This window comes from Muntiacus reevesi, chromosome 22 (genome assembly GCF_963930625.1).
Source record: "Muntiacus reevesi chromosome 22, mMunRee1.1, whole genome shotgun sequence".
Classification (NCBI taxonomy): domain Eukaryota; kingdom Metazoa; phylum Chordata; class Mammalia; order Artiodactyla; family Cervidae; genus Muntiacus; species Muntiacus reevesi.
Genome location: NC_089270.1, coordinates 22,015,179 through 22,087,267, shown reverse-complemented (window position 1 = coordinate 22,087,267; position 72,089 = coordinate 22,015,179). Strand labels below are relative to the sequence as shown.

At 37.3% G+C, this 72,089-nt stretch overlaps 1 protein-coding gene across 1 annotated transcript; it reads right to left on the bottom strand.

The window, feature by feature from the left end:
• Window positions 1–42,075: 42,075 nt before the first annotated feature.
• Window positions 42,076–43,740, bottom strand: GK2 (glycerol kinase 2). The gene has a single exon (XM_065914682.1). It carries the CDS (start codon window positions 43,738–43,740, stop codon window positions 42,076–42,078), a length of 1,665 nt encoding a protein of 554 aa, XP_065770754.1.
• Between the last annotated feature and the right edge of the window lie 28,349 nt (window positions 43,741–72,089).

Below are 72,089 nucleotides of genomic sequence, written 5' to 3'. Positions count from 1 at the left end.
ACTCCAGTATTCTTGTCTGGAGAATTCTACGGACAGAGGAGCCCAGCAGGCTATCGTCCATGGGGTTGCAAAGGGTCAGGCATTAATGAGTGATTAACACACAACCACACACGCTGGAGAAGATAGACGGCTTTCAGGTGCTTCCATGGTAAAGAACCTACATGCCAGTGCAGAAGATGTAGAAGAGGAAGGAGATGTGGGTTTTATTTCTGGGTTGGGAAGATCCCTGGAGGAGGAAATGGCAACCCACTCTGGTATTCTTGCCTGAAGAATCCCATGGGCAAAGGAGCCTGGTGGGCCACAGTCCATGGGGGTCTCAAAAGAGTCAGACATTATTAACTGACTGAGTGCTCATGCATGCACCGAGAAGGTAGAGAAGCCTCAAGACAAATCAAGCATAATGTCTTCCATCAAGCTGAAATGATAATTTTAAAAGCTACACAAGACTTGGACTTTCCTGGTGGTATAGTGAAAAAGAATCTGCTTGCCAATGCAGGGGACATGGGTTCGATCCTTGCTCTGGGAGGATTCCACATGCTGTAGGCAACTAAAGCCTGTGCTCCACAACTACTGAGCCCATGATACAGGGCCCAGGAGCCACAACTACTGAGGCCCGCGTGCCCTAGAGCCAGTACCCAGCGCCAAGAGAAGCCACTCAGCGAGAGGCCCACGCAGCATAACAAAGTGTAGCTGCCGCTTTTTGCAAAGTAGAAAAAGCCTGTGCATAGCAATGAAGACCCAGTGCAACCAAGTATATATGAATAATTTAATTAAAAATATATATACAAGACTTCCAGCAAGGAAACAAATCTATTGTAATGCAAATATTAAGGCAACAAAATATGAATAAGAAAAGGTGATTTTTAAAGCCAGGATCATTACCAATGACTCAAAATCAAACAATGCATAAACCATGCCTATAGTCCACAGAATAATAACATAATAATATCACTTATAAAGAATACAAACAACTAAAGTATAAGCATTCCAAGAAAAACAAAGCAAAATATGTATCATTTAAATGTATTAACTCATTTAATCCTCACAATAACTTTCTATGAATGAGTATACTATTATTCTCATTTTATAGGTGAAGAAATATGAGGTTAATTAACTAAATCGTAGATAGTAAGAGTTGGAGCTGGAGTTCAGACTCAAGCAGATATGAAATTATAGAGTCTATGCTCTGAACCATTCACTATGCTATATACTAAAAGGCCAAAGATCAACTGTGGGGAGAGTCTCAGTTGAGTAACTGACTTTTATTGAGTTTTTATTTTTATTGGATTCCTATTAAGCACATTACATCTTATTGGATTCTTGATGTGTAGTTACAATATCTTTATTTATTGTTCTTAAAAATTGTCACTTTATATAGTTAAACCTTAAGTTCAGCCTACCTATGATGGATTGAAAAACTGAAGGAAATTTTTTTAAAGCAGATGATACTTGAGTTAGGTATTATAGAAAGAACAAGAGAAAAATATCTCTCAAAACTCTGTGCATGTCCAAATCCTATCTAGATTTTAAATCCAATATAGAGATTCTTTTCCATAAAGGCAGTTCTGATTTTTTCCACCTTAAAGTAAATGCTTTTCCTCTGAGTTTCCTGAACAATAAATATGTCTCTTAGAGTATATTTGCTGTCATATCCAACATTTGCTTATAGATACGCTGTATCTCTTTCCAGATGGAATCCAGGTCTGATTTATGCTTGTATTTCTTTTGTTGATAGTGGGATGAATGGATAGATGGGTGGGAGAATGAATGTATGATTGGATGAATGGCTGGTTGGATGAACAAATCTCATGTCTTTGAATGAATTCACACTCTTAACCCATGTTTTCAATATCCCTAAGGGAATATTTTTGTGAAAATGTTTTTCTAATGTGTTAAGATAAATTATTCTCTTAGTCCTGTCTGCTCTTTGTGATCCCATGAACTGTGGCCCTCTAGGGTCCTCTGTCCATGGAATTCTCCAGGGAAGAATGCTGGAATGGGTAGCCATTCCCTTCTCCAGGCAATCTTCCCAAAGAAGGGATCGAATCTGGATCTTCTCCACTGCAGGCGGATCTGCAAATTTACCATCTGAACCACCAAGGAAGCCCAAGATGAATTAATGGCAAGTTACTGAAATGCGTCCTAAGATTTTTCATGTAGAAGGAATATGCCATATTGTTTGGCTTGATTACTTATCTTTTCACAGTAACTACTTAGTAATTATTCTCTTCTATTTTAAAATTAAGCTTCCCTCATAGCTCAGTCAAGACCTGGGTTTGACTCCTGGATCAGGAAGATCCTCTGGAGAAGGAAACAGCTACCCACTCCAGTATTCTTGCCTGGAGAATCCCATGGACAGAGGAGCCTGGCAGGCTACAGTTCATAGCGTAGCAAGAGTTGGACACGACTTAGTGATTAAACCACTGCCCATATCAAAATTGCCGTTACTTATCCGTAATGGCAATTCTGATAAGTAATGGCAATATTATATATATACATATATATATATATACACACACACATATGTTATATATATATATAGTCAGTTTGTTTTGGGGCATCTATTTGAGTGCCCGTATGTAAGACACTATTTTACTGAAAGGCAAGGGCTTATTTCTTCCTAATTTCTTAGTATGGAGACCACTTCAGATATTTTAGAAAGGTAAAAGAGTTATCCAGGACTATCATATAATTTTCAGGGTTCAGTGTAAAATGAAAATATGAGCCATTTGTTAAAAAATTATTAACTTTTCCAGATGGTGACAGGAGAGCTTTCAACCAAGCTTAGGGCCCTCCTAAGTGAGTATGTAAGGGTACAGGTGGTTTCATATGCATGAAGGGAGCCCTGGCGTTACCCATCGTCTTTTCATTTGTAGCCTCAACAAATAGCACTTTCATCACATAGGAAGAGTGAAAGGTGTATCTTCCCAGTTAGGGGAAGAAACTTTCCCACTTCCCATTTTCCACTGAAGGGAGGAAACATTTGATGATAATCACAAAGTGTCACCAAACATGCACGTTGAGGGTGAGTGCATATATGCTCTGGTTTGAAATATTAGGACTTAACCAAATCCATTTCTATTGCATTGATGCCAGGGAGTGAAGTTGCTAAGTCATGGGTATTCTTATATTCAGCTTCAATAGATATTGTCTTTTTGTATTTCAGAGACATACAAATTTATACTTACCAGCAGCATGTGAGAGTTCTGATTGCTCCACATCCTTGCCAACACTTGATATTAAAGCCTTTTTCATTTTAGCAGTTCTGATATGTGTGTATTAGTATCACATTGTGGTTTTAATGTTCATTTCCTGGATGACTTATACAATTGAACATTTCTCCACATGTTGGGGCTTTTAGTCCTTTTGTTGAAGTGTCTGTATAAGTCTTTTGACCATTTTTCTACTGCGTTGCCACTATTTTTCTTATTTACTTATAAAAAGTCTTTATATATCTGGAGATATGGGCCCTTTCTTGGATATATGTGTTAATATCTTCTCTCTTTGGGTTGCCTTTTTATTCTTTTAATGGTGCTTTTTGATGAATACTCATTCATATTTTTAAAACATATCTTTTTAGTGATTTTTATTTTAAAAAATTATTTATTTTTATTTTTAGTCGGAGGATAATTGCTTTACAATATTGTGTTGGTTTCTGCCATACATCCGCATAGATCAGCCATAAGTAGACGTATGTCCTCTGCCTCTTGAGCCTCCATCCCACCCCCCAGGTCATCACAGAGCACCAGTCTGAGCTCCCTGTGTCAAACAACAGATTCCCACTGGCTCTCTGTTTTACATATGGTAATGTCTATGTTTCTATTCCGCTGTCTTCATTCATCCCATCCTTTCCTTCCCCCACTGTGTCCCCAAGTCTGTTCTCTGTATCTGTGTCCCCATTGGTGCCCTGCAAATATATTCATCAATTCCATCTTTCTAGATTCTACATATAATATGTATTTGTGTGACTAACTTCTCTCTGTATAATAGGCTCTAGGTTCACCCACATCATTAGAACTGACTCCAATGCATGCCTTTTTATGGGTGAAACATATTCATATATATATGTACCACAATTTTATCCATTCATCTCTCGATGGACATCTAGGTTGCTTCCATGTCCTAGCTATTGTAAATTGTTTTGCAATAAACAGTGGGTTACATGTATCTTTTTCAATTATGATTTCCTCAGGGTATAGGCCCAGTAGTGGGATTGTTGGGTCATATGGTAGTTTTATTCCTTGTTTTTTAAGGAATCTCCATACTGTAGTTTCTATAGTGGTTAAATCAATTTACATTCCCTCTAACTCCAGCGTTTATTGTTTGTAGATTTTTGATGATGGTCATTCTGACTGGTGTGAGGTGATACCTCATTGTAGTTTTGCTTTGCATTTCTCTAGTAATGAGTGATGCTGAGCATCTTTTCATAAAACATATCTCCTAATGGAACATTATATATAAAAAAGAACCTAAAAGGACAAAAAGACTATAAAAAACTTAAATTAATATTTGAGCAAATGATACTGAATGGATAATAATGAAGCTAAAAGTAATATAAATGTATAGCTAAACAGCAAGAATAATACTGATCATTCATTAAAAGCAAAATCAAATAATTCTCTATAGAAACTGTGGGAACTCTGACTATTTGCACATGTATGCACAGTAGGAGCTTTGTGATGTTGCCAAATGCTCTGTGACAGCAGACTTCTTAGCAGCATGCTAAACAATCAGTTAATTCTAATAACACTCTAATCTTGATTCATGAATACTGAAGTTTAATAACAAGTTTTTTTTTTGATTGTGGGATGCTTGAATCTCAAGCCAGTTTATTGCCATTTCTAGTGGTTCTACTTATTAAGAAGGTTATTAGTATTTAGACCTTTTCATACTTATGAGTCTCTAAGACAGGTCTGATTAATTCTGGAAATGAATAACAAATGCAAGCTTCTTTCTGGCTTTTTATCTACATTCAAATTTTCCTGTGGTCAACTATAACTTTTTGACTTTTTTCTTCTACAAAAACTTGTGTTAACCAGTCTCCTCTAAATATACTTGTATTATTGCTTATTATCCCCTAACATAATACAAACTTATATACCTTTCATAGACATCTATATTTTGTCATCAAAGGGTATAATTTTGTTTACTGGCTGTTTGTCTTCATTCATTCATTTTTTCTTCTATTCATTCTATAAATTATATAAATATAAAACATTTAATAAATATTAGCTGTGCATCTGCTAGATACTAGGAAATCAGCTGTGAACCAAACAGACAAAAATCCTTGCTTACATGAAGCTTGCATTCCAATGGAAGAGAGACAGACAGGATTGTATCTATCTACCTACCTACTACCTACCTATCTGTCTGCTTACCATCTATCTAGAGAGCACTGAATGATAAGAAATATCATGGAGAAAAATAATTTGGGGAATGGGGATGGATAGTAGGAGTCGTTCACAATTTTCATTATTGTGGTCAGAAAAGACCTCACTGGGAAGGTAATTTTTCAGTAGAGTCCTGAGAACTGAGGGAGGAGCCCTGGTTATGTGCAGAAAAGCACTCCAGGCGAGGGGACTGAGCGTGCACAAACTTGGAGACAGGGAAGCACTTAGATAGAGCTGTCATCAGTGTTGTTTCTGTTTCTGATGACTGCAAGCTGACACTGAGATATAACATCCTTGTAATCAAGGTCACAATTTGGCAGTTAGCAGGCATGACCCAGGAACTTTGACTGGAAATAGGTCTGAAAATAAAATCACTTACCTGAGAGACATATTATGCAGCTCTGATCATTAGAAATTAAAGACAGCACATTTATTAGATGTTGAAAGAGTTCTATGATTATTTTGAGACAATTTGAGATTGTAGGCAAAGTTGTGACCTGTGATTGGGAAAGAGAAATAAATTGTATATGCCTTTATACACACACACGCAACTTGGGGGACTACTGTATTTCCTGGACATTGAGTTATTCATCGCTTAAAATTAAGAAAGTAATTGTATCAAGGACTGTTAAGAATTTGTTGCATTAATATTCCAAAGTGCACAAAGGAGGCAAAAAGCCCTATGCTGATTGTGATGACCTAGACACAGACAGATGGATGTTACCAGGCATTTTACATCCCAAAGTTCTTCTCTTAGTGTTCTTTTTCATATCTTTATTATTTTGGTAAATGGATAAACTATTAACAAAATTAAATATTTATTCAATTGATATAATTGAGTATGTTAACAAATATGACATTCATAAAGAAAGAATAAGGCTATTGATCAGGACTCTATAAACCACTTATATCCCCTTGAAGTTGGGATTTTTGAAAATTATCATGTCCATATCATTGATATTAATCTAGCTCACAGCAACTTTTCACTATTCTTCTAAAAGCATAATGATTTTCTGATAATTTCAATAAAAATATTTCCATAAATGTTTGCAGGAGTGATTATGAAAAATGTCAGAAGTACTACAGTGATTACTTAAATATACCATGATGAAAATCAGTTAGCAAGAGTTATTAGAACAGTTTGAAAAAAGTCCACCTGCCTAAACAGAAAAACAAAGCATCAGATTCACTAAAATCATTGTTCTTTTTTTTAATTGAATTCATTGAATATTGAATTCTTATTTTATTAATAGTCCAATAATTCTCAACAAATTGTATGTGTTGTTATTTACCTATAAAGGTATTTTTTTTTACTGCTAGTATATTTCTAGATCCTGCCTTCCTTCTCTTTTCCCCTCCTATTCTCCCTCCCAGCCTCATTTCTTTCTTTTCTGCCTTTTTTCTTTCTATTATGTGTTTATATCTTTATCTTTGCAACACACCTGATTTGTCTAACCTCCAGGAGAGTTGGACCATAAACTTGGTTGAGCACTGAAGAATTGATGCTTTCAAATTGTGGTGCTGGAGATGACTCTTGAGAGTCCCTTAGACAGAAGGAGAGCAAACCATTCAATCCTAAAGGAAATCAACCCTGAATATTCATTGGAAGGACTGATGCTCAAGCTGAAGCTCCTATAGTTTGGCCACCTGATGCCAAGAGCCGACTCATTGGAAGAGACCCTGATGCTGGGAAAGATTGAAGGCAGGAGGAAAAAGGGATAACAGAGCATGAGATGGTTGGATGGCATCACTGACAATTGATATGAGTTTGAGCAAACTCTGGAAGATAGTGGAGGACGGGGACGTATGGCCTGTTGCAGTCCATCAGGTCGCAAATAGTCAGACATGACTTAGCAATTGAACAACAATGAGCATGGCAGCTATGTGAATACCAGTCTCATGACATATACACACTTCAGCATTGTTTGCTTAGCAATATTTTATGATGTCCCGAGAGCAGTATCCCACAGGAGGTGGCTAGGCAGTTAGTACTCTTTAACTAACCAATAATTGTGTGAACAATATATTTCACTTTTTTTTTTCCATCCCAAACAATAAGTTTACCTTTCTACTTGGTCAGACATGACAGCTTCTTTTAAGCTGCTATGAACCTTCTCAAAATTAAGTCTGAATCTTGAAGATAGAATTTCTTGTTTGTGGAATATGAAAAAATATCTTGCCCACCAGAGTAATATTTGGTGTATGATGTTAACAGTTTTCAAAGTGATTTCACTTTTAGTGCTCTTAGTTATTTACATGCAGTTTTATTATTTGAAGTTACTTTTGAAAATAAAATTAACTTCCCGTTATGTTTATTTGATTACACGGTATATACCTAACACTTTAAATGAAAACAAACAAACAAACAAACAAAACACAGGGATTTGGATGCTTGTGACTCTTGAGAGTCCCTTGGACTGCAAGGAGATCCAACCAGTCCATCCTAAAGGATGTCAGTCCTGGGTGGTCATTGGAAGGACTGATGCTGAAGCTGAAACTCCAGTACTTTGGCCGCCTCATGGGAGGAGTTGACTCATTGGAAAAGACCGTGATGCTGGGAGGGATTGGGGGCAGGAGGAGAAGGGACAACGAGGACGAGATGGCTGGATGGCATCACTGACTCGATGGACATGAGTTTGAGTAAACTCTGGGAGTTGGTGATGGACAGAGAGGCCTGGCGTGCTGCGGTTCATGGGGTCGCAGAGTCAGACACGGCCGAGCAACTGAACTGACTGACATTAATAAAAAAGAAGTAGATTTAACTAGTTTATTCATTTAACAAATTTTTATTGTGCACCTACAGGACATGATTCTTGTCCTCCTTGAACCTAAAATAGCGTATGGAGAGACAGATTGCTGTGATATGAGCAAAGACACAAATATATAATCACAAATTGTGCTGTGTGGTGGGAGGGAAAAGAAAAACCTTCTTTTTCTTTGGGTTGGAGAGGACTTCTTTTAAATCTAACGGGTGAAAGTCTCCGAAGAGCTGAGACCTGAAGCCAGTCATTCTGAAGAATATTCCAGGCACAGGACCAGGTTCTGGAAAGGCCCCGAGGCAAGAAAAATCATACAACATTTTGCAACATTACCAAGGAAGGTTCACGTTTCTATTTCTATTTCACCCATGATGTGAGACATATCTGAAGTAGCTAAATAGGACTAATTTGCCTTCGTGAATCCTTTTTTTCAGGGCTGATCCTATTTAAAAAGTCAGTGTGGCCTCCAGTGTTGGTGACTAGTTCACGACTAAATATTTGTTTTAGATATTTTCTACCATTGATATTGGGGCATCCCAGGTGGCCCAGTGGTAAAGAACGTGCCTGCCAATGCAGGAGATGTGGGTTTGATCCCTGGGTCAGGAAGATTCCCTGGAGAAGGTAATGGCTACCCATTCCAGTATTCTTGCCTGGAAAATCTCATAGACAGAAGGAGTCTGGTGGGCTACAGTCCATGGGGGTGCAAAAGAGTAGCACATGACTTAGCAACTAAAAGAATAACCATTGATATTAAGTTAAACTAAATGAAATCACCATTTTCAGTGATTCAAACCAGATGACTCCTGGCAATTTCACTTGGTTTGGTTTGCATATTATCATTTGTTATGTGGATCCTAAAAGATCTCTAGTAGTAACTAGATTTTTTTGGAGAATATATTGAAGAGCATAAATTTATTTTGAATATTATTTGCAATCTCAATTTTTGAAAGTATTGATGTTTCAGAGAAAAGGCTCTCTATGGAAATATTTTTACCTAATTGCAGATCATGAAATTATGGAAGGGAATTATGCATACTTTTCATATTTTTGTTACACTAAAGCATCAAAATTCCAGCATTGAAACATTAAAAAAACATAGGCTGTACTGAAATATTTTTACTGTTTCCAAATATTATATTTTTAATGCAGTATAAAATATTTTTGAAGTTCTATTAATTAGTTCAAAATTATTATGCTTCTTCATTTCTCTCCCATTTCCACTTTAGGTTATTATTTCTTTATTTATTACCTAGAAATCATCTCACTATAAGCATATCATAATCATGTAGGGAGCTATTGAAAGACAGATTTTGAATTTTAGTTTCATATAATTGGTATCAACTGAATCAGAATCTTAAAGCTTGAAAAAACTTCTTCAACCATAAAAAAGAATGAAATAATATCATTTGCAGCAACATGGATTGACCTAGAGATTATTATACTAAGTGAAGTAAGTCAGAAAAAATAAAACAAATACCATATATCACATATATGTGGAACATAAAATATGACACAAATGTACTTATCTATGAAGTAGAAATCAGACTTGTTACCAAGTGGGAGGGGGTATGGAGGAGAGATGGAGTGGAAGGTTGGATTAGCAGATGCAAGCTATTATATATAAAATTAATAAACAATAAGATCCTACTGTATAGCACAGGGAACTATATTCATATCCTACAATAAACCATAATGGAAAAGAATATAAAAATATACATAATGTATATATGCATAAACAAATCACTTTGCTGTGTAGTAGAAATCAACACAATATTGTAAATCAGCTATACTTAAAAAAAAAATACGCTTAAAAACAAACACAAAAAAATTTCTCCAACCAAATAAATCATAGATATCTGTATATTGGCTTTTCTTTATTTATGTATTTAACACTTCTGCCCTGTCACTGAAGAATTTATGCAGGATAGGATTACAAACAATAGCAGCTATAGATGACAGCAAAAATGCTTGCTTTACCACCTCAAAATGTAAAGATATTTTTATGTCTGTACTTATAAAAATAAAAACATGCTATATTATGGAATGTATTTTTCTAAAACTAAGTGCCTGAAAGCTAAATTCTCAAAAAAAAAAAAAAAAAAGGAATAATTCTTTCCAAACAGAGAGATTCTCTGCAGTCAATTTTACTGTTATGTACCAACAATTCTAATAAAAATAAATGGAAAAAAAAACTTGAATACAATTATAGCAATAATTGTAGTGTGGTTTGTAGTGGATGCACTTTGCAAAGTTTGTAGTAGATGCACTTTGCAAAGTGCTTTCATGTACATTCTTGGATTTTTGTTGCATTATTTACACTGAGACTAATTCTTGCTTGTGTTCAGTTTAATTTCTTACTTGCTTATGAAATCATTCATGGTTTTATTAAACTTGTGTTCATATTACATTTCTTTGGCTAACAGACATTGTTAATGCTTGACAAATCTCAACTGAGAAAAAGAGTTTTAAGTTAAAGTAGATAGAGGATATTGTGATTTCTACTTTTGACTCTTTAGAAAACTTAACCTTTATTTGCAGTCTCTATGTTTGGCTAGGGAAAGCCACGTTGTCAATGAAAACATTCAGAAGTCACCTAAAATAAATTCTCAGAAAGCTGTAACTTTGGACTGTGATGGCCACCTTTCATCAGCCAAGAAGAGCACAACAGCTAATGTTTTTATAAAGGTAAACATAAGCAAACAAACAAAAAACCAAAAAACTATAAACCTATGATTGCATCTTCTCTCAGAAAGTCCTGGTGGTCATACATGAATCATGGGTGCAATTCTCATTGATTCACGTGTTGGCTGTTGTTCAGCCGCTAAGTAGTCTGACTCTTTGTGACCCCGTGGACTGCCAGGCTCTTCTGTCCTCCTCTACCTCCTGGAGTTTGCTCAAATTCATGTCCATTGAGTTGGTGATGCTATCAAACCATCTCATCCTTGCCACCTCCTGCTCCTTTTGCCTTCAACATTTCCCGGCATCAGGGTCTTTTCCAATGAGTTGATTCTTTGCATCAGGTGGTCAAAGTACTAACAGAGATTTATACTAATAGGGAGTTCCACCTCACCAACTTTTTCTTAAGATGCAGTCTTTCCTTTCTTTAGGGATCATTTCTAGTGGCAGTTGAATCAGCGGTGCAAGTCAGTCTTAGGGTTTAGCTGATCCTGCACCATAGAGATTTTTTTCTGAAAGGTCCTCAAGACTTTCATTGTCTTAACAAATGTCTTCCCCTCATTTTAGTTTCATAGATTGTGGGCTCTCTTAATGAGAATATCTTTTCCTTGTAATAGTTATTCACTTAAAAAGCCTTCAAAATATTAACCAGTCGCTGAAGGTTCTTTGAAGAAAAATATGACTGCTCGTGTAAACAATTAATGGTTGTTAAGCATGGCAGTGTATATTATGACAAACAACACATGCTACATTATGCCAGCTGGTGTAATGATGTGATAATGGCTGACTCATTAACTCTGGCACACAGTTTACGATGCCCTTCTATGACAGGATTAATTGATTCACACATACATTAAAACAAAAATAACTACACTGAAATTCAGCTGGAAGCCTGGCTCCTCATTTGTCATAAACCCTGCCATTGGTGATAGCTGACAAAGACCCTAAGGCTGAATGGGTTATGGTTCCCTTTCTGACCTCACCTTTGATTCTGACTTAGAGAAAGAGCCTTGGAAGCACACCAGAATGCTTTAAGGTACAGGCTTTCCCTAGGAAAGAGTTGATGTAAGAGCAGAATACATACACACATACGGGATAGTGGTGAAATTGTTCAATATATTTTTTCTAAAGCAAATTCAGCAACAAAACAACCATTATTAAAGAGTGTCCTATCTACTAGAAATATAGTTTCAATGCTTCTCTCAAATTATTAGATATTTAAAGAATTTCTTTCAGATACCTAATCAAATACTTCTCAGAGTGCTTTCTGGAACTGTAATGAATTCTGACTTATATTAGGCTGCAATAGACAGAGCACCCACCAGGGTGCTAACTTTTCTCCTTTGCCTCAGCTGTCAATTTTATGTCTTCATTGGATGTGAGAATTGGCAATGCTTAAAAATTGAGCCTAGGCAACTCTTCTCACCTAAAAGCTGAAAATGTAGTAACAGTCTTATTAAATTGGAAGGCTCACTCATTTTAATGTAAAATATACATTTATTATTATTTGAGGGCACTTTCAACTCAGAACTAAATTATTTTGCAAAATGATTTTTTTGTTATTCAACTGAGACCTTGTATACTCAATTTAATTATTTCTAGTTGGGGTATTCCTGGTGGTTCAGATGGTAAAGAATCTGCTTGCAATGCGGGAGACCTGGGTTTCATTAAATTAAAACTAAATTGTATAATATGATTTTCATTTCAGAAGTGCCTTAGACATGCTGCATTTATTATTATTATTGGTATTGTTTTTATTATGAGCAATTATGGCATAAATGTTGGAGGATATAGAAAACACAGGAGTTTACCTGCATATATTTTATCCAGTATACTGAAACCTAAAATGTAATAGAGGAAAAATGTGCTAACTTATAATTCCTCTGATTATTTTCATTAATTTTATTCATTTTGCCATTTTTGTTTTCAGACATAAAGGAGGCATGTGCCATCTTTACATTGAGACTAAATAATCTTCTAGCTGGTCAAGTAACAAAGTGATTGGTTAAGGTTGATGAGAGCTACAGCCTAAAGAGAAGCCCAGGAGTCATTTTGGAAGAAAAAAATGGCACAATCAACTTGCCTTACTTTTTACCTTGCTAATTTCCACTATAGAATTAAGGCAGTAATTCCAAACTTTTTCTTTATCAAGGGTTGTTTTCTTCTATAGATCACTTTTTATAAATTTTTGTATCTTTATTATAAAACCCATGTCTAATGGCAACAACTTAGAAGATTCAATGAAAACATAATGAAAAAAATTAGAGATTATCCATAATTTCACAACCCAGAGATAACCACAATTAACAGGCTAACATATTTCTTGTCAGAGTTGCTTTATATATAGATTATATATTTTTCCTAAAATTGAGATATTATAAATATGATTTTGTATCTATTTTTCTTTCTTCTTATGATTACATCTTGAACATTTTATATTTTATTAAATGTTTCAAAACCAATATTTTTCATGGCTTTTAACATTTACTTCAGTACCTCAGTATTGCTGGATGTTTACATTGATTTTAAACTTTCTTTATAATAAGATATGCTGTAATGAGTATAGGCCTTATTTTTTGAAAAGTTAGGTCTATAAAACAAATTAAATTTGTCAAAAAGTAATTTAGATGCTACACCATTTAAAAGTTAATCAAAGTCATAGTAATTGTGGCCCAGATTTTCAAATCAACATTAGAAATCAGTGTTGTTGCCCCAAATTAGTAACATTTCATCCAAAGTAGACAGGAAAGGTTATGTTTATTTGTTACTATATACTGTGTCAGGAAAGCTCATGATCTACCTTTCACGTGTTGATGTAAGAAAAACTGCTCTGAGATCTACAAACTGACAACTAGCACGCTAGCTGATTAACACTTAGTCACTCTTTACAGGATAAGTAGAATTGATAGCTAGTTTTATTTATTCTCCGTACCTTAAGATTAAGAAAATATGTTCTTCCAAAGAGGTGAGTATGATGATGTAAATCACAGCAGTAAGAAGAGAATTCACTGAAGAATTTTTTTAATGATAAGCAGGTAGGTAGATATAAAGACAGGTAGATTATTGGCTGTGACTTTCAAAATGGGATATTTATTTTGTGGCAAGAACTGTGGCCAATTCGAGGTCAGAAATGTGCTGTCTCGCATTTCTGTGTGCTGTCTCTGCTTCTTGAAGCTTCTCAGTGTTTGACTGGTATGACTAGTAGTCTGTAGTGTATCAGTGGTACCTTTCTTATTTCATTGAGATCAGTGTGTTTTCTCTATATTTCATGATTTTAGTTTATGATTTTGTTTTTTGTGTATGTGTATGTCATTTATCTTTTTGTTTGCAACTGTTATTTCTAGTGGAGTTTAACTAATAAAATTGAGCAAGATGTCTTAATATATGATCTTCAAAATACTTTTTTTAAGTGTAAAAAATAGATTGGCTTCTCAAAGCTGGTATAGTTGTAATGTCTATGTTTCTGGTCCTTCAGTTTGCAATTCCTGGTCTAAAATAGATCTTGGTTGAGAGAAGAAGGGTGAGTGATGAAGTTGTCACTGCTAGATATGTGATAGAGTAAGGGGGAAGAAGAAACTCATGAGGACCAAGTTGCAATGGATATACAGTGCTTTTCTTTGTGCAACACAGGCTTCAAGGACACCAGAGGGAAATGTCTCCACCATATAAGAAAATGTATTTTAAGAGAAAGTGTTGGGGCCAACAAGTTCAGTAGAATCTGTTGGCAACTTCAGCTTCTCTGCAATTCCCTCACGGCCACAACACTTTACAATCTCCTGTAAGTGACCTGTCCTATTTCTTCAAACTTGATTAATAATCAGAAAGAAATGTGAAGGAAGAAGGAGAAGGAGAAGATGGATAAGGAGAAGAATAATAAGTAGTAGAAGAAGGAGGAGGAGGGGGAGGGGGAAGGGGAAGGGGACAGGAACATATGCAAAGCAAATGAAGCACTAACATTAAATGAGATAATTAGCATCAAGGGGTTAGAACTATGTCTGCAAATAACAAATATTCACCAAGTGTTAAACATACGTTACAAAAGTAATTATCAAAAAAAAAAAAAAAACAAACAAAAAACCAAAGACAACTCTCGACAAATAATCATCTATATTCTCACTCAGATAGCTAGATACTGTTTCTATGGCCTTTGTGTTTGTGTTCCATTAAAAAATTCATATGTTGAAATCCTATTGCCCAATGTGGTGTTATTAGGAGGCAGGGCCTTTGGGACCTTATATTGCTGCTGTTGTTCAGTTGCTTATTCATGTCTGACTCTTTGCAACCCCATGGACTGCAGCATGCCAGGTTTCCCTGTTCTTCACCATCTCCCAGAGCTTGATCAAACTCATGTCCATTGAGTTGGTGATGCCATCCAAACATCTCATCCCCTTCTCATCGTCCCATTCTCCTCCTGCCTTCAATTTCTCCCAGCATCAGGGTCTTTTCTAATGAGTCACCTCTTCGCATCAGGTGGCCAAAGTATTGGAGCTTCAGCTTTAGCATCAGTCCTTCCAATGGATATTCAGGACTGATTTCCTTTAGGATTTACCAGTTTGATCTCCTTGCAGTCCAAGGGACTCTCAAGAGTCTTATCCAACCCCATAATTTGAAAGCATCAATTCTTCAGTGCTCAGCCTTCTTTATGGCTCAGTTTTCACATCCATATATGACTACTGGAAAAACCATAGCTTTGACTAGATGGATCTTTGTTGGCAAAGTAATGTCTCTGATATTGAATATGCCATCTAGGTTTGTTATAGCTTTTCTTCCAAGGAGCAGGCATCTTTTAATTTCATGGCTGCAGTCACCATCTGTAGTGATTTTGGAGACCAAGAAAATAAAGTCTGTCACTGTTTCCATTGTTTCCCCATCTATTTGCCATGAAGTGATGGGACCAGATGCCATGTCTTAGTTTTTTGAATGTTGAGTTTTAAGCCAGCTTTTTCACCCTCCTCTTTCACCTTCATCAAGAGGCTTTTATTTCCTCTTCACTGTCTGCCATAACGATGGTGTTATGTGACTATCTGAGGTTATTGATATTTCTCCCTGCGATCTTGATTCCAGCTTGTGCTTCATCCAGCCTGGCATTTCACATGATGTACTCTGCATATAAGTTAAATAAGCAGGGTGACAATACATAGCCTTGACATACTCCTTCCCCAATTTTGAACCAGTCTATTGTTCCATGTCCAGTTCTAAGCGTTGTTTCTCGATCTGCATGCAGGTTTCTCAGGAGGCAAGTAAGGTGCCTAATATTAGAGCCTTCATAAAAGGGACCCTAGAGAACTCTCACTCCTTCCCTTTCTGCCACATGAGGGTATAAAAAGAAGTTTGCAGTCTTGCAACCCACAAGAGGACCCTTACCAGACCATATAAGCACCATTATCTGGGACTCCTAGTTTCCAGAACTGTGATAAATAAAGTTCTGTTGTTTATAAGCTACCCAGTCTGTGGTATTTTTAATAGCAGCCCGAACAGACTAAAATATATATCTTATATATACACACCCACACAGAGGAAGAGAGATGAATAAGGAGACACGATGTTACAAAGAAGATAAAAAAGCAACAAAAAAAGATGAAACGTTATGAGGCAGAGCTTAAAATAGAAATGGAAGCCAAAATAAACATGACTAAAGATATGAAAGTATGCTGGAAACACCAAAAAGCTAGAATAAATGGGACTTGGAAAATGTGTTGACACAAAGCATGGGTGGACTTGAAGAACTCTCTGAAAACAAAATTGAGACAAGAAAGCTTTATCATACATGAGCTATCTTGCAAGCACCAGAAAACTAAACACTAATAAAACAATGTCAAGGACTCAAATAGGCTTGAAGGGAATAGACTTGAGGAACTCAAAACAAAATTGGCAAGAACATGAAAATGACTGTAAAGTTGACAATAAAAATACAAATCCATTGATAGGGATCCAGTGAATGTATAGTTGATACCCCAGAAGAAGAGGACAAAATAAATAGACAAGCTGCCAAACAAACAAATGTCTTTTTAAAAAAAGACTCTAATTTGCAGATAGATCAATGGAACAGAATAGAAAGCCCAGAGATAAATCCACGAACCTATGGACACCTTATCTTTGACAAAGGAGGCAAGGATATACAATGGAAAAAAGACAACCTCTTTAACAAGTGGTGCTGGGAAAACTGGTCAACCACTTGTAAAAGAATGAAACTAGAACACTTTCTAACACCATACACAAAAATAAACTCAAAATGGATTAAAGATCTAAATGTAAGACCAGAAACTATAAAACTCCTAGAGGAGAACATAGGCAAAACACTCTCTGACATAAATCTCAGTGGGGTCCTCTATGACCCACCTCCCAGAATATTGGAAATAAAAGCAAAACTAAACAAATGGGACCTAATGAAACTTAAAAGCTTCTGCACTACAAAGGAAACTATAAGTAAGGTGAAAAGACAGCCCTCAGATTGGGAGAAAATAATAGCAAATGAAGAAACAGACAAAGGATTAATCTCAAAATTATACAAGGAACTCCTGAAGCTCAATTCCAGAAAAATAAATGACTGAATAAAAAAATGGGCCAAAGAACTAAACAGACATTTCTCCAAAGAAGACATACAGATGGCTAACAAACACATGAAAAGATGCTCCACATCACTCATTATTAGAGAAATGCAAATCAAAACCACAATGAGGTACCATTACACGCCAGTCAGGATGGCTGCTATCCAAAAGTCTACAAGCAATAAATGCCTGGAGAGGGTGTGGAGAAAAGGGAACCCTCTTACACTGTTGGTGGGAATGCAAACTAGTACAGCCACTATGGAAAACACTGTGGAGATTTCTTAAAAAACTGGAAATAGAACTGCCATATGACCCAGCAATACCACTTCTAGGCATACACACCGAGGAAACCAGATCTGAAAGAGACACGTGCACCCCAATGTTCATCGAGGCACTGTTTATAATAGCCAGGACATGGAAGCAACCTAGATGCCCATCAGCAGATGAATGGATAAGGAAGCTGTGGTACATATACACCATGGAATATTACTCAGCCGTTAAAAAGAATTCATTTGAATCAGTTCTAATGAGATGGATGAAACTGGAGCCCATTATACAGAGTGAAGTAAGCCAGAAAGATAAAGAACATTACAGTATACTAACACATATATATGGAATTTAGAAAGATGGTAACGATAACCCTATATGCAAAACAGAAAAAGAGACACAGAAGTACAGAACAGACTTTTGAACTCTGTGGGAGAAGGTGAGGGTGGGATGTTTCATAAGAACAGCATATATATTATCTATGGTGAAACAGATCACCAGCCCAGGTGGGATGCATGAGACAAGTGCTCGGGCCTGGTGCACTGGGAAGACCCAGAGGAGTCAGGTGGAGAGGGAGGTGGGAGGGGGATCGGGATGGGGAATATGTGTAACTCAATGGCTGATTCGTGTCAATGTATGACAAAACCCACTGAAATGTTGTGAAGTAATTGGCCTCCAACTAATAAAATAAAATTAAAGAAAATAAAAATAAAAATAAATTAAAAATATCAAAAAAAAAAAAAAAAAAAGCATACAATTCCCTTAGTAAAAACTGATATCTAGTGTTGTACACCAAATTGTATTTTGGTGAATTTAATAACCTAAAAGAATAAAGAAAAAAGTCATGAAAGCATTATAGCAAATGGGAAGTTGCAAAGCAAGTCAGATAAGACAAATAAATGTGATTGGTCTGAGAGTTTACTCAACGCTCCATTCAGTGCCAGAAGACAAAGATGTAATATCTACAAAGTTTTGAGGGAAGAAAGTATAACTCAAGAACCTCATACCTAGCCAATATGTGCTTCAAGTTTAAATGAAAAGAGAGATGTTATCAAGAATGCAAAAACTTAGAACAGGGAGTCTGTTATTTAAAGTAACAGAAAAAAAAAAAAAAAAAGGATATGTTTCTATGCCAAAATTCAACTGCCAAAAGATGGATGAATTACTTCAGGCATGGAGATGCTGTGATTGATAGACTGCTGAAAAGTGTGGGAATTATGTACAAGTTAAAAAACTTGGCACTGTAAAACTGATAATACACCTAACAAACAGTTGGGATGAGACTCGGAGGTGTAAAGCACCTATAGGTTTGCTGAATCCCATCTCTCCAAACATCCAGTCAAAAGATACCATTTAAAGTTTAAACTTGTAGTTAAAACAAAACATCAACTCTGATCTCTTACATAATAGTCTCTCCTTGAGAGAAATCTTTTGGAAATTGAAATGTTTTGTCACGGAGAAACATCTGAATCTCATCATCTCTCCAGTTGCACTTAATTATTTTTCCACTACAGTTCAAATTAAGTGAATTTCATACAGATCAAGTGCTCACAATTGCCCAGTGCCTACCCTCTGTTTTGTCCGGATTAAACTTTAGTCAGGCCTCTCTCTTTCCTGTCAGTTCTACTCATCTCCAAGCCTGAGTGAACACTGAAAACCAGACGAGCTGAGTCACTTCAGTTGTGTCAGTCCGTTCGAGACCCTATGGACCACAGCCTGCCAGTATGCTCGTCCATGGGATTCTCCAGGCATGAATACTGGAGTGAGTTGCCATTTCCTTCTCTAGGGATCAAACCTGCGTCTCCTCTTATGCCTCCTGCATTAGCAGGCAGGCTCTTTACCACTAGTGCCACCTGATCAGCCTGTTCCAAGAACTGGCTGACCACAGCAGGGCACTTTTCCTATCAGACCCTCTGGTCGTTTCTACTTGTTTGCCCAGCTTCCTCTTAAAAATTTCTGCTAATCTTTCATATTCTCTGTATTCATTGTTTTTTTAAACCTTCAGTCACAAGTTGGCATAAACTAGATGACTTAAAACAACAGAACTTTATTCTCTTACAGTTGTGGAGGCTGGAAGTTTGAAAGTTTTTCAAGGTGTCAGCAAGGCCATGTTCCCTTTGAGACTCTACTAGCCTGGCTTCTGCTCCCCTGCCTCTGCGTAGCTTCTGGGGGTGGCGATTAATCATGGGCATTTTTTGGTTTGTGGCTACATGACTCCAACATCTGCCTCCATCTTTACATGGCATTCTTCCCTCCTGTTTTCACATAGTCTTCATGTTGGCATGTTGGATTAAGAGCCCATCCTCCTCCAATATGACTTCATCCGAACTTTCTGAAGTAGCTCTGTTTCCAAATAAGGTCACATGCTCAGGTACTGGGGATTAGGATTTCAATATATCTTTTTGGAAGACACAGTTCAACTCTTAACACTTCCCCTTACCTTACAAAAGAAAAGAGTTTCTGTTTGATGTTGAGATGCTTGAAGATTTCTCAGATTGGAAGCTATTTCAATAGGCTTTCTTCTAAACAAAGCTTCTCATTATGTAAATCCAGATTTGTGTTTATTTGACAATATTTTATGGTGATACAGTATGATTCCATGTTAAAATAAAAATTGTTCAATCACCTTTCTATTAATCCATGCAGGATTAATATTCAAGAAAATTTTTTGTTTTCAACGATAATGTGTTGTTTTCACAAAACACATAAAAGTTATTTTTTTGGACTAAAACCCTTACGAGAAAACAAGTATTTTCTTCCTCTTTCTTACATAAAAGACAGAAAGAAAGACAGCTGGCGGTGAAATGCTTAGCAAGTTACTGGCAATATAAAACTGGAGCCTACATCATAATTGGCTAATTGAGACAGGGCTGACTTTAAAATTAGACACTATTCATATGGAAATTAAAAATTCAGCCAATCATCTCTATGATTGACTTTGGTTTAATAACAGTAAACCCAAATCTGTGAGTCTAATAATCTACACTGTATAGAAGACATCAGAATGTTTTACTCTTTGTCCAAATATTTGTTACTATATAAACTTTTGGTTTTAAAATGATTTCCTTTAGAATTTATAATATATTGTGAGAAGTCAAGTTAGAATACAGAAATCTTGAGGAGCCCAGAAATGAGCCTTTAACATACAGTCTTTAGAAAGAAGCAATATTAAACAGAAGTGGACATGGAATGGGCTGATTCAAAATTGGGAGAGGAATACATCAAAGCTGTATATTGTCACCCTGCTTACTTAACTAATATGCAAAATACATCGTGTGAAATGCCAGGATGGATGTATCAAAAGCTAGAATCAAGACTGCAGGGAGAAATATCAACAATCTCATATATGCAATCTCAACAATCTCATATATTTCTACCCTAATGGTAGAAAGTGAATAGGAAGTAAGAGCCTTTTGATGAAGGTGAAACAGGGGAGTGAAAAAGCTGACTTAAAACTCAACATTCAAAAAACTAAGACATGGCATCTGGTCCCATCACTTCATGGCAAATAGATGGGTAAAAAGTGGAAGCAGTGACAGATTTTATTTTCTTGGTCTCCAAAATCACTGCAGATGGTGACTGCAGCCATGAAATTAAAAGATGCTTGCTTCTTGGAAGAAAAGCTATGACAAACCTAGACAGCGTATTAAAAAGCAGAGACATTACTTTGCCAACAAAGGTCCATCTAGTCAAAGCTATGGTTTTTCCAGTAGTCATTTATGGATGTGAGAGCTGGGCCATAAAGAAGGCTGAGCATCGAAGAATTGATGATTTTGAAATGTGGTGTTGGAGAAGACTCTTGAGAGTCCCTTGGACAGCAAAGAGATCAAACCAGTAAATCCTAAAGGAAATCAGTCCTGAATATCCATTGGAAGGACTGATGCTAAAGCTGAAGCTCCAATACTTTGGCCACCTGATGCGAAGTGCTGACTCATTAGAAAAGACCCCAATGCTGGGAAAGATTAAAGTCAAGGGGAGAAGACGGTGACAAATGATGGTTGGATGGCATCGCTGACTCAATGGATAGGAGTTCGAGCAAACTCCAGGAGATAATGAAGGACAGGGATTCCTGGCATGCTGCAGTCTATGGGGTCGCAGAGTCAGACACAGTCTGAGTTGTTTACATATTATGCCATGCTGACTAGTGGCTTATTTAAGAAGAAAACAGCTTAAAATGTGTATTTTGTGAGACAAAACAAGAATTCTAATACTACATGTCTGCCCAGTATGACATCATCCTACAATGTTATACTTTATTCATTAATACATTCATTTACTCATCCTGCAACATTCACCAAGATATTTATTGCCTTCTACTCTGTGCCTCAAACTGCACTAAACATTGGTTCAAATGCATGGTTAAAACAATACAAATAAGAAATTAGAGGAAGATCATGTGATTAGAACACAGAGGATGAGGGGGACTGTAGGTGGGAGATGAGGCAGGACCAGATCATGTTAATTCTTGATGGTTATGTTGAAAGTTTTGGTATTTATCTTAAGAACAGTGAACCAGAAGTTAAGATACATGATTAAATTTGAATTTTATCATGTGTATCACTCTGGTTCTGAAGTGGAGAAGACCTAAAGCACAAGAAGATCATAGTTAGTTAGGAGGTTATTAAAGTAAATATCTTAAAAAATGGAGGGAATTAAAAAAAATTTCTGGCGAGAAACTGATAGTTTGAGGTAAGTTATTGGTAGCAGAACTAGAAATATATGAATGGATTTAGGAAATGTTTATGATCTAAGATTGGCAAGATTTTATGAAAATTGATGAATGGTCTTGACAGCAATGAATTTGTGATAAGATGAGGGAGAGATGTCAAATAAGACTATCAAATACCTGAATTTGGAAGCTGCATCTTCACACAAACAACTATGATAGAAAATATTATAAAAGGATCATGTGAGGGAGTAAAGCTATCGGATTGTGTCTAATCTTTTAATCCATCTTTCTCTCATACCCAGTTTGCAATACTTTGTTGCTTCTATCATTTTTTGCTAGATTTTCTCCATTATAAAAATAATCCAGGCTATTGCTTTTAATAAAGGAAAGAAAGAGAACTATAGAAAAAGATAAAGTGATTATTTATTCTATCAATTTTAATTAAAAAGTTGTAAAAAATATTGACTAGATAGTATATGAATATTTTACTTGAGATTTAAGTCTTTATGAGAGTATATTTGCTTTCAATCTAACTTTCTTAAAGGAGTCTAAAGTGTAAATCCAGGATAAATTTAAGATGTAATGGCTAAAGTTTAGAAAAAGTTCTAGTTAACCTTAAAATTGGTTAACAATCATCACATTAGAATTTTCTAGTCAAGTGGAGCAAGAGGGACTACCGTGAGTTATTTTCAGAGCTTCTTTATTTATTCACATCTATTTTTCACACCATATATATTTGATTGCAGCTGGCATTCTGAGAGGTTATCATGATTGTTTCAGGGGAGAGATGACATAGTGGGATGCATGAAGATTTTTTTCTAGGTTTTAACGTGAGAGAATTTACTCTTTGGGATTTTAAATTGCAGACAAGACCCCTGCCATAATGTTTCACTGTTCAATAGCTTCAGCTTTATTAGGTAATACTGACTTTTCCAAATATGATATTTTATACACAATGGTTCTTTAATGTAATCACAAACTGTGTCATTAAGGAAATGTGCTGTGTCTTGAATAAGGAAATCCAGACAAAAATAAATACAGATATAACAAACAAATCATATAATCACCATTCTTCTGCTCTATGGCTGACCAGAGTTTGAGCAATTTCATTGACCTTTTAGCTATAAATTGAGAAAGACTAACAGAAAGCTTATTCAGTGATAGGTATAATTCTTCAAAACATGGAATGTTTACAGTGGTTAAATGTTAGTGTCTTTAGAATTATAGGCTTAGGTGTTATTTTTCAAACTGTGTCTCATATCTGATTTAAAATACTGCCAATTTTCTGATGGGTATTAAGTTCTATAAGGTACTGAATACATTATAACAGGTGGGTGGGATTGCTAAGTGATATTTCATATACATTGTTGATATGCTGAGAAATATGAATATTATTCTTAAAATCTGAATTAAAAGAGTTTCTCAGAGACATGTAAAATTTGGATATTATTTCTGTTAAAGAAAATATAAAAACTCTAAACAGGAGAAAAATATTCATCTTTTACTTCAGTTCAGTTCAGGTCAGTTGCTCAGTCATGTCCAACTCTTTGTGACCCCATGGACTGCAGCACACCAGACTTCCCTGTCCATCCTTTTAAAGGAACACATTTTAACTGCTAATCTCTACTACAAGTGAATAAAAAGAAAAAAAAAATTGAGAGAGCTCCTACCTTAAAGAAGTTTGTAGTCTAGTAGGCAAAAAAGGCAATCAAACACATAATTAAGATGGAATTTATTAATTGCTCCTAGAGGCATGTACAACATTTTAGGAGAACTCCAGAGAGGTGGCCAAAATTCAGCCTGGGAAGGGCCACCTATTAATAGCCAGGGGTCTTTCCAGTTGCATGTGATAGAATTTCAATTTAGGCTTAGCCAGACCGGAATTTATTTGCTCACATAACTGAGCAATTGCTCTTGCATCTATTTGGGGTGGAGTACTCCTATCAAGGACTGGGAATAGTGGAGAGATGGAGATGGGGCAACACCTTCCATTTTAGTAGACCTGAGGGATGTGCAAGTATCTCACTTCAGTCTCTTTCTTGGCCTGTTGAGAAGGAATTTCAGAGCCCAAAAGCAAGGGATGGAAAACCCAGAAAGCAGATGTCCTTCCCATGAGCTGAGGCTCAGAAATAATCCCGGATAGTAAAGAGACTACTCACCTACAGAAGAAAGGGTACAAGTGAGGTTGTGTAAAGAACAGTGGGCAGTGTATATACGTCAATCCTAATCTCCCAAATGTCCCACCCTCCAAAACAGGTAGCTAGTGGAATAGAATAGGGAGCTCAGCTCTCTGCTCTGTGGTGACGGAGAGGGGAGGGATGTGAGGGTAGGGGGGTGGTCTAAGAGGGAGGGGCTATATGTATACAAGAGCTGATTCACTCTGTTGTGCAGCAGAAACTAACCCAACACTGTAAAGCAGTTATACTCCAATTAAAAAAAAAAACAGTGGGCAAAGCAATGGCATTCTTGGGAATCAACACACCTCATCATGTTTTGCTCTAAGACAGTAACCTCAGCATGAAGCCTGGAACAGCCCTGTGATGACCAGAGGCTAAGGGCTTGGGGAGTTGGCATTTCATTAGACATCTTCAAGAAATGACAGTTACTTGAATTACTGTACCTTTGATTTTATCCCCAGTCTGATGTGGTTTCCCTGGTGGTTCAATTGGTAAAGAACACGCCTGCAGTGCAGGAGACCCGGGTTTGATCCCTGGGTTGGGAAGATCCCCTGGAGAAGGAAATGGCAACCCACTCCAGTATTCTCGTCTGGAGAAGTCCATGGACAGAGGAGCCTGGTGGGCTATAGACCAGGGGTCGTAAAACACAACTGAGCGTCTGAGCATGTTATACCATAGCAGTCTGCTGTAGCCTCAGGGGAAGTAGCTATCACATTTTTACACTTATTTGCTTGTGCTGCACTATACTGCATTCCACAAAAGTAAAGTATCTTTTTCACGTTTGTGCTCCCACTGCGTAGTGGACACGGTACCCAGCACACACTGGACATTCAGTGTATGACAATTAGATTCAATGAATCTGGTGAGGTCACCGCAGTAGCTAAAGTTTTCTATCCTGTGGTTTTTTGGATTGATTGGAGATCCTGTAGAATTTTCTGTTTGGAGAAACAGAAGTACTTAAAAATTATGCAGTCTCCTTGGTGGCTCAGTTGGTAAGGTATCTGTCTGCAATGCAGGAAACCCAGGTTCAATCCCTGGGTAGGGAATACCCCCTGGAGAAGGAAATGGCAACCCACTCCAGTATTCTTGCCTGGAGAATCCCATGGACAGGGAAGCCTAGCGGTCTACAGTCCATGGGGTCACAAACAGTGGGACACGACTGAGTGTCTGAGCATATTATTATATTATTATTATCATCAAAAACTGTACTTCTATAATATTTCTGCTCTAAGAGGTAGCAACTTAGAAGCAAGCTATAATTCAAGATGGACCAGAATATATCTGGGAATAAAAACAATACATTTCATATGTCTGCTTACTCATTTAGGACATCTGAACAAAAAAAACCTTCAGTTCAACAAATTTTTCTGTTGCATATTTTATAACTGGCCCTGTGATTGCATTCTAGAAGAGAATCAACAGGAAAAAATGTCTATTCATATAGTTTATATATTCTGTTTAAAACATTCATGAAAAATAATAACCTCTGAAATAGCAGCACATTAGGAAAGGTCAAGATGAAAATGCCATATTTGTTGGAAATTTGACATATTTTGTTTTTGTTGGCTGGTATTCATCTTTAAAAATGTCCATTTTGATAGCAGGTCTAATAGCAAATGCATTTTTTTTTCCTGGCAGAGTTTTCTACATTTTCTCTCGTTATAAAGTTTCTGTATTCGGACAAGGGCAATTCTTTTGAGGACACATAAGGCAGAAGCTTGTAATTTGGTTACTTGTCCAAAGAGTTCTTGGCTCTGTCATGTTGAAAATAACAGAAATGAATTTGGACATCCCAAACCCAGTCAGATATGACTAGGAAGACAATGAAAGGAACAGATGGGTATCTTTGCAAAGCAACAAACTCAGAGCCACACTTGGGGTCATGCCCATCTTTTCAGGAGCTGTGAGAAAGGGAATAGAGGGTCAGGAAGAAGGACTTAAATCTCTCTCTGGTGAGAAATCCCTCTTCAGAGTCTCAAAGAGTCTGGAAACTAAAATGCATATTATTCAGATTTATTACGCAGAGAATATTGACATTTTGAACTATTGCTTTATGGATAATACACCATGTTTAAAGGCATACAAACTAACTAGCTTTATTTATTTATTTTTTCATTTGTTTTTATTAGTTGGAGTCTAATTACTTTACAATATTGTAGAGGGTTTTGTCATATATTGACATGAATCAGCCATGGAGTTACATGCTAGCTTTAGAATGTATATTTCAGTACATAAAATGCAAGTTCTTCATTATTAGGATATGTTTTCCTAGAAAAGAAGACAAAGAATCATTGAATCAGCCCAATGAAGCCTATGTCCTAAAATTGCTTTGGGTACATGCTAATGAGGATCCATGGACCATTCAGTCGTTCTCCTTTGTTGTTCTCTGATTTTTCATAATCAGCCATCTTTTCATATCAATGCAACCAAACGAGCATGCCAATATAACACAGGCGTGGTGAGAGAAGTTCACTTGGCCTATAGTTTGTTGGTTTCAAAAGTTTTCAGGGCAACTGTAGTCAGTATGGAGAACAGTATGGAGGTTTCTTAGAGAAGTGAAAACAGAGTTACCATATGATCCTGCAATATCATTCCTGAGTATATGTTTAGAGAAAACTCTAATTAGAAAACAGACAGGAACCCAGGGGGAATGTTCACCGCATCACTATTTGCAATAGCCTAGACATGGAAGCAACCTAAGTGTCCACTGACAGATGAATAGATAAAGAAGCAACAGCTCATATACACAATGCAATATTACTCAGCTATAACGAAGAATGAAGCATTGCCATTTGTAGCAACGTGGATGGACCAGTAAATTGTCATTCTAAGTAAAGGGAGTCAGACAGAGAAAGACAGATATCATATGATACCACTTACATAGGGGATCTAAAAAATGATACAAATGAACTTATTTACAAAACAGAAACAGACTTGCAGACATAGAAAACAAACTTTTTTGTTTGTTTGGGGACGTTTCTTATCAAAGGGGATGGTGGTGGTGAGGGATAAATTAGGAGTTTGGGATTAACAGACACAAACTACTACATATAAATAGATAAACAACAAGGTTCTACTCTATAACAAAGGGAACTTTATTCAATATCTTGTAATAAACAATAATGAAAATGAATATATGTACATAAATATATATGTATAACTGTAATATATATGTATACATATATATAACTGGGTCACCTTGCTGTATACCAGAAACTATAAGACAACATTGTAAAGCAGCTACAATTTTTAAAAAATGTATTTGGCAAATCAAATGCCTGTAAACCTTGTTATGTGGGGAATAGGACATTTCAATAAAAACAATGATAGCTGAAAGGCATATATGAATTTGGAGAGGGGAAATAATTTACTTACTGTCAACATAATGATAATTTGTAAGTTGTATGTTACATAAGAAGTGTGATGCAGTGTGTGGTATTGGAAGTTACTTAACTCAGATCTAGATGGTTGATAACCACAGAAAAGCAAAGTTTTTTTTTTTTTTTGGTGAAATATACATAATATGAAACTTCCTGTTTTAACAATTTTTAAGTGTTCAATTCAGTGGCATTAAGTACATTCACATTGTTGTACAACTGTTGATACTGTACATCTCTAGAACTTTCTCTATCTCAAACTGAACTCTGTGCCCATTAAACAATGTCTTCATTACTCCCTTTCCCCAACCTCTAGTAACCACTATTTTCTGCTTTCTATTTCTATAAATGTTGACTCTCATATGATTCTTATCTAAGTAGTGTTAGTCGCTCAGTCCTGCCCAACTCTTTGTAACCCCATGGAGTGCGACCCACCAGGCTTCTCTGTCCATGGGACTTTCTAGGCAGGGGTACTCGAATGGGTTATATAAGTAGAGCCATACAATATTTTTAATTTTGTGTCTCACTTATTTCACTTAGCATAATGTTTTCAAGTTTCATCTATACTGTAACTTGTATCAGAATGCCATCCCCATTTGTACTGAATGACATTCCACTGCATGGACATCCTGCATTTGTTTATTCATCCATCTGTCGCTTGACATTTCGGCTGTTTCCTCCTTTAGGTGCTGTGAATACTGCTGCTATGAACATTGGTGTACATCCATCTATCGGAGTCTCTGCTTTCAGAGATTCTTTTGGGTATGTTCCTAGAAGTGGCATTGCTGGATCATACAGTAATTCTATGTTTGATTTTTTGAGGAAACATCATATTGTTTCCCACAGCACCTGCGCCATTTGACATTCTTACCAGCAGTGCATAAGTGTTGCAGTTTCTCTACATCCTTGCCAATACTTCTTTTTTATTCCCTTGATAATAGCCATCTTAATGGGTGTGAAATGATATCTTTTTGTGGTTTTCATTTTCATTTCCCTAATGACTAGCAGTGTTGAGCACCTTTTCATGTTCTCATCGGCCATTTGTATATCTTTACTGGATAATTGTTAAGCCCAATTTTTAACTGGGTTGTTTTTTTGGGGGTTTGTTTTTATTGAGGGTAGTTTTATATATTCCAGATATTAATTCCTTATCAGATATATTATTTGCAAATATTTTCTTCCATTTTATGTATTATCTTTTCACTCTCTTGTGTCATTTGATACAAAGAAGTTTTTCAATTTTGATAAGTCTCAATTAATTAATTTTTTTCTTTTTTTGCCTATGCTTTTGGTGTTATATCCAAGAAATTATTGCCAAGTCCAATGTAGGAATCTTTTTAAATGTATTCTCATAGTCTAGAAATCTTGATTATATGACGTCTCTTTCCATTCTTTAGTTGCATTTTTCACATCCTCTTATCACACCAAAGGACAAATAGGACTATAATCTAGGTTGCCAAATAATACTTAGTTTATAAGCCTGTGCTTATAATACACATAATTAAACCTATGCTGGTTTATAATTAGTCTTTCCCTTTTTAAGGAACTCTTTCGAGATTTAATTTTAAAGGTATAGAAACCAAAGAACCACCCAACTCTTCTGTCCTATTTGGCAACAGCTATACTGAGAGTACTAATAGCAAACTCTTAAGTGGGACTTCTCTGGTAGCTCAGCTGGTAAAGAATCCACTTGCAGTTCAGGAGACCCTGGTTTGATTCTTGGGTTGGGAAGATCCCCTGGAGAAGGGACAGACGATCCGCTCCAGTATTCATGGTTTCCCTGGTGGCTCAGATAGTAAAGAATCTGCCCACAATGCAGCAGACCTGGGTTTGATCCCTGGGTGGGGAAGATCCCCTGGAGAAGGACACGGCATCCCAGTCCAGTAGTCTTCCTGGAGAATCACCATGGACAGAGGAGCCTGGTGGGCTAGAGTCCGTGGCTCACAAAGAGTTGAATACGACTGAATGACTAATCACAAGTGGGACTTACCCACTTCCAAAAATTGACCTAAGTTCTTTGCATGCATTAATTCATTTGCTCCTCAAACAATTCATTTATTCCTCACAACTAGCCTTATCATTATCACCATCCTCATCTTCATTATAGAGTTGAAGAAACGGAAGTACAGAAAGGTTGAGTAACTTGGCGAAGGTCGCACGGTAAGTAATTGAGCCCAGATCTGAAGCCAGAAGTCCATGCCCTTACTGCTACTCCATGTACTCCATGCACACTTCCAATAATGAGAGTTAGCAGTCTAGGAGGGATAGACATGAAAGTTTTATCATGGTATTTACCTTGATATAAACCTTTTGTCAACCTCTAGTTCCCAAAGGGTGAAAAAAAGACCTACATTCTTAGCATGATATTCAAGGTTCTTCAAAATCTGGCTCCAGCGTTTATTTCCCTCTTCTTTCTAACATTATCACACTTTGTTTAAACAGATAAGCTTAAAAACTGTGAGGCTTGCCTCTGATGCCATTACTTATATCATTTCCCACAAGTGGGTTTATTTTCATCTCACCAAGTGGGTTTATTTTCATCTCACCATCCTTATCTATTGACATTCTATCCTTCTTAGAAGTCTGGTTCACATCTTAGAAGGCTGATCCTGCCATAATTATTTTTCTCTTAATTTCAAATACAAGTGTGCTTTTCCGTCTGTATCACCTACTGCATATGCAGTCGATTCACTTGCACATTCATTCATTCACTAAATAGTACTTTTCAAATATTGCCGTACTTCATGGCCATTTCTGAATATGACATACTGCCAATATCAGATTTTAAAATCTTGGAAAGCAGATACCATATAGTTCCCATTTTTATATTTCCGATGGTACCTAGCATAGGAGGAACTTAATAAATATAGATTCATTCACTGATCAGCTGAGTTATATGACCAAACTTAGGCTGGCAATCTGATTTTTATGAGGTTATTACTATAAGGATAAGCTCTCTTTATTTAGAAACTTCTGTCGTGATCAGTGAGAAACAAAGGATTAGAGAAATCTCACATATGAAATAACTATTATATACCAAACTAAATGTCAAACTGTGCGTGAGTGCTCAGTCATTCAGTCGTGACTGACTGTTTGCAACCCCGTTGACTGTAGCCTGCTAGGCTCCTCTGTCCATGGAATTTTCTAGGCAAGAATGCTAGAGCAGGTTGCCATTTCCTTTTCCAGGGGAACAAACCCTTCTCTGAAATCTCCTACATTGGCAGGCCGATTCTTTACCACTAGCGCCACCTGGGAAGCCCCTAAGGACTTTTTTCTAAATTAAGGAAAGTTGATAAATCTGACAGTAGAGTTATTTTAGAATAATGCAGTAGGGTTAAGTGAAATGAATTAATGAAAAGCAATACACAGACTACTATGATTTAAAAGGGAAATAACTAGATATTTAGAAGTTTTTGAAAAATCATAATGAAATAATTTATTTTTAAGAGAGGTTAATGACCGTACTTCTCAGACCTTTAAATCTCACCAAGAATCCCTTTTTTTCATCCCTAAATAATGAAGATAACATCTTTTTAAGATAGAATGACATGCATCTTGTAAAGGGGAAAACACCATAAACAGTCTTATTTTACATCTCTAATTTTTTCTGCCTAGAAAAAGTGCAGAGATTTCTCTTTAATTTGACAGCTTCCAGGAAAACTGACCAAGTTACATGGTCAGAGAAAAGATAAGACAAGTGAAACTAGAAGAACAAGTAGTAGACAGAACATAGGTATTCAAATCTTAAACACCAGGCTGCTTAGCTTACCTGTGAAATAATTGCAATGAGCACATTTAAAGCAATAAGGTAAAATGGACAGATTTGTGTTTTCAAGAGACATGTAGCTCAGATATGCGGATGACACTACCCTTATGGCAGAAAGTGAAGAGAAACTGAAGAACCTCTTGATGAAAGTGAAAGAGGAGAGTGGAAAAGCTGGCTTAAAACTCAACATTAAAAAAACTAAGATCATGGCATCTGGTCCCATCACTTCATGGCAGATAGATGGTGAAACAATGGAAGCAGTGACAGATTTCATTTTCTCGGGCTCCAAAATCACTGCAGATCGTCATTATAGCCATGAAATTAAAAGACACTTTCCCCTTGGAAGAAAAGCTATGACCATCCTAGACAGTATATTAAAAAGCAGAGACATTACTTTGCCGACAAAGGTTGGTCTAGTCAAAGCCATGGTTTTTCCAATAGTCATGTATGGATGTGAGCGTATTACTATAAAGACAGCTGAATGCCAAAGAACTGATGCTTTCGAAATGTGGTGTTGGAGAAGACTCTTGAGAGTCCCTTGGACTGCAAGGAGATCCAAGCAGTCAATCCTAAAGGAAATCAATCCTGAATATTCATTGGAAGGACTGATGCTGAAGCTGAAACTCCAATACTTTGGCCACCTGATGCAAAGAACTAACTCATTGGAAAAGACCCTGATGCTGGGAGGGATTGGGAGCAGGAGGAGAAGGGGTCGACAGAGGATGAGATGGCTGGCATCTCATGCCATCTCATGGCATCACCTACTCGGTGGACATGAGTTTGAGCAATCTCCGGAAGCTCGTGATGGACAGGGAAGCCTGGAGTACTGCAATCCATGGGGTCGCAAAGAGTCGGACACGACTGAGCAACTGAACTGAACTAAAGCTTTGTTGACACCACGGCCACAGGGCGGCGCTGAAAAGCCCAAGCAGCGGCGAAGGTCTGAGGGGTCACGTGGCCCTTGCTGGCCACCGTAGGGCATCGAGCCAGGATTCTGAGGTCTAGTCCATTCATTTCAAACACTAGCCTAGAGTCAGGTGTGCCGCCGGTCCCGGCTGGTGGGTGACTTCTACGCGGTTCCAAAACCCCAGACCATCTGTGAAATGAGAGTTGACTTGTCTAGACGCTGGTCTTTGGACTTGCGAATAGGAATAGGTAGCTGGAAATCAGACGTGAGCAGCTGGTGAACAAGGTCTCAGCAGAATTTGCAGGGCCCTTGAGGCTTGAATTGTTGCCTTGACGATCCGGATCCATAGTTATTAGGAACCTGTGTGCCAAGGTCAAAGATCAGAGCCCATAAACATTGGTTGATGTTGAGCTAGAGGAAGAAGCTCAAGGAACGTTCCTAAGAACAGTCAGGGGGTTATTGAGAGAACAAGGAGCTGGAGATCTGCCTCCCTTTCCTCTTTGTGCCTCGGAACAGCTCCTCCCTGGAGGTAAGAAGACCAGGGGGGCTCCTTATGGGGGTTGGTGTGGGAAGCTTTCCAAAAGGTCTGGGGTGCTGGAAAAGGAACAATAAATTATGTAAAATCAGAGATAGAGGTGGGAAAGGAACGGGAAGAACCACAGTGAAAATATAGAGGGTAAATTTGAGAGATGGGACAGGAAAAGTTAGGTTGGGTGATGCTAAGTCACTTCAGTTGTGCCCGACTCTTTATGCCACCATGGACTGTACCCTGCCAGGCTCCTCTGTCCATGGGATTCTCCAGGCAAGAATACTGGAGTGAGTAGCCATGCCTTCTTCCAGGAGATCTTCCTGATTGAGCAGTTGAACCCAAGTCACTTATGTCTCCTGCATTGGCAGGCATGTTTTTTACCACTAGTGTCACCTGGGAAGTCCAAAAGTGAGGTTTAGTCAGTTCAGTCACTCAGTCATGTGTGCGACCCCTCTGCAGCATGCCAGGCTTCCCTGTCCATCATTAACTCCCAGAGCTTGCTTAAACTCACTTCAGTTGGTGATGCCATCCAACCATCACATCCTCTGTCGTCCCCTTCTCCTGCCTCCAATCTTTCCCAGCATCAGGGTCTTTTCCAATGAGTCAGTTCTTCGCATCGGGTGGCCAAAGTATTGGAGTTTCAGCTTCAACATCAGTCCTTCCAATGAACATTCAAGATTGATTTCCTTTAGGATTGACTGCTTGGATCTCCTTGCAGTCCAAGGGACTCTCAAGAGTCTTCTCCAACACCACAATTCAAAAGCATCAATTCTTTGGTGCTCAGCTTTCTTTATGGTCCAATTCTCACATCCATCCATGACTACTGGGAAAAGCATAACTTTGACTAGACAGACCTTTGTCAGCAAACTGATGTTTCTGCTTTTTAATACGATATCTTAGGTTGGTCATAGCTTTTATTCCAAGGAGCAAGTATCTTTTAATTTCATGGCTGTAGTCACCATCTGCAGTGATTTTGGAGCCCCAGAAAATAAAGTTGTCACTGTTTCCATTGTTTCCCCATCTATTTGCCATAAAGTGATGGGACCAAATGCCATGATGTTAATTTTTTGTGTGTTGAGTTTTAAGCCAGCCTTTTCGCTCTCCTCTTTCACCTTCATCAAGAGGCTCTTTGGTTCCTCTTCACTTTCTGCCATAAGGGTGGTGTCACTGAATATCTGAGGTTATTGATGTTTCTCCTGGCAATCTTGATTCCAGGTTGTGTTTCATAAATCTGGCACCGTTAGTGGTCATGTCTTGACTGAAAGTGTGAAGGAAGAAACTGAGAGAAGAGGCCTTTTAAAATCAGTCCCGATGAGGTGGTTCCCTGGGAATTCTGAATGTTGATGGGAACATGCTAAGCAATTACCACTGCATTTGTAAATATTTCTAAATCTGATATAGAGAAAGCCAACAGTTTTTATGTTTAAAATTGAAATTTTTGAAGAAAATTTGGCATATATAATAATGAAATTTTGCCTAGATTCTAATTCTGACATTTCCAGGTCCAAAACAGTCCTGAAACCTTGGATTGTCACCACCTCTGGAACCCAGTTTCTAAATATTTAAAATTAGGGGCCTGACATACAAGATCTCTAATGTCTAGCTGAAATTCACCAGGGATCCTTTTTAAATTAAAAGGTTTCTCTCTCTGCATGCATGCCAAGTCGCTTCAGTTGTGTCTGACTCTTTGTGATCCCATGGACTGTAGCCTGTCAGACTTCTCTGTCCATGGGATTCCCCTGATAAGAATACTGGAGTGGGTTGCTGTGCCCTCCTTCAGGGCATCTTCTCCATCCAGGGATGGAACCCATGTCTCATGTCTGTCTTCTGCTTTGGCAGGCAGGTTCTTTACCACTAGCACCATCTGGGAAGCCCTTTTCTCTGTAAGCCTTAGGTTATCTTCTTATAGCCATCTCTAACATCCGGAAAATGCAAAGCAAATGTTTCCATTCTCTAATGATGTGACAAAACGAGACCTGAGGAAATGCTGTAGAAACTCTTCTGTAAAGGTTTATACCCTTTTTGTCCATGTTCTTTTTATTTGTAGGCATTGTATAGTGCATACACACACAGGCACACACACATTGGGGCTAGTATGAGAAGGTAAAACTGTACTGAACTTATAGTGACAATTGGAAGAGGAACAGACATATAAACAGGCAAAGAATGTATTGACAGCAATAGAGCTGAAGTGTAGAAGCTGTGAGGGGATGAATGAAAGAAAAATGATGTTCCAAGTACTCATCCAGGCAAACATTTGGTACATGATCTGTTTTTGATACAGTTGTAATGAAATTCCATTCTTCTCTATGGAACAACAGGCCAGATCCTTAGCGCATTGGTGCCTGGTGCCCAGTGGGCATCGAGTGCCTGATTGCCAGTACCACTTTTGAGCGCATGTTCATCTGCAGGATATTAAGCAGATTGTCGCCCTTTTGATGTTTGTGAATATGAGTAGTAAATACCATATTGATATGACTCAATGGATTTGTTTCAGGAAAAAGAAAAAGACAAAGAGGAGGGCGAAGAAAGGAAGAAAGAAGAGAAGGTGGAAGGAAAAGAAATTCACATTGCTCCCTGAAATGAAGGGATGAATTAGGTAAGTCTGAAAGTATATCAGTTGTTTGGAGGTGAGTATCATACTCTGTACCTAAAAGGAAATGGTACTTCTTCCAGTTCACTCCCAATTTAATGAGTAAGGGAGTGGCTCCCCAAAGAGTCTGCAAACATTTTTTCTCCAGAAATAGCAAATAACAAATGAAGAATAGCAAATGTGTTTTATTACAGTTCAGAATTTTCCAGAATGTGCCTAGCTTAAGTGGCCAGAAACAAGGATGTGAGTGTGTATGAGGATGTGAGTATACGCCAAATTATTTGCTATGTTTATAACAAATTCATAAGTTATTATTAGCTTTACATTCCATTTTATAAAAAGTCAACAGAGTTGTTTGAGGTAGACAAAGTTCAAGTAAAGCCTTACCAGTTGGATAAAGCTAAAGGAACATTAGAGTATAAAAATTGGATTGTAATTTTACTCCCACCATCTTTTTAATGGCATCTACTAAGTCATTTAAAATTTTCACTTCTTTTATATTAAAAGATGTTTAGCTAGATGCTCTCTCAAGCCCTGTCAACCCACAGGCTTTACATCATACAGGTGGTCTCAGAGTTTTCACTGGGAACATTGTTTTTGAAAATAGTAAATTCTAGGCAAGTAATCATATTCTCCTGATGAATTATCTCTTAAATTCTAAAGCTATACCCTTTTTGGCTTGGGAAAGTGATTTTCTTATTCTTTATCTCATTATTCTCAACCATGAAACTGAGATAATGGCATATGGTGGTGATGGTGGTTTAGTTGCTAAGTCGTGTCCTACTCTTGTGACCCCATGGACTGTAGGCTCCTCTGTCCATGGGATTTTCCAGGCAAGAATTCTGGAGTGGGTTGTCATTTCCTTCTCCAGGGGATCTTCCCAACCCAGTAATTGAATCCAGGTCTCCTGAACTGAAGGCAGGTTCTTTACTGACTGAGCCACCAGGGAGGCCAATTGTAGTATCTGTGGCCTATTTGAAAGAGACCTGGGAATAAGCGGTCAGTTCATTTGGTAAAATATACTTGAGGTTGGACAAACCTTATCTTGCAATGAGAGACAGAGAGAGACAGAAAGAGAAATATGCTAATTAGAGCTTCCTGTTCCAAGGTGTCTATTCATCCCCTGTTTTGGTCACTTTGTTAAAGCCATACAAAATTAGAAACAGGGATATGCAATTAAGCAGATTGCCTACTTCAGGTTTAGAGCTATCTTTCAGCTGCAATCATTAGAACATTGTTATCTTGGTTTTTGCCTAGCTCTCTTTTGAAGCTCCTAGTATAGACATATCTTCCCTGGTGGCTCAGATGGTAAAGAATCTGCCTGCAATGCAGGAGACCTGAGTTTAATTCCTGGGTCTGGAAGATCTCCGGGGGAAGGGAATAGCAACGCACTCCAGTATTCTGGCCTGGAGAAACCCATGGACCTAGGAACCTGGCAGGCTACAGTCCATGGGATTGCAAAGAGTGGGAAATTGCTGAGTGACCAACATTTTCACTTTCAGTATAGACATAAGCTGTCTTTTCACTGTTTTTGGTTTTGCAAATACTTTTCAAGCTTGGATTTCCTGTGACACTTGAAAACATCCTATAATAACTGAACATAAGAAAGATTTGTGGACTGTTTACAATGAACTGAACTCATAGATGGGCTTCCCAGGTGGCACTAGTGGTAAAAAATCTGCCTGCCAGTATAGGAGACGTAAGAGATGTGGGTTCGATCCCTGGGTCGGGAAGATCTCTTGGAGGAGGGCATGGCAACCCACTCCAGGATTCTTGCCTGGAGAACCTCATGGACAGAGGAGCCTGGCAGGCTACAGTCTATAGGTATGCAAAGAGTCAGACACAACTAAAGCAACTTAGCATACGCAAACTCATAGATAGCTTAATATAAGGTTATTAGCAGTCTTGTTACCCTCTACTTTTTTCCCACCAAAGGTCAAGGCCTTCCTTTCTTTTATTTTTGTAAATTAAATCAATTTATTGAGAGCTGATATAATAATGGACTGTCATATATGCTAAATAAATAGCAGACAAAGATCCCATGCAGTTTCTCCAAAGTTCAAATAAATCAGGCTGTACAGGTTGTTGATGGAAACTATGGAGGGATATTTAAATATTAACTTTACTAAGTTTATTTATTTTGTTTTGATTGAAACCATCAGAATGGACTATAGAACTGTCATTTCAGTGGGAGGAAAAAGTAGATGACTGTGTGAGATGGTATTGTATTTACTCTGGACTTCATTGCAAAATTATTCTCGGGAATCTTATTAGTTCTGAATAAAAAGAAAATGGCATGGAAACACATTTTCCATATCTAACAGTCATACAGTAGGTTTATAATGTTCCACCTAAATAGGGATTGTTTAACATAACGTTTATACTGATATATTGAGAACAAGGGCTTACCAGTGAGTGAATCAATAGCTTCCCTTTGAGTTTATGGGTATCAGTATCAAAACAACCATATAAGCACCAGATATTAGTTACAGACAGATAATAATTAGGATTATTACCAGGTGAGGAGGGGAAGATGCTTATCCCTCTAAGTCCGATGTCCATTGCTGTCACTCCTAGAGCTGCTTGTGCATGGGTACCACACAGGATGTCTCCAGTTAGATTTAATAGTACAGCTTGTCCAACTCTTTGCGACCCCACGGACTGGAGCCCGCCAGGCTCCTCTGACCATGGGATTTTCCAGGCAAAAATACTAGAGTGGGTAGCCACTTCCTTCTCCAGGGGATTTTCCCGACACAAGGATCAAACCCGCATCTCTTGCATTGTGGGCAGATTCTTTACCTTCTGAGCCAGCAAGGAAGTTTCTCTTTGGATACCTTTAAAATCCCTTTCCCTTCATGGCCTTCCTTGTTTCTTCCCTCTCTTCCTTACTCACCCCTGCCCTTCTCAGCTATGACTTAATTGTTTTAATTCACAAATTGTTGTTGTTGTTGTTCAGTCTCTAATTCATGTCTGACTCTTTTGAAAACTCATGGACTGTAGCCTGCCAGGCTCCTCTGTCCATAGGGTTCTCTAGGCAAGACTACTGGAGTGGGTCGCCATTGCCTCCTCCGGGGGCTCTTCCTGTCTCTAGATGTTGGCAGGCAGATTCTTTACCACTGAGCCACAGGGTAGCCCTCACAACCTGTGCCTTTTTGGAAAGTAGTATCAGAATTAGATGTTTTTCATTCTCCTGGTTAGTGTTTGAGCTCCTGCTCTCCCGCTCACACATATGCCTGACATTAAATGATGACTTGCTGTTTCATAACATGCATGTGATGAGACTCCATCATCATAATTTAACCATGTAGTTCTGCTTAGTGGCAATAGAGAGAAATTATTCATTAGCTAATTTTATGATAGAATATACAGAAGCTCCTTAATAGCCTTGGGACAAAGTACTATAATTTATCAATACCATAATAGGTTGAATTATGAAAATGAGACTTATAAAGCCAAAGGTATTAAAAAAAGCTGATAACCACATGAGTTTAACACTCAGAAGTGAGAAAGAATGAGATACTGAGTTTGAGGACTTTTAGCTTGATTTTCTTACGGCATCTTTGTTTGTGACTTTTCATAAGGTCATTTGCAGCAGGTCCCAGACTGAGAATTATGAACAGATAAATGGGAAATTAATTTGGTTTAAATGATACTAGACATTATCATGTACTTCTCCAGCCTAATCACATAAATGACTTCAAATAAAGCTGATAGACCTTCTAGAGACAGGAAGAAGCATACCCCTGCTAGCAGACTTAGAAGCAGAGGATACATCAGTATGCTTAATAGAAAACAGCCAAGATCCACAAACTGAGCAAACTTTGGTTATATTCCTTCAGAATCTGAGGTAACTTTTTTTTCTTTTTTAAAACTTTTTTGAGGTATAATTGATGTATAATAATCACATATTTAAAGTGTTCAATTTTGACAGTCACCTTTTATATGTCACCATAATTAATGAACATATTCACTTCTTCCTGTTTTTCTTTGTGACCCTTTAATCATTTTTCCTACCCCCATCTGCCCACTCTTCATTCTGATCCTTCCCGCCCCCCCCCCCACCTTCTGTTTTCTATACTACTTTGTACTTTATTTTATTTTCTTATCCTTTGTATTGAATTTGTTATTCTATTTCCAGTTTCCTAAGATTGAAGCTGAGGTCACTGATTTGAAACTTTGTCTTTCTTCTAGGCCTTTAGTCCTAGAAATTTCTAAGTGCTGCTTTAGTGATATGTCAAATTTTGTTATGGTGTATCTTCATTTTCACTATGTTCCAAGTATTTTTTATTTTTCTTCTTTATCTTTTCAACTTGGGGATTATTTAAAACTTTTCAACTTAATGTCCAAATATTTGGACATTTAGAAAAACATTTTATTGATTTATAATTCCAGTGTTCTCACATGGCATACTCTATGTGAAATCCTTTTAAATTTTTTTAAGCTTGGTTGATGGCCTAAATAAGATATATCTTGGTAAATGTTTCATAGGCATTTGAAATGAATATGTATTCTCTTACTGTAGGGTATTATGGTATATGAATGTCAATTAAATTATTTGATAGTATAATATTGTTCAAATCTATAGCATTGTTCAAATCATTGGTTTTTCTACTTGTTTTGTCAAATGAAGAAGAGATATTGAAATCTCTTACTATAATTGTAGATTTATTCATTTTTTCTTTCAGTTCTATCAGATTTTGCTTTTATGTATTTTGAAGCTTTATTAGGTATATAAATATTTAGGATTGTTATATATCTTTAATGAATTGACTTTTTATCACTGCAAAATGACTTTGTCTATCACTGGTAATATTTTTTGCTTTGAAATTTACTTTGCTATTAATAGTCACTTCAACTTTCTTTCCGTTAATATGAGTATGGTATATTTTTTAAATCCTTTTTCTTTTTTGACTATTTTGTTCCTCTTTTTAGGAAATATGTTTTTTTGAGGCAGTATGTATTTGAGTCTTCTTTATATGACAATCTTGCTTTCTAATTGAGGTGTTTAGACCATTTATATTTAATGTTCTTATTGGTATGGTTAGGTTTAAGTATATTTTCCTGTTACTATTTTTCATTTTTCTATCTTTTCTTTTTTCCTTTTTCATCTCTTTTTTGCCTTCTTTTGGGTCAAATGAATATTTTTATAGTTCTGGCCTATGCACTAAATTTAATTTTTTGTTTTGTTATTTTAGGATTTAGAGTATTAACAGTGTAACTCCAAATGATATTATATTACTTCCCGTATAGTATACGAACCTTACAATACTTTACATTTCCATTTATCTACTTCCAACTTGCTTGCTATTTTTGTTTTATATATGTTTAACTCCATAGTGTATTATTAGTTTTGTTTGAACAATCAGTTCTTTCTTTTCTGCTACAAAATAATGCTTACTGTGGTATTCCACAGTTTTCCCCCTTTGTTTTTGACATATATCTAGCTAAGGCAATTAAATTAAAAGGTAATTGTAAGAAATATTTTGAAACCATAATATACTATTTTATATCAATATAAAACACATATTAAAATAATAAATACCAGTTTTTTAAAAAACTTTCTACTGATAATAGTATGTGTATTCATTACTCTAAATATATATGTATATATGTTTACCCTAAAATATTTATTGTGGTGATCCACATAAGACTATCCTTCTTATAAACTTCATCAGTGGGTTTTCTATATGAAGAATATAAGCATATATGTTATACATACCAAGTAGAGTACATAAAAATGGAGATATGAAAAGAAAAAGTAAAACATGCCCTTCTCCCTATAGATCTACACAGAAAAGTAGTGTAATTGATGAGGCATGTAAAATGTCTGAAGAATTTTGACAAATATGTTTTAGGAAAATATCTAGGCTATGAGAATGCTACATTTCTATTATAAAAACTAATGTTTCCCTTAAACATTCAGTAAAGTTATTGAAGTCTCTCTAATATGTGCAAAAGAGGACCTTGGGATCCATTATAAACAACAATTACAACAAAATGTCCCTCAGTTTTAACAGGGTAGTTGCACCTCTTAATCAAGTGTGTGCACAGAGAGCCAAATCCTAGTCTTAAGGGTTAGAAAATGTATGATGAAAAATTCCATAGACAGAATCTCAGTATTCTGTATTTTAGAGGGAGTGAAGTAGGATTTTATGACTGTGGAGGGGTTGACTCCTAGTGGTTGGCCTGACCTTAACTGCCGATGCTAAAAAACACACCAAATATTTCTGCAGCATTTTCTGCTGTAATTTATTTATTTCCAGCCAAAGGTCTACTTCTAGGGTTCTTGTAAGTCATGAAGTTAAGTGTTCAATAAACGAAGTCAGAGTCTGTTGTAGCGACATCACACTAAGAGGCAAAATTGCTGGATTTTTTCATTGTGTGAAAAGCTCACATCTCAAGAGTCCATGCTTGGTATTATGAAAATATACTTGAGATGTATCTTGCTCCAATTAACATTATCATGCTAGTCACTATAAAAAAACCCAAGGGCAGACTAGAGAAGTTATTAGATTCACTACTTTCAGAAGGCTGACCTGTAACCCAACCCATTGACTTCATCACAGCTTTCTTCCATGTAGAATAACGAATTTCACTCTCTGTGGCTTTGATCTGTGGTTCAAACCGTTCCATCATGATGGTTGACAAGTCCTCGGGTTTAAGGCTCCAGACGTTCACCCCTTCTGCAGCCCCCGCTGCCATGGCCGCTCCCAGTGCCATTGTTTCAGGCATGGAGGCTTTTATTACTGGAATATGCAGAATGTCTGCTTGCAGTTGCATAAGAACTTTGTTTTTTGTCATTTCTCCATCCACCTGCAAATGACTGAGTGGAATTCCACAGTCACGGTTCATGGCATCCAGAATCTCTCGAGTTTGGAAACAAATAGCTTCCAATGCGGCAAAAGCAACATGACTCTTATTGGTGAACTGAGTGAGCCCACAGATGATCCCTCTCGCACTGGGCTCCCAATAAGGTGCGTATAACCCTGAAAAGGCTGGGATGAAGTAGCAGCCATAAGAAGTACCTGCTTCGTTAGCAAGTTTTTCACTCTCTTCTGAGGTTTTTATAATTCCAAGATTGTCCCTCAGCCAGTGAATAACAGCACCGCCTATGGCCACAGAACCTTCCAGTGCATAAAAAACGGGCTTGTTTTTGCCTAGCTTGTAAGCCACTGTGGTCAGGAGGCCACATTCAGAAAACACGCATTTATGACCTGTATTACATAGTAAGAAGCAGCCTGTCCCATACGTGTTTTTGGCTTGTCCTTCCTGGAAGCACATTTGTCCTACTAATGCAGCAGACTGGTCCCCCAAGCATCCAGATATTGGCACACCTTCCAGGGCCCCAGTTTTCATTCGTCCATAGATCTCAGAAGAACTCCAGATATTTGGAAGAATGTCCATTGGAATTTCAAAAAAATCACACAGCTCTTTATCCCATTCTAAAGAATGGATGTTGAAGAGCATCGTCCTACTTGCATTTGTTACATCTGTGCAGTGGATACCTCCATCAGCTCCTCCCGTCAGACTCCAGATAAGCCATGAATCAACAGTACCAAAAAGAGCTCTGCCTTCTTCAACAGCCTGTTGAGCTTTTCTTACATTGTCAAGAATCCAACGAAGTTTCACTGCGCTGAAGTAAGTGCTAAGTGGAAGACCTGTCTTGGACTTGACGAAGTTATTATTTCCTGGAATTTTTTTACTAAGAGCCTCAACAGTTGACTGGGTTCTTACATCAAGCCACATCACAGCATTATAGAGCGGCTCACCGGTTAATTTGTCCCAGACCACGGTGGTTTCCCTCTGATTGCTGACACCAATGGCCTTTATGTTGGATATATCAATATTCAGTTCTTGAAGTTTCTCACATGTTTTCTCTATACATTCATTAACAGACTGAAGAATTTGCTTAGGGTCTTGTTCTATCCATCCTTCTTTTGGGAACTCTTGGGTTAATGCCACTCGATGATGACTAAGTACTTCTGATGTTTTTGAATCGAAAACCACAAAATTAGAGTAGTCCGTACCCTGGACCACTGCCCCCACCAACGGCCCCCTGGCTGCTGTCTTCGGAGCTGCCATGAAACCAGTGGGTCGGCTCAGCGGCTCTGGCGCCCGTTTCTCGTTTCCCTGGTGATGGAGGTGGTGGTCGGGGAGGGGCACGCAGGACGTCAGCAGCGTCAGGCTCATCATAAGGCGCCGGCGGCGCCATTGACTGCCCGCTGCTCAAGGCAGCCTTTGACCTCAAACCAGCGCTGCCTCTTCTCACTTGATTCCTTTGGCCCAGGCTCCACCCCCAGCCTCTCAATTATCTTTTAAGGAGATTTAAGCTTTGAAGAGTCACATATTTACCCACAGAATTATTGTACTTGTGCTCATCGCTGTACTGCATGGATCCACATTTCTGTTACCATTTTCTTTCTGCCTGTAGGATTTCCCTCATTATTTATTGTAGTGTGGGTTTGTTGGAAATGCATTTTTTATTATTTTTGAATATCTGAAGAGGATTTAATCTACTATTTAAAGATATTTTCTATGGGCATAGAATTCTTAGCTATTTTTTTTCTCCTTAAATTTCAGTGCCTTGAAACAGTTGCTCCACCCTCTTTTTTTGTTGCTTCAGGTGTAAAGGTCATTATCGAACTTATTTTTAAAATGTCTGAAGCCCATGGGCCACAGTGAGAGATGCTGCAGGCCACAATTAAGACCCGATCCACCCAAATATATTTGGGCTTCCTCCTAGCTCGGGTGGTAAAGAGTTCGCCTGCAATGCAGGATACTCGGGTTCTATTCCTAGGTCAGGAAGATCCCCTGTAGTAGAAGACCTGCTCCAGTATTCTTACTTGGAGAATCCCCATGGACAGAGGAACCTTGCAGGCTACAGTCCACTGCATTGCAAAGAGTGGACACGCCTGAATGACTAAGAACAGTTCTTCTCTTACTGTCTTTGAGAGTTTTTTTTCTCCTTGTCAATGGTTTTGGTCAGTTTTATGATGATATTACTTACTATAGTTTTCTTATTTTCTGTGCTTGCGGCTCATTGAACTACTTGGGTCTATGGGATTATGGATTTCATCAAATTTGGAAAACTTTGGGCCATTATTTCTATAAATATGCTTTATTTTCCCTTTCTTCTCTGCTTTAGGGACTCCCATGATGTATATTGGTGTTATTCCAGAGTTTGCTGGTGCTCTACTCATTATTATAATTCTCTTTCTGTGGTTCATTTTAGAGAGTTTCCACTGCTATGTTTTCAAATTTACTAGTCTTTTCTTCTCTTGTTTAATCTGCTGCTAATTCATTAAGTGTATTTTTCACCTCACATGCTGTAGTTTTCATTCCTAGAAGTTCAATTGGATTTTTAAGAATATTTACTTAGGTTTTTGAACACATGGAATACAGTTAGAATAAATTTAATTTCAGTTTCTGCTAATCCTAACATCTGTGTCAGTTCTGGTTCAATTTTTACTGATTAATTTTTATCCTCATTATATCTTGTATTTCTCTGCTTCTTTGCGTGCTTGATAAGTTTTGATTAGGTGCCAAACATTGTGAATTGTTTGGATTGGATTGGTTGGTTTGCTGGTTATTTCTGTGTTCCTATAGGTCTCGAGCTTTGTTTGGGGATGCAGTTAAGTTACGTGGGAACAGTTTGATTCTTTTTAATCTTGTCTTTTAGATTTGCTATTAATAGGTGGAGTAGGACAGTACTTAATCTGGGGCTACTTATTCCCCTTACCTCTGATAAGATCCTTCAGGGTACTCTAACCAAGGCCCATGAAAAATGATATTTTTTTGGCTGGTGGAAATAGTCGCTATTCCCAGTCATGGGTAAATGCTGGATACTGTTACCTTTAGTCTTTGAATATGCATCTTTCCCCAGTCTCATGCAGTTTCCTTATACACATGTGCACTGATCAATACTCAACTGAATACTCAAAGGGGACATTCTGAAGGTCTCTAAAGTTCTCTTCCTGTGTAACTCTTTTCTTTCGTACCATGTCCTGCAACTCTAGCTGCCTTTGTCTCTCTGAATGCTCAGCTGTATCTCCTTTACAGAGTTTACACTGAGCTTCACCTGGGTTTTCCTTCCCAGTGCTGTGGCCTCAAATTTCTCTCAAGTAAATAGGCTGGGGAAGTCATAGTATTCATGCTATTTGTTTCTTGCCTCTCAGAGATCACTGTCCTTCATGGCCTGGTAGTCAGCCTCTTATCAACTGCTGTTATGTAATTTTTGACTTATACGAACTGTTTCAAGTATTTTATTCATTTTTAATTGTTTCAAATGATAAATGAAGATAAATCGAATCTCTATTACACCATCATTACCAGAGTGGAAGTCCACTTAATAGAAGCTTAAAGTTTCAGATCAATTGTAAAGTTGGGTGAATATTTATATGTTCATTAATTTAAATTTATGAAATGTCCAATCCCTGGTGGCTCAGAGGGTAGAGAGTCTGCCTGCAATGCAGGAGACCTGAGTTCTATCCCTCGATCAGGAAGATCCCCTGGAGAAGAAAATGGCAACCCACTCCAAAATTCTTGCCTGGAAAACTCCACTGACAGAGGAGCCTGGGGGCTACAATCCATAGAGTCACAAACAGTTGGACACAACCGAGTGACTTCACTTTCAATCCATGAATGACAGTTTTTTGCATTGGGCCATAGGCTATACTTTTAAGTTATTCAAGGATGCAACTCATTTATTCTTAGTGAATCCAACAGAACTAATAGAAAATACCATAAAAATCAGCAGCAATATTGTTATTTTACTATTTTAACTGGATCACATTTTTCTTTTAAGTAAACTTTTTTTAAGGAAGTCAGAAAAACAAAATTAGCAACCAGACTTAATTTGAATAGTTAGAGATTGAAATAATCAGAACGTGGTACAGACTTTCCTGATAATATCTTTGTTAAGTTTTAAAAATCAACCAGAGCTTTTCTAAGCAAAAATGTAGAGACAACACTTACTAGTATGCTTATTTACCATACAATGTTTTAATTCACATGGAACAGATTAAAAATTAAATGTTTTTCTTCCTGAATATTTGGCAATAGTAGACCTTCTGTATATAGATTAATACATTCAATAAAAAAATTTGACCCAAAGTTTCTTCTCTACTTTTTCTCTCTCCTACCATTTCAGTATATAGACACAAATGTCCCAGTCATATTAGTTTTTGAGTGTGGAATATTTTAAGCATTTTGTGTTTAAGTAACATACATAAAGTCATCAGTTCTGTCTGTAAAGAACTTTGTTTGCATACTAGTTCCACTGTTAATAAATTATAGCCACTAAATAATCAGATAATAAGTATCTCACATTAGTTTAGAAAGGAAAGTTGATTGATTTAACTTTCTTAGAGTAGTTATAAACTATTGATAGATTTAACCAAAGCTGACTAGCAATGCTTTTTGTTTGCTTAAACTAACTCCACTATTTTTTCATTAAACACATAAAAACTTGATTATTAGCCTGTAATAGCCTCCCTACATTTTAATTTAAACACCTCTGAAAGGATCATTGGCACAACCTTATTTTTGAGGACATTATACTTTACTAGGAAATTATTTCACTTTGCATCATATTCCATACAAACGCAGCTCCTGTAATGGTAGACATACTATTCAGGATAGTGCCCCCAAATCAGATATGTCTTGAAAAAGTCTTTTGATGTAAGATTGCTACAGTTAGAGTTGCTAAATGAATTGCCTCCCTATTATTATTTATTTACCTTTAAGGTCATTCTTCAGTAGTGCATGCTCAGTCACTCAGCCATGTCCAACTCTGCAGTCCCATGGACTGTAGCCTGCCAGGCTCCTGTACCCATGGAATTCTCCAGGCAAGAATACTGGAGTTGGTTGTCTTTGTTTATCCAGTAATGTGACAGCTATCTTATGAGAGGCTGCTATGTGTGGGCTCTTTTTTAGACAATATTATAGTGACACAGGAAACATTCTTCCTAACCTTATTACAATGTCTAAGTTAAGAATAATCTTGACTACTTGTCTATGTTGGCATATCTTCCTTTGTACAAATCTTTTTTAGAGAGCCATTCATTTAATAATTATTTTTCCCCTGTCAAGCCCACTAAATTATAAGTTCAATGAGGGCAGGTATTTTGGCTATTTTATTCAATCATGTATCTTCAGCATTTAGAACAGTGCCTGACCCTAAGCAAAAACTCAAGAAATACTTATTGAATGACTTAGTGAGCACCACTATATATGGATCTCACTTTAATTAGCATAAACTCAAGTTAATTTTAATTTTGGTTGCTGGATGGTTATTGGTTATTCATTTTGAAATATAACATAATAAGATAGATTGATGAATAGATAAAAGAACAGGTAAATGAAAAGATATATAGTAAAATTAGTATTGTAACATTAATTATAGAATCTGTGTGGTAGACAAAATGGTATTGGTTCTTTCAAATTTTCTATGTTTGCCAATTTTTATAACAAAGTATTAATCTCCCCTGTTAGCACAGTTGGTAAATAATCTGTCTGCAATGCAGGAGACCTGGGTTTGATTCCTGGGTTGGGAAGATCCCCTGGAGAAGTAAATGGCAACCTACTCTAGTATTCTTGCCTGGAGAATCCCATGGACAGAGGAGCCTGGCAGAATACAGTCCATGGGGTCCCAAGAGTTGGACATGACTTATCAATTAAACCACCACCGTAACAAAATACTAGAGAAATGTAATACAAATAAAAAGCTGCAAAACAGTTAATAGATATTTGTTTCATACAGGTTCTTTGTTTGGAGGGATAGTTGAAGGAAATAAAAGAGACAATGCCAAGTTTACGTTCATCTGAGAGATTCTGTGATGGCATAATCTACTTGTTTGTCTCAAGGAAACTGTTAGTTGTGAATCATTTTTTAAAAAAAATATTAGTACTTTTATTGTAGTAATTTTCTTCTGCTAGGAGTTTTCTTCTGTTTTTTATAAACCTTGGAAGTCTTAAGAAGCCAGCTGCAGGTTTAATGCTTTGTTTGGTTTTAACAGGAAATAACAGGCATTGGAAGAGGGCTCTCTAATGAATGAGAATCCATTTTGGAAGTTTTGGTTTTACCGAATTTGCATCTATCTCATCTTGCATTGGAGAGTGTGCACCCTGATGGTAAGGACACTGAATTGTATCGATTGTGGCTAGGAAATTTAACATTTTTTAGGTTGTGTCATAACCAATGCATCATCGCAGTTGGTAATCTTCAAAACACTGACGCATTTTTCTACATGCTGTTCCCAAATGTGTCGGACCAGCTGTTGAGAGCCACACCATCCAATCGCCTGGAAGACCTCTTCTTGGACCACAGATCACCTAACATACTATGCCTCTTTGTTCTAAGAAAGAATGGAAAAATTAAAGCAGGCTACCATGGTTTATTACTCATGTTTTCTCTGTTAAGCATGGGCTATGGGAGTCACTGCACCCACATTAGGAGGTCTTGGCATTCTAGATAAGCACTCATAACAGACAAACCAGTGGGTTTAATATTCACAGCTATGAAAGTGATTGTATCAATGCTTGAATCTTGAAATTTTTGATTGTGTGTATGTGTATGTGTGTGTGTTCTTTGTCATTTTCCCAGTGAAAATTGCCCTGACACTGATCTCAATGTTAATGTATTCCTGCTTACATTTGACTTTGGAATATGTTATGGCTAATTATCATTACACAGGATGAAAGATCAGAGCCTTGAGTGAGATGCTTGGGTTTAAGAACAAAGGGAGGCCAATTCAGCAACCTGGCTGTAGGCCCGACAATTGTAATCAAACATCTTGAAACTGGTGGGGTCTTTGCCTCTATTTTTTTTTCCTTTTTCTTCTTCACTTTTTGAAAGGGGATAGTGGAAGGGGGTTAAGGGTTTGAAGGGGCTGAAATTTCCCCTTGAACATGATGTCAATATGTTGGCATGTCTCCTTTTATTAAGATGCCATCCAACTGATAACAAGTCCTGCTGTGTTTTACCAACATAAAAAATTAGACTGGAGACCGAGGAGCGGCAGGTGGCTTTTGGCACCAAGAAATAATCACACTTGATGTGGAAAGGAAAGTAAAAGGAGCCATCTGTTCACTGCAGGAGGACGTGAAAAATCACATTAACATATTGTCACTAACATCATGAAATACACAGTTAATAATAAATTTAGTTATCATGGCAAGTCGTGTTGGATACTTTCTCTGAAAATGTAGAATGTGAAACATTCTCTGTCTTGCCCACCCCATCTTTTTTTTTTTTTTGGAAAAAAAAATAGACATTAAATCTTTACTTGGGATGTGTGTGTATGTGACAGAGTTGAAGGGAAGAAAGTGTTTCATTTAAAGCCTGGCTGTCATTGATTGTTGCCAAGTGAGCAAGAGTCTTTCATGCAAATAGAATGAATAACTTATTTGATTCTGTCCACTTATCATCTACCATATTCTTCTATAGCCTGGATGGAGAAAAAGATGTAGGCAAGAAATTGGTTGTTTTGATGATGTCACTTGCACAAGACCCAGAGCTTGCAAACACTGCTATGAAAGGCACAGAGGTGGCAGAGTGCTGCCTGAGAGGAGAATCAGAGGCTGTGACCTCCTCTTGAATGTCTAATAGGCATCTGAATCTGCCTTTTGTCTGTAAAGTGTTCTGCTGAATACTGTCAGAGTGGATTTTATGTGTGATGCCTATACATATTTTACAAGAGAACAAATGTATTAAAGCACCATGCTGGCAAAGTTTTCTTGCACTTTTTTTGTGCACGTGTTGTCAACAAAGTAAAGAAGCTGCAAAGGCTTTAGGTCAAACTAAACTTGAGCAAATTGGCGTTATTGTTGCTGAGTCATAGAGCCATCTTGTGATAACATGCCTTTTGCTGTAGCAGCGTGCTATCTACCCTCTTACAGTCATTGTTCACTATCACTGCAAATCTGTGACTCAAATCCACATTGTTAGTAGCATTATTAATCTAATGACCTCAGTCTCACTATTTACAAAATTATACTTGTCATATAATAGAATTCTAATGAATAACTTGACCAAGAGCTTTTCTCTAGGTATGGTTGTTTGTTTATATCCAGTCGTTATCACTTTTGCTAGAGAGCGGCAATATATATAGATAATTTTAAGAATATCTATATGTAATTGTGTAAAGAAAATTAGCATAGAAATCAGGATTTTAGTTCTAGCTCTGACTCTAACTAGCTTTAGGGTATTTTGCAAGTTAAATTATCTCCTAGGCCCCTTTTTTCTTAGGGATAAAATTTAGGAACTCCAAAAAGAAATTTGTCCATTCTAAAACTTAAAGATTTTAGGATATGTTGTCCAGTGAAACTTGATTTTTATTTTAAGCTAATAGAGAGAAAATGGGGTACAGTGAGCAGTCATTTTGGTCAGACAGGTGTGTGCTAAATTGCTTCAGTTGTGTCCAACTCTGTGTAACCTCATGGACTGTAGCCTTCCAGGCTCCTCTGTCCATGGGATTCTCCAAGCAGGAATATCGAGCGAGTTGCCATTTCCTCCTCCAGGGATCTTCCTAACCTAGGGATAGAACCCGTGTTTCTTAACCTTTTCTGCACTGGCCGGCAGGTTCTTACCATTTGCTCCACCTGGGATGTCCATGGTCATACACATTTACCCATAAAACCTGAATGACCCTGGAAGGTAATGGGAGAATTTGGGTTGTCAGCTTTTATCCATTCAGTTGTGATGGCATTTGGAAAGAGATCTGCTTTGTTGGGAGGGAGGTGGTGGAGGACTTGTTGTCTGTTACATATGTGACAGTCTATCACCAAAGGTAAATGTTACCCTGTATTCCTGACTTAGGTATAGACTCTGCCTCCTCACATAAGTCATCAGCGTGTCTCATGAAGAGACTTTTATCCCTCAGATATGTTTCTCAAAAATGATACAATTTCTGTTATTTCAGTTAGATGATCTGAACACAGAATCCACTTAATTCTCTCCACTGGTCTTGAATCACATGCTGGTTCACCTTCCTGGACATCCTTCCTTCTCTCCTATACCACCTACCAAAAGGTCAACTCATTTTTCTTCTTCATGGAAACCTTCCTGACCCCTTAGCCTTAGGTTAGTCCCCCTGTACCTTATACTTCTCTTTTTCTAACAACCATTGCTCTTGAATTAATTGTTTGTTGTATGCCATATCTTCTGAACTATAAGCCTCAGGAAGATAGCCCCCATTTCTCTATTATGGTCACCAATATATGCCAGGCATTATTGCTGTTTAGTCACTAGATCATGTCTGACACTTTCAGACCCCCATGAACTGCAGCACGTCAGGCTTCCCTGTCCTTTACCATCTCCCATAGTTTTCTCAAACTCATTGAAGCAGTGATGCTATCCAACCATCTCATCCTCTGTTACCCCCTTCTCCTTCTGCCCTCAATTTTCCCCAGCATCAGCATCTTTCCCAGTGAGTTGGCTCTTTGTACCAGGTGGGTCAAAGTATTGGAGCTTCAGCTTCAGCATCAGTCCTTCCAATGAATATTCAGAGTTGATTTCCTTTGGGATTGAGTGGTTTGATCACTTGCAGTCCAAGAGACTCTCAAGAGTCTTCTTCAGCACCACAATTTGAAAGCATATATAAAGCATTTAGTAAGTATCATTTTATTGATTGATAGTTGGTTACTCAGGTTTTATCAGGTTTAAGGGAATGAGTTTTTGGCATTAGCATTATCCTATATTTACCCTGAAAGTCTCTGAGAAACTTTGGGGTGCTGTTCCAGAGGTTATCTGTGCCTATGAAGACACAGATAGAGCTAGATACTGTTTTAGGGTCCTTCTGGACCAATTAGATTGTCTAAAGAACATCCTAGCCTGGACATCAAAATAGTTCCTGGCTCTTCCAAGGCTCTTGGATTCATTTTTATAATAGCCTGAAAATATATTATTAAAAAGTTGAACTATGTACTTAATAAATTCTCAGCTGGTCATGGAGCTGATCCAGCAGTCTGACTCTTCCAAAGCATTTAAATCTTACCTGGACAAGCATTCTTCAGTAGACTGGAATCCATCATTTTACCAAATCTTATTTGGCTTGGGAGAAACAAATAAGTTTAATTTTATGAACCTGAAAACTAGCAGAGAGATACATTTTATAATGTCAAGTAGAAACTATATATCTCTTCATGTGTTACTTTGCCATAATGTTTAGAATGAAATGAATTTGCCAAGTGACTAAGTATGTGAAATGATAAAATGAATTACTGGTTTTCTCCCAAATTATTGTTAGAACTGATATTTAGATACAGTCATGCATTTATTACGTGGGAAATACATGCTTAACTCATATATTTATCATTTTAATACATATTTACTGAAACATGCTTATCATTAATAAATAATATCAATAGTAGGAAACATGCATACTGCTCTATTGCTTTATTAACTGAAAATATAATAAAAAAGAGCCACCAGGAAGGAAAGTGAATAATCTTTCCTGTGATAGTCACCAAAAAGGTAGATAAAACCGAGAAATCATAGTGAGTGATACTTAATTATATTCTCTAGAAAGTTGCCAAATGTTTAGACTTAGGCTGGGACTATTTTACCACAATGCATAAAAATTCCCTCAGATCCTCAGAGGCAGTCGTACACACTTGACAAGCATTTTCAGAATTGACAGTCTCCCTTACCCAGTAGATACTTCATTCCCTGCATGCTGGGCTTCTTTGCAGTTGTTGAAAACCAAGGCAGATGGGCACTCCAGTCAGCCTGAGGGGACAGGAATAGCACACTTCAGAGCACCAGGTGCCCTGAGATACCTTCTTTTCATCAGACAGACTAATAGACCCACGGAGGCCAGGAATTCAGTGGGATCCTAGAGGGTATTGCAGGCGGTCATCATTGATGTGCCTGGTAGGCTTCCTGCTGACCCCTGATTTCACAGAGAGTGTTGAAAGTATAACTCTTTCACTGCGACTGCCAGGCTTTGACATGAAATAGCATATCAGAGAAACTCGATGGTTTTGCAGTATGGAAAACATTCAGAGGTTAATGCTGATGAAGCCTTCTTGTGTTTCTCTCTCTCTCTCTCTCTTTATTATGGTAAGAACACTTAATGTGATATCTACCTTCTTAGCAAATTTTTCAGTGTAAAATGCTGTATTGTTATCTTCAGGCACAATGTTGTAACTTAGATCTGTAGAACTTATTCATCTTGCATAACTGAACTTTTATACACATTGATCCAACTCCACGTTTTCCTCTCCCCTGGTAACCACCATCCTGTTCTTTGCTTCTGTGTGTTTGACTGTATTTGATGACTCGTATAGGTGGAATCATGCAGTATTTGTCTTTCTGTGACTGGTTTCTTTTCTGTTTTTGTTGGCTATTTCTGCACATCCTTAGTAATTCCATCTGTCAATAAGTACTCTTTGCTCTTCCTTCTCTGAATTTCTGAGGCATGCAGTGATTCTTGATATAGCACTGTGCATTCTTTTTCTTTGATTACAGTGTAAGCTACCTAAGAGGACAAGATTGTTTGAGTCATTCTATAGTTTTAGTAGTGCCTTGTACATAAAAATAATAGTTTATTCTTTTGCAGTTCTTTTCCCTTCCTTCATTATTCAAGAATTGTTTGCCAAGTATCAACTATTTAATAATTGCTGGGATAGCCTTGGGATAAAATTGTGAACTAGACATAAATGGTCCTTGTCCTTGTGAGGTTCTAGTGTTCAGTGAAGGGGACAAAAACTGAGTAAATGAAGGTAAACGAATTGCCAATTGTAATAAGTGTTAATAAGTGGTTAAAGCTGAATGTAACTAGGGGTGGTAGAGGTGACTGGGTTTTCTGTTTTTCTTGCTATTTTTCTTCCCCATTTTTGTCTTAGCTGTCCTGTTCTTCCAAGTCAAATATTCTAAATTTCTTCTTTCAGGTGGAGATATATCTAAAGAATAAGAACTATGAAAGGCTAACTACTGTTCTTATTTTCTCCTTCCACTATACCTCTCTTGGGTATGTATAAGGAGATTACCTGCAAATGAGAAAGAGGCCATGGCTTTTCGGTAACCAGATGCAGTGTGCCTTACCAAGTACCACAAATTCATATAGTATAATTCCAAATAGAATCACATTCTAACGTACTGTGGATTAGGACTTCAACATATGAATTGGGGGCGGGGGCACAAACCCATATGGGTGTGTGTGCTCAGTTGTGTCTGAGTCTTTATGACCCTGTGGATTGTAGCCTGCCAGGCTTCTCAGTACATGGGATTTTCCAGGCAAGAATACTGGAGTAGGTTGCCATTTCCTTCTGCAGGGGATCTTGCCAACATAGGGATAGAACTCCCATCTTCTGAGTCTCCTGCAATGGCAGGAAGATTCTTTTTCACTAAGCCACATTGGAAGTGTAACAGCTACTGAAATAGCAATTACTGAGTAAGTCAGGGTCAGGGTCTAAACAGGAAAATGAAGACCATTTCAGTTATTTGCAACAGAGAATTTGAAACAAGACATTGATTCCAAAGGTGATAGAAAGGTTGCAAACCCAAGCAAGATAGTGAGGCAACCCAAGGATTAAAAAGTAGGAAATTCCTTTGTATATTCTTGCTGTACAGAAATGCAGCAGATTTCTACATATTAATTTTATATTCTGCAACTTTGTCAAGTTTATTGATGAACTCTAGTAGTTTTCTGGTGGCATCTTTAGAGCTTTCTATGTATAGTATCATGTTATCTGCAAACAGTGACAATTTTACTTCTTCCTTTTCAATTTGGATTCCTTTTATTTCTTCTCTGATTACTATGGCTAGAAATTCCAAAACTATGTTGAATAAGAGTGGTGAGAGTGGGCATCCTTGTCTTGTTCCTGATTTTAGAGGAAATGCTTTCAACGTTTTTACTCTTGAATATTATATTGGACATGAGTTTCAGCAAACTTCATGGGATAGTGAAGGACAGGGAAACCTGGTGTGCTGCAGTCCATGGGGTCACAAAGAGTCAGATATAACTGAGCAGCTGAAAAACAGCAACAAATTATGTTAGCTGTGGGTTTGTCATATATGGGCTTTATGTTGAGATGTGTTTCTTTTATTCCTACTTTCTAGAGAGTTTTTATTATAAATAATCATTGAATTTTGTACAAAGCTTTTTCTGCAAGTATTGAAATGATCATGTGGTTTTTATCCTTTAGTTTGCTAATGTGGTGTATTACACTGATTTATTTGCAGATATTGAAAAATCTTAGCATCTGTGGGATAAATCCCATTTGATCATAGTGTATGTAATGTTGGATGAAATTTGATAATATTTTGTTGAAGTTTTTTGTATATGTGTTCATCAGTGATACTGCCCTGTAATTTTGTTTGTATGTGAGATACCTTTGTCTGGTTTTGGTATCAGGGTAATGCTGATCGCGTTGAATGAGTTCAGAAGTGTTCCTTCATCGCAATCTTTTGAATATTTTGAGAAGGATAGGTGTTAACTATGCTCTAAAACAATTATTAGGAATTCTCTAATACAATATACAAAAATAAACTCAAAATGAATTCATGACCTAAATGTAAGACTGGATAGTATAAAATTCCTTGAGGAAACTATAGGCAGAACACTGTTTGACATAAATCATAGCAATATTTTTTGATTTTTTTTTTTGGCTCTGTTTCCTAAACCAAAGGAGATAAAAGTAAAAGTGAAGAAATGGGGCTAATTAGACTTAGAAATTTTTGCATAGCAAAGGAAATCAACCACGAAACAAAAAGACAACCTACTGAATTGGAGAAAATATTTGCAAATGATATGACCAACAAAGGTCCATTTCAAAGCTATGGTTTTTCCAGTCGTCATGTATGGGTATGAAAGTTGGACTATAAAGAAAGCTGAGTGCCAAAGAATTGATGCTTTTGAACTGTGATGTTGGAGAAGACTCTTGAGAGTCCCTTGAACTGCAAGGAGATCCAACCAGTCCATCCTAAAGGAAATCAGTCCTGAATATTCATTGGAAGAACTGATGCTGAAGCTGAAACGCCAATACTTTGGCCACCTGATACAAAGAACTGACTCATTGGAAAAGACTCTGATGCTGGGAAATATTGAAGGTGGGAGGAGAAGGGGACGACAGAGGATGAAATGGTTGGATGGCATCACCGACTTGGTGGACATGAGTTTGAGTAAACTCCGGGAGTTGGTGATGGACAGGGAGACTTGGCGTGCTGCAGTCCATGGGGTCACAAAGAGTTGGACACGACTGAGTGACTGAACTGAACTGAACTGAAGACCAATAAAGGGTTAATATTCAACATGTATAAGCAAATCATACAACTCAGCATCAAAAAAACAAACTGATCAAAAAACGGGCAGAAGAACTGAATGGATATTTTTCCAAAGGGTAAATACACATAGCCAACAAGCACATGAAAAGATGCTCAGTATCACTGATCATTAGAGAAATGCAACTCAAAACCACAGTGAGACATCACCTCTCATCCATTAGAATGTCTGTTTCAAAAAGACCACAGATAACAAATATTGGCAAGGGTATAAAAAATGGGAAACCTTGTACACTGTTGGTGGGAATGTAAATTGGTGCAGCCGCTGTGGAAGACAGTATGGAGGTTTCTCCAAAAGCTAAAAATAGAACTACTCTGTGACACAACAGTTCCACTCATGGGAAGAACAGAAAACATTAATTCCAAAAGATACATTTACCCCAGTGTTGACAGCAGCATTATTTACAGTAGCCAAGATATGGGAACAGCCTAAGTGTCCATCAGGAGAAGAATGGATAAAAAAATTTTGGTACATATGTACAATGGAATATTACTCAGACATAAAAAGGAATGAAGTTTTGCCATTTTTAGCAACATGGATGGACTTAGAGGGCATTAGGCTAAGTAAAGTAAATCAGACAGAAAAAGACAAATACTGTATGATATCACTTACATGTGAAATCTAAAAAATATAGCAAACTAGTGAGTAAAACAAAGATGAAACAGACTCACAGATATAGAGGACAGCATTACCAGTGGGGGAAGGGAAGGAGGGAGGGACAATATAGGGATAGGAGAGTAAGAGGTACAACTATTAAATATAAAATATGCTACGAAGATATATTGTATAACACAGGGAATATAGGCAATATTTTATAATAACTGTAAATTAAATATAACTTTAAAAGTTGTGAGTGACTGTATTGTACACCTGTAAGGTATAATGTTTACATCTACTATATGGTTGATAAAAATTTTTAAAATAAACGTAATTTTTTTCAAAAAAAGATAAGGTAGGAAACTCTGTATAAGCCTAGAATAGAAGGACAAAGGGAAGAAGGAGTACTGGCAGAGACAGGAATGGCTGGTGGAAGCTGGAACCACATACAGCTGGAAACAATGAAGCCCCCAAAGAAGAATGGGTGCTGCCAGAGACAGTGCTCAAGACAGAGAGAGAGGGAAGAAGACTCGGTTTCCTCCCTTCTTCTTACTCTCCATTTTTCTGCCAGGGCCCCTTAATGGCCAGCCCTGGACAGGAGCCTGGCAGTTACAGCTCGCTCCTGGGCTCTGTCCTGCATTACAGACACAACAGTAGGAAGGGAAGGAGGGAATCTGGGGCCAGAAAAGTTCAAGCTTGGCAATGCGCTAAAACATAGAACATTATAAAGTGATTCAAAAAGGTCCTTCAAATTAATGAAGGCAGATTTACATATTTATATTTATGGTTAGTGACTGTTATATAAATCTACCCACGACTGCCCAGACAAGACTTATTTTATTTCATTCTTGTGATTTCTTCAAAAATATTTCTTTTCTTCTTTGCCTGGAAGATCCATTCCCCCCTCCCACCCCACAATCTGTGCATTTCTAAATTCTAAACACTGTGAAAACCTTGCTTAAATTCTCCTTGAAGTCTCCCAAGTTATCCTCTCCTCTTCTTAATATTTGTCTCTGGACACTTAGAACTTTTCCATCTATATGAGCAACTATTTATGTACTCAATATGCAGTTTTTAAGATCAGGGGCTGTAGTCTTTTTATTTCATATAGTTTTTAATATTGCAGTTTGCATATCATTAAAGATCAATAAGTTTATCTAGTGAATAGTTGTATTTAAGAAAACTCATAATACTTGCATTATTCCCAATTCATATTTATAATCTTGCTATCTTTTCTATAATTTTTCCATTATCTTTACCATCCTGTACAACAAAGCCAATACAACACAAGCATTTTTTTTTTTCTTTTTGACTCCTTTTTTGAGGGAAGATGTATTTCATTTTATGATTATGTAGTTGAGAATTCTCAGGCTGCCCAGGTGGTACAGTGGTAAGGAATCCGACTGCCAATGTAGGAGACGCAGGAGACACGGGTTCTATCCCTGGGTCAGGAAGATCTTCTGGAGGAGGAAATGGCAACCCATTCCAGTATTCTTGCCTGAAAAATCCCATGAACAGAGGAGCCTGGTTGGCTACAGTCCATAGGGTCGCCAAGAGTGGGACATGACTGAGCAACTGATCATACACACACCCAGATGAGAATACTTAGTCTGGGGTTCAGAGAAATTGCCATCTTATCTCATCTGAATATCAAAAGGTGCATGAGATTTTGAATGCATATTCTAAGTTAATAGATATTTTCTATTATTTTACCCCCTTTCCTGCATGGTCACTTTTTTAGGTCTTAAAATAAATCTTTTCCTTCCATTAACATGTATAGACTATGAGCCTACCACAGGCATTTGAAATATGTCAGGAAATATAAAACAGTCACTTTGCTGAAATTAACAAAACATTGTAAATCAATGACACTTCAATAAAATTTAAAAAACAAACTCACCTTGGTTGAGGTGATAGGATGTGGTTTAACTTTAGATGTATTTTGAAGGTAGAGCTGGTAGGATATGTTAATGGATTAGATGTGAACTATGAGGGAAAAGAGAGGAATCAAGGATGACTTAGAATTTGGGGCTGAGAAACTGGAAGGGTGGAGTTGTCACCAAGAGAGGAAGGGTAGGCTTCAGGTAAGCAGTTGCGGGAGCTTCAATCTAGACATGTTGACTTTCATGCCTATGAAAATAGGAAGCTGGGTTTTTGAGTACGATGCTCAGAAGGAAGGCCTAGGATGAAAATGTACTTTGGCCTGTTAAGAGGTGCACAGATGCTATATCAAGTCTTGAACCTAAATGAGATCTTCTAGAGAATGAATGGAGATGGGGGAGAGAAATGATCTAAATACTGAACCTTGTGACTCTAATATGGATAGGTTTGGGACAAGAGAAGGAACTAGAATGTGAATTTTAAAAGTTAGGGGAAAAACCAAGATAGTGTGGTATTCTGAAAGCTCAGGAAAAGCAGATCATCTACTTTGTCTAATACTGTGGAGAGGTCAATAAAAATAAATAAATAAAATGCAGCTTAGTAAATATTTCCGTAAACTCAAGAGTGAAATTCTCTCTTTTAACTAAATAACTGGTGTGACTGTGGGACCTGTCAATCAGTGTGAAACTGCTAATAGACCTTTCTATTGAAGAATGAGAAAAATCAGATCTGCAGTTCTGATTTTAGGGTCTATTAGCAGTATCTAAGGACTGATGCTGAAACTGAAGCTCCAATACTTTGGCCACCTGGTGCGAAGAACTGGCCCATTGGAAATGACCCTGATGCTAGGAAAGGTTGCAGGTAGGAGGCGAAGGGGACAACAGAGGACAAGATGGTTGGATAGCATCACTTATTCAATGAACAAGAGTTTGAGCATACTCTGGGAGATGGTGAAGGATAGGGAAGCCTGGCGTGCTGCAGTCCATGGGGTCACAAAGAGTCGTACATGACTTAGCAACTGAACAACAACAAGTGATATGCTATAGGAGTTTTAAAACAAAATAGAAAATTGTTCAACTTTAAGAACGCTAATTAAAAGTAATCAGAGTAATCTTGATAGACAAAATTTGTTTTCAATTTAAAAAATTGGCAAGAGAAATATGTTTGAGATCCAGTGCTGTTTTTACATAGTGACTTAATACATATCAAGTGATGCTGAATATTTGCAGAACATCTGGTAAGAGCAGGTAGCAGCTTCCTTTTCAATATGTTTTAAATGGCAATTTGATAAAGCTGGAAAATAATTTTAGTGCTCATTTAAAATTGACTTTGCAAAGAAGCAGTTTTATTTTATTTGCTCTAACTGCTTGAGTTAGTTTCCTCACTTCAAAATTTCCTTACATAAGTTTGATAGAAAATGTTAAATTACATTTTATCATTGTGAAACAAAACCTCAGCTATCTCACTTTCTTACTGAAACTTTCTATGGTCAACAACTCACCTGTCCTTTATTCTTAACGGTTCTATTATTTGACCCCATGAAGATTGTAATTACTGTGATTTCTGTATGTTCTCAAACTCAAACAGACCCCATTTTGTTTCTCTCTTTCCTCTCCAGCCTGAATCTTATGACTGATAATCTAAACTATATTTCACTGGCTGTATCAATCTGGCTTCAGTTAAGAAAACAGAGTCACAGTAGATATTTAAAATACCTTGACAGTGTTAGTTGCTCAGTCGTGTCCTGCTCTTTGTGACCTTATGGATTGTAGCCCACTGTAGCCCAGAGGACAGGCTCCTCTGTCCATGGGATTCTCCAGGCAAGAATACTGGAGTGGGTTGCCATTCCCTTCTCCAGGGGATCTTTCTGACCCAGGGATCAATCCAAGGTCTCCTGCATTGCAGGCAGATTCTTAACAATCCAAGCCACCAGAGAAGCCCTAAAACACATTGAATTTAATATAAATAATTAATGACATGTGATGGGCAAGCAGAAAACCTAACAGAGGATGGTGAGAAAAGTTCAGAGATTGGCAAAAATAGGAAATTGCTGCCATCCCCAGGGTGAAAGAGAAAGCTCAAAGGGGTATCATTCCCATAGTCCAGAGGTGGAGGCTTACTGAAGAGTGCTAGGATTATGGTGAGGGTTGCTTGGGGGCCACTGGTATCAGTGAGAGAGAATATGTGCAAAGAGCTGGAGGAGATACAACTGTTTTCAGAAAGACATATCAAAGTAACAGGGATTAAATAGCCCTGATGTATCTATCATTGAATCTGGTTATAAAAAGGGAAACCACAGAAATTATTATTGTTGTGATCATCATCATGATCATTATTTGAAAGTACACAAAATTTGTGAATGAGAAGTGTATGACAAGACAAGGTTTTAAACTATAAGCCTGTATAGTAGGAAAGGCCCATTGAATCAAAGGCAGAGCTGTGAATAAGGACTCTTGAATTCTTAAATAGGTCTCCACAGATTAAGTTTTATTGGAACACAGCCATGATTTTAAATTGGCAAGTTGTCTATGGGTTGATTGCACATACAAAAGCAAAGTTGAGTAACTATAAAAGAGACCAGATAACCCACCTAGGCCCTGTCTTTGCTATTTGGCTAATCACAGAAAAAAAGTTTGCCCACCTCTGCTTTATCAGTTCAGTTCAGTCACTCAGTCATGTCCGACTCTTTGCAACCCCATGGACTGCAAGCACATCAGGCCTCCCTGTCCATCACCAACTCCCGGAGCTTACTGAAGCTCGTGTCCATAGAGTTGGTGATGCCATCCAACCATCTCAACCTCTGTCGTCCCCTTTTCCTCTCATCTTCAATCTTTCCCAGCATCAGGGTCTTTTCCAGTGAGTCAGTTCTTCACATCAGGTGGCCAAAGTATTGGTGTTTCAGCTTCAGCATCAGTCATTCCAATGAACATTCAGGACTGATTTCCTTTAGGATGAACTGGTTGGATCTCCTTGCAACCCAAGGGACTCTCAAGAGTCTTCTCCAACATCACAGTTCAAAAGCATCAATTTTTTGGTGCTCAGCTTTCTTTATAGTCCAACTCACACATCCATACATGACTACTGGAAAAACCATAGCCTTGACTAGATGGACCTTTGTTGGCAAAGTAATGTCACTGATTTTTAATATGCTGTTTAGGTCGGTCATAGCTTTTCTTCCAAGAAACAGGCGTCTTTGATTTCATGGTGCAGTCACCATCTGCAGTGATTTTGGAGTTGAAAAAAAAATAAAGTCTTTCACTGTTCCATTGTTTCCCTATCTATTTGCTATGAACTGATGGGAAATGATGCCATGACCTTAGTTTTCTGAATGTTGTGTTTTAAGCCAACTTTTCCACTCTCCTCTTTCACCTTCATCAAGAGGTTCTTTAGTATTTCTTCACTTTCTGCCATAAGGGTGGTGACATATGCATATCTGAGGTTATTGATATTTTTCTCGGCAATCTTGATTGCAGATTGTGCTTCATCCAGCCCAGCGTTTCTCATGATGTACTCTGCATATAAGTTAAATAAATAGGGTGACAATATACAACCTTGATGTACTCCTTTCCCAAGTTGGAACCAGGCTGTTGGGGCTTCCCCAGTAGCTCAGTGGTAAAGAATTTGCCTGCAATGCAGGAGATGCCTCTGCTTTATACCCACGCAGAAATCATACTGGTAGAAATCATACAGCCATGCTGATTAGTATTCACCTTTAAGGCCATGAGTTTTTTCCCTTAATGTATGTATTTCATTGACGTATAGTTGACTTACATATTTTCAGTGCACAGCAAGGTGATTCAGTTTTACATATACACATACTATTTTTGAAATTATTTTCCATTATAGGTTGTTACCTAGACAGCATCTTAAAAAGCAGAGATATTACTTTGCCAACAAAGGTCCGTCTAGTCAAGGCTATGGTTTTTCCAGTGGTCATGTATGGATGTGAGAGTTGGACTATAAAGAAAGCTGAGCACCAAAGAATTGATGCTTTTGAACTGTGATGTTGGAGAAGACTTTTGAGAGTCCCTTGGGCTGCAAGGAGATCTAACCAGTCCATCCTAAAGGAAATCAGTCCTGAGTATTCATTGGAAGAACTGATGCTGAAGCTGAAACTCAATGCTTTGGCCACCTGATGTGAAGAACTGACTCATTGGAAAAGACCCTGACGCTGGGAAAGATTGAAGGCAGAAGGAGAAGGGGAAGACAGAGGATGAGACGGTTGGATGGCATCACCGACTCTATGGACATGAGTTTGAGTAATCTCTGAGAGTTGGTGATGGACAGGGAGGCCTGGCGTGCTGCAGTCCATGGGGTTGCAAAGAGTCGGACATGACTGAGTGACTGAACTGAACTGATAGGTTATTACAAGATATTGATTATAGTTCCCTGTGCTGTACAGGGAACAGCAAACCTTTGTTGTTTGTTGCATATCTATCTTTTTAAATTAGAAATCTGGCATTCTAATGCCCAGGTATTGCTTTTTTCCTCCAGAGCTCCAGGTATGTTTCTAATGAGAAGTCATGTTTAAAAACAACTGGACTGTATGATCTTCTTTTACTTTTATCTAGTTTGTTTCACTTTTTCTATTTCATATTCAGTGCTCCCATTTCATTTAGTTTATGTGTTCCAATTTCTACATCTCTTCTATATTTTTTATGTTCTTTCTCAAACCTTTATCAAGTGTAGTAGAAAAGCTTTTGTATACACATTTATAAATAATATGTATTATGTATATATATTAGAAAAGTTATGAATTTTTGCCTAACTAAAAAATGTGTGATATTTTGATTCCACCTGTTTGACAATATGAATAGAATACCATTAGTTTTTCTTACACTTGAACTTGGTCAATTTTCAGCATTTAACAGATCTTCATCAAGTCTCTACTCAGCACTCAGCCTTTTCTCCCAGCTATGAACTGTGTTCTGTCACTTTATTGATAAAATTCGAAAAAAAAAAAAAATGTCTTTTCTTAGTTCCTGCTTGAGAGTTACACGCATATTTATTTCCAAAGTCTGCCTTTCTTTATTCCTGCTAGTCTCAGAACCACTCCAGTACTCTTGCCTGGAAAATCCCATGGACAGAGGAGCCTAGTAGGCTGTGGTTCATGGGGTCGTGAAGAGTTGGACACGACTGGGTGACTTCACTTTCACTTTTCACTTTCATGCATTGGAGAAGGAAATGGCAACCTACTCCAGGGATCTTGCCTGGAGAATCCCAGGGATGGCAGAGGCTGGTGGGCGACCATCTATGGGGTTGCACAGAGTTGGACACGACTGAAGCAACTTAGCAGCAGCAGCAGCAGCAGCAGTCTCAGAAAATGAGCTCTCCTGGGTACCCATTTCACCACTCTTCTTGATCTCATCCCATCCCATCTACTCCTTTGCCATCAATCCAACTAATATTGTCAATCTCTGTCACCCTTCTAAGACATTACAGAGTAGTGAATAGGAACTTTTAAATTTGGCCAGCTAGAGTCTGAGTCTTCCTTTACTATTACTGATTATGTAACAGTATTAGCAGTATTAGCAGTTTCTTTTCATCTTTATTGCTCTTAGCATCCTTCTCTGCAAAAACAACTATTCATAGCATTTTTGTAACCATTAACTAAAATCCTACATGTAAACACTTGGTGCAGTGCCTAGCATTTAGCATATTTAATATAGTTTAGATATCTTCAAAGTATCACTAAATTTTTACCACCGCCACCTTAATTTCTAGAAAATTCAATCCTCTCTCAACCTAAAATGAAAAAAAGCAGTCCCTTCAATCCTATGCCACCTTTTGTTACTACTGCTTTAAACCTCCCATTTTCCTTGAAGTCCAACCCCCAAGTAGTCTTACTGTTTCACTATTTTACTCTTTTCATTTTACTCTTTATTTTCTCCTTTAACGGGTCTTCTGAAAATGCTCTTGGAAAGATCAACAATGGTGTCTTAATTCACAAATCCACTCATACTCCCCAGTCTGTATTATTTTATCTCTCCGGAGCATTCAGTCTTGTTAATTGCTTGCTCCTTTTGAGAGTTTCCTCTCCCTGGTTTCCAGCACATTGCAGTTTTTTGATTTCTTAGCTGATTTTCCCCCTCTCTTTCTTGAGTATCTCCTCATCTATCCATACCTGAGGTTTTATCTGTCCTCACAGCTGATGTCATATCATGTATTTACTGGGTGATTTTCTCCAGTCTCAGGGTTTCTAATTGATATTCATATGCATGCAAAACTGTCACTACAACCCAGATCTTGCCCAAGATCAAGCAGAAAATAACTGCCTGCCTGTGGTACTTTCATATCAGTATGATCTACTTTTAATTTCAATATATCCAAAGATTGATGTTCTTTCTAAACTGATGCTCTTTCTTCATTTTTTGGCACGGTCATGGCTAGAATCACTCAGAAAGTTCTGAGTCATTCTTAACTCTTCCTTTTCCTATATTATATATGTATATATAATAGTGTAATAATTTTGAGGTAAGTGTTATTGAGGTGAGTACTATTATTATCCCCATCTTATAGGTGAAGAAACTGAGACACTGAGAGGTTATATAATTTGTTCAGTCAGGATCACACAGTGAGTAGGGGGAGCTTATATTGGAACCTGGGCAGTCTGGTTTCAGAGCCCAGGTTCTTAGTCATCTAATTTAAGTGGTTCTCCAAAGGTATTTAACTAATATTTACTGGATAAATGAATTAAAAATACATTTCTATGATATAAGTAGTCATTTAACATGTTATTGATTAGTTTATGCTTTGGGGTATCTGAAAATATAGATGCCTCTAGTAGATTCTGTATGGGGCTTCCCTGGTAGCTCAGACAGTAAAGACTCTGCCTGCAATGCAGGAGACCCAAGTTCGGTCCCTGGCTTAGAAAGATCTCCTGGAGAAGGGAATGGCAACCTAGTCCAGTCTTCTTGCCTGGAGAATTCCATGGACAGAGTGGCCTGTTGGGCTGCAGTTCATGGGGTTGCAAAGAGTCGGACACGTCTGGGTGACTAACACACATACAGTAGTTTCTAGTAAACTTTTTTTATTTCAGAATAAATTTTAGGAAAATGAATGAGTAATTTAAAAATTTTAAAATTAGAAGATATTTATTCTTCATATTTCCTCTTATATTTGAGAGAAAACTCATGATTATGAGTTTCTGCATCTGCATTCTTACTTCTCACATACCTGCACTTCTTGGCCCAAGCTGATGATTTCTTTATGAAGATGCTAAGGGAAGCATTATCATTCTTATTGCAAAGATGAATTAACAGAGGCTCAGAGAAGTTCTAGGGACTTATTAAAGTTCAGATATCCTATGCGATTCTTCTTTCCACTAAGCACATAAAAGATAAGACACTGATATTAAAACCCATAGTGAAATGTACATTAGACATATCTTAATGTGGAATTCCCTACATTAAACAAATCTGACACAAGGAATTCTAACGCATCTACAAAACAAGTAAATATTTAGAGCTCTGCCCCCCTTTTAAGCAATATTCTAAATTGTTTCTTTTTTTTTCTGCAAATTCTTTGGAAAATTCTTCAGTTCCATCATGCATCCATTTATAGATGTACTGTCATTCAACTCACTTGGATGGTCATTTTTTATAACGTTCTCCTTAAAGTACCCTGACAAGAAAAATATAAGCTTTTTCACATAGGGAGAGGTACAGCTGGGAGAATCTAGCCCACTGGTATTTCTGGGATCCTTGCTTGCATGATACAGTAAATACAGTGAATGCATGGAGAGACACAGTGTAAACTGTTACTTTGAAATGCTTGCTTTTGGCACAACTTCCTCACAGGCGTTTTACAATTTACAAAGCAGTATGGAGTAATGTTGACAACTTCTGTGTTTACAAATTCACTGGTTTCTCTTTACTCAAGGCAGGATTTTTGGTTTTGGCAACTTTTCAGATGTTCGTCATTTCTTCCCCATGTTTTTGCATCCATTAGTCTTTATTAACATAGATATTATTTTATCTCAAGCTGAATGGGCCTCTTTAAGGGCAGATGACTTAAGAGAGGAAATATTTCTTATCCAGCTAGATCTGGTGTACGGTTCAAGCAAAATGCATTTAATACATCAAAGGAGGGATTTTATTTTAGTGATGACTGAAAAGCAGGAAAGTGTGAATTGTGATTTTAAATGATAACCTTTGTCTTTTTCAATATGAAGTACTGAGAGAGCCTTTGAAAGCAGTTTCTTTGTCATTTTTAAGAAATTAAGACATAATGAAAAGAGATCTAAAGCTGTTATCACATCAGTGTTAAGAAATACCTCTTTTAACATTTTTTTTTAAGATTCCTGAGATAAATATCTCTAGGATGGTTAAAATGTGTCCACACCTGTAAACTGAAAGAAGGAGTAAGTATTTAGTAGTTATTATTCTTATAATAAAGATACTAGCAAGAATAACAACTGTCTTATGCTGTGGGCTTATTCTGTGTCAGACAGTAGCTTAAAAACTTCATGTAGATTACTCATTTAACCCTCAAAACACCTTTATGATGTTTTCATTATCCCCATTTTACACTATGAAAACCAGAACACAGAAAGTTTAAGTAATTTGCCCAAAGAGATACAGCTAATAAGTGGCAAAGTTTGGAGTTCAACCCAGAAGTTTGTGCTAATTAAGTGTGAACTGTGAACTATTCATTTTACTGTAGTTATTGGTTATTTGCCCTTGAGGGTTTATATCTTCCAGCAGAGAAAAGGTTGAAGGCAGTGTGTATATAGTAATGTAAGTTGTACATAAGTCTCTGTTGGTTTCCAAATAAATGGAGGGAAGTATCCAATTCGTAGATCAGTTAGTGGAATATCATTATTTTCCCTAAATTTATATATAGATTCCTATAGGTTGTTTTGAAGAAATAGCTATTTCACAAGATTTGTTTCTTATGGTTTTCAGTGACATTGCTATGTTCCCCCCAAAAAAAGAAAGAAAGAAAGAGTGAAGTTGCTCAGTTGTGTCCGACTCTTTGTGACCCTATGGACTGTAGCCTACCAGGCTCCTCCATCCACGGGATTTTCCAGGCAAGAATACTGGAGTAGGTTGCCATTTCCTTCTCCAGGAGATCTTCCCAACCCAGGAATTGAACCCGGGTCTCCTGCATTGTAGGCAGACACTTTACTGTCTGAGCTACCAGGGAGTTATGTTCCCAAGGTGAATGACAAATGTCAACATTTTTTGTGTGTGTGTGAAACTTATATGTTCCTTATCAGCCTTCCTTAGTAAAAGATATAGTTCTAATTTTTCATTACAATGAATTCTGGGTTTTTTGAGTCCTTGACTACTGAAGAGTTCAATATGGAATATAAATGCTTACCTAAAAGAATGTTTGTAGATTTAAACTTACAGTAATCACAAAACTACTGTAGCAAAAGGGTATATATTATATCTATGTTCTATAGCAATTTCGGCAGTGATGGAAGTGTTCTGTACCACATTGATCAATACTGAAGGTTGTTAGCTAGATGTGGCACTTGAGATGGGGATAAGTGATTGAGAAACTGATTTGTTAACTTAATTTTAATTAATTTAAATTTAGATAATCATGGCTAGCAACTCTGTTGGGCTGCACAACCCTATACTCTCAACAACAGTCTTACTCAACTTTTATTTCCTCTACACATTGTAGTTACAGGCCAGTTGCATATACGAGAAACCAGTACCTCTCCTCTGACTTGATCTATTCATGACCCGATAGCTTCCTGCCTCTTTCAGGTTGTGACGTGGGCCACAGAACAACTGGATAGAATGCTAAATGAACACGTATCTATTGCAGCCACGTCAAACATTTCCCACTACCATCCAAGACTAGAAGGCATTGGCTGTCCCTGATGTTAGAGTTTCAACTTAAACTCTTTTTCTGTGAGTGGTCAGTATATTGTCCTTGAAAGGGAGCTCTTTGCTGTATTGCATGTAGAAAATAGTGGAGATTCTAGTTACTACTGTACACCTTTTAGATTTAACCACAGTGTTGCTGAACATGCCTCTCACAAACTGTCATGGCAAGAGCTAGAATTATAAGCCATCTTGCTTCATTTTATGCATCTATTAATAACTACTTATTTTTGAAAATATAAAATTCAGGAAAAATACTAACCTGGCTGGCTGGATGCCTAGACAGTACAGTGTAATCCGGGACTGTCCCAGCAAAATGGAAATATATGGCTAAAGGATCAGACATTGTCTTGCTTCAAACAAAAATTCAGTTGTGGATAAAAAGAAATCATAAGGAATTTATAACTGGAATAAAAATTCTAGAAAATTTAAGAAAAATCTTAAAAGAGGTGAAATGCACTTAAATTATTGCTTTTTGGGTAAAATCTGCTACCAAATTATCATCTGTTCAGTCAAAATAGAGTGAAAAAATTAAATTTATGTGAAATTCACAGTTGAAAATAATTTGTTTCTTATAAGACAACAGTTTCTATTAAAAGTGCAGCCAAGTCTTTCATCTGTGATTAAAAGAAAATTTCTGGAGTTTCCGGAAATCAGAGCAAAAAAGAAAAGATATTAAATATTTCTACTTGTGAATTCATAGTTTATTCCTGAAAAGTATTCAATTATCTCAGTCCACCTTGCTTAGTTATAAAGTGAATCTTCAACAAATATATCTGTGTAAAGTCATCTGCCTAAAATGAAAGTCCTGACGCCATCAAATTAGTGGAAAATTTAATGGAATTAAAGCAAAAATTAAGAAGGAAAATGAGTGAGCATTATATATACTTAGTCATTTTCATCTTGTGAATTTAATAGTGATGATTCATAGTGAATTTAAAGAAGTCTAAGATGCTCTCACCATTTTTATCTAAGTCACATATTCCTGAAAAAATGGGCAAATTTACAAAATATCTAGGTAGAGCAAAAGCATTAATTGCAGGGGTCTGCACTTGTCTAACACACATTGTACCCATTCTGCATTATTGGTGATGATGGCAGAGATCCAAGAGGTAAACAATTGTATTGGAAGTTTCTTGAAGGCTCAAATGGCCAAGGAATCAAGAGGTGTGTGGATACTAATTTCCAAATTTGAATTTATCTTAGTTTAAAATTTCTTTATAGTAAAGAAAACGTTGTAGGAAATCTTTTCAAAAATACAAGAACAAATGACAACTTCAAAACTGTTTTTCCTTCTGAAAAGAAAAAGATGTGAAAAACAGATAACAGATTAAAGAGTAATTTTAAATACATTTTATTGGAATAACAAGAATGTGCTTATATTTAAAATTTACTTTTCTATTTTAATTTATATACAATGCAATTTGAAACCACCATTTAACTGGGAAAATGATTTTTTGGCAAGTATGTATTCAAGAATTTTATAGTCTTAAGATGACTTAATATATAAACTTCAGATACCATATGATTTAACATAAAACTTAATTTTATGTTACTTATGGATATCTTAAGTTCATCAAAGTTGCTTAATCATCTCAGTATTGTGTTCATGCTATATCGCTTTCAAAGTCATACTACTTTCACCCTTTAGTTGTTATATATTGCCTAGATTTGGCTAATTACTTCACCTTTGTTCCAGCCCTGCTTCATTGCATTCATGTTATAAAGTTTGGAACTGAAGTCAAGGTTTCTTCTGTTCTTAGACTCCTTGGAATGCTAAACATCTTATTTATTTTTAATTGGTATTTGAAACTGATAGCATTTTTAATTTCAAAACCTACTATTTCAAAGACGTTTTATTTTTAAATCATTTTTCCCATTAATTGGACTATCCTAAATCACTTTAAAAAATAGCTACAGGTTCATCATACCTTTCCTGAAATGAAAACAGTTGCAAATTATTTTGACAAGTGCTTAATGCTTTTTTGTCTCTGAAGGTAGCATCTCTTATCCTGTTTTTAAATGGATCGATTGATTAATTAATTTGGATCTTGTGTCTCTTGTTTCTTAAATCTTTTATTGGAGAATAGTTGACTTACAGTGACTTACAGCGTTGTGTTTCAGGTGTACAACAAAGTGAATCAGACACTCAGACACACACACACACACACACACATCCATTCCTTCCTAGACTCTCCCTCACACAGATTATTACATAGTATTGAGTAGAGTTCCATGTGTTACACTGTAAGTCCTTATTAGTTATCTATTTTATACATAGTATGGTGCATACCGGGCTTCCCTGATAGCTCAGTGGTAAAGAATATGCCTGCATTGCAAGAGACACAAGAGATACAAGTTTGGTCTCTGGGTTGGGAAAATCCCCTAATGGCAGCCCACTCCAGTATTCTTGCTTGGGCAATTGCGTGGACAGAGGAGCCTGGCAGGTTACACTCCATGAAGTTGCAAAGAATCAGACATGACTGAGCAGCTGAGAACACACACACACACACACACACACACACACACACACACACACAGAATGTGCATATGCCAACCCCAGTCACCCAGTTAGTCACTTCCCCCCATGTTTTCCCTTTGGTTACCAGGAGTTTGATTTCAAGATCTACAAATCTGTTTCTGTTTTTTACTTAAGGTCATTTGTATCATTTTTAATAGATTCCATATCTAAGCGGTATCAAATGATATTTATCTTTCTCTGACTTCACTCAGTATGATAGTCTTTAGGTTCAGTCATGTTGCTGCAAATAGCATTGTTTCATTCTTTTTTTATGGCTAATAGTCTAGTGTGTGTGTGTGTGTGTGT

What these genes read in the sequence shown, in the direction of transcription:
- GK2 (XM_065914682.1), bottom strand. Translation starts at nt 43,740, where the DNA reads ATGGCAGCTCCGAAGACAGCAGCCAGGGGGCCGTTGGTGGGGGCAGTG.